Consider the following 72,089-nt stretch of genomic DNA (forward strand, 5'->3'; position numbering starts at 1 on the left):
TTCAAAGGCATGAATTCTATATAAATGAAAACAAACTTTTAATAATGTCATGTGAACAGCACATGTACCACAAACACTCAGTGATAATGCTGGCAAGTATAGAAAGTGGCTATTCAACATAGTTTGCTGGTTTAACAGTGTGCTTCATTTCGGCTGGTTTGATTTCACATAGAAATTTTCATTTTTGGTTTGTTTGTTTGTTGTCTGTTTGTTTGTTGGTGTGTGTTTTGTTTTTTGTGTTTTTTTTTTTTTTTTTGGGGGGGGGGGGCAAAATTTCTCTCGCAATAATGTTAAACTTCAAATTCCAATAGGTGAACACAAAAACATTAGTTGTGACCTGACAATGTGCCTTGCTAAAAGAGGACTTCAGTTGTAGCCAACCTCATTGTAAGGATTCCCTAGTATTTGTGTATGCAAATTACTGTCTGTCAGTTCTAGAGCAAACTTTCTCACTTTCCATTGAAGTTTTGTCTAAACATGGCAGTTTCTTTGCTTGCAGGAACAAAGGTGACCCTTTCTGCCAATGATAGCAAACAACATGCTCATCCTTTGAATTTCTCCTCACTGCAATTTCTTTTAGGTTATGAGCACTTAATATGTTTTCCAACCAACATTTTGATCCTATATACCAGTCAAAATTTACCCGTCTAGGATGACAATGAATGAAAAACATTTGATTCACTGATATTCATGCCAGATAATCTCTAATACCACCAATGAGACTTAGAGTCTATGCTTGCACCTCAGCTTATTTGTTAAGGCTGTCAACTACTTGCAATGTATTAGTCTTGCCAGTGTAGATTATGACATTTTCGCTGTTAATACAATATACAGGTATTCCACATCAGAAGCCATTGTATGTGTGTGTGTGTGTGTGTCCATATCATCATAATTCTTCATCAGTGTCAATGTCGCCATCATCCTCCTCCTCGTCCTCCTCTTCCAACATCTGCATCTCCCTCTGAATGGCCGTGAGGGCGGCAACACACTCCACCGTCACTCCCATCACGGCGATCACGGTCGTCCCATCTGTGGCGCTGTACACTGTCAATTAAGGGGTGGGTGGAAAATGTATTTTATAGTACAAGACAGGTTCTGGTGGAGCAATCTTCTAAGGACGTATAAAGGCCCATTCAGGCATACCGAGCAAAGTTTAGATCGTACTGTGGTTTGGAACGTTTTGCCCATGGGTGGACAGGCAGAATAATCAAAACAATCTGTAAGATTGGACAAGAATTCTTATTGCACGAGAAGATTTGTTTTGAATAATAATCACTTTTTCCTTTGTTTTGTTTTGTTTTTTACTTTGCTTTGATGTCACAACACATAAGAGTTGGGAACATGTATGTGTCAAATCTAATCAGCACATCCCCACTCATGAAAAAGATGAAAAATAGACACACTTACATGCCTTAATATTCATTACGTCAGAACATTGTCAGAAACATTTGCATAGAAAAGAACATGTGATGCTGTTGTAAGTGCAGGTAGTAACAGAATAGCAATAAATACAACGTCGCTGGGGTAACAAGACCTTGTATCTGAAATTTTGGTGTAAATGACTCACTTTTGTGGATTAATGGTCAAATAATGGGTTAAGTGATGTCCTGTCAAAATCCCAAAAATGAAGCCATCACGGCGTGTCAAAGGAAAAGGCTATCCTATTCGCTATAGTGTTTTGGCCGCCATGTTTTTTGGCTCTCCTGAACATTTGACATTTTGTAGATACAAGGTCTTGTCACCCCAGCAACAACAATGTACTCTTTTCTGTTTTATTGTCATTTCAGTGAAAGAATACAGACGAGAAGCAAGAAACTGCAATGATGTATAACCCACCATCAACTTCACTGTCGATCATGTCGCGCCCCTCTTCCAGCATGGCCCGGAGGTCTACGTAGGCGTGGCCTACCTCCACACACTCCGCATCCTCTTGCTCCTCCTCTGGGGGCTCGCTGACGACGGTCAGTCGGAGTCTGAAATTGTCGGGATGAGAGGGCTTGATTCACCTCGTTCTTGTTTTTCTCTTTGTCTGTTTCCTTCATTCCTTCATTCTGCTCATTTCTTCATTTCATGCATTTCATGATATTTACTCAGTTCATTTACTCCTCGTCAGAACCAATCCATAAATAAGCATTATTACTATTGACTATTACCCAAATTTAGTGGGCCACCAGAAAAAAAAAATGTTCATGTCGAGCCCTGACTAAAGGCACTATGGATTACTTTTACTATTCTTATCACAATCAGCTTATTATCATACCTTATTATCATCTTCAGAATTCACTGTTGCAATTATCATTATCATCAAAGTCAATGTCAGTATTGCCATCAAAATCATCATCATCATCACCATCATCATGATCTCTGCCATCATTAGCTACATAATAATGATAACAGTTGATATTTTTACAGCACCTTTTCCACTGGATACAAAGTGCTATGATATGTCATCCCTGGTCACCACAAGAGATAAAATATATACAAATTACCAGGCAGCGACAGAACAATTCCAGCGCATACATGCGGATTTCAAAACAAGTAGGTCCTCAAATTCAATTTGAAGTGATCCAGCGTTGGAGATTTTTTCAGAAGAGGAGGGATCCTATTCCACATCCTGGTTAGTGACAAGGTTAGAGTATAGATTAGGATTAGGGTTAGGTTTATGGCTAGAGTTTGGGTTTGCATTAGGATTAGGTTCTGGATTAGGGTTAGGGTTAGAGTCAGGGGAAAGGTCTGGGGTAATTATCCAGGGGGTAATTGCCCTTGAATCTTCACTTGACATATCAGTTCAATAATGGGGGTCCCTTGTATGAGAGAGTCTGGTGACCCAAACTCACCTTCCCTGCTCGGCGTGCTCTGGTCTCAAGAAGTCAGCCAGGTACGCCCTCCGCGTCGCATGGTTCTCGGCGTCAACGTGGATCACTGTGTGAAGGCAATGAGTTTAAAGCACATATCAATGTGAGCAGGGAATATATCACATCAAAACAGTATTATGAGTAAGTGTGTTTGTGTGTGTGTGTGTGTGTAAGGGAGAGAGACAACTGTTCCATGTGCCTACAGTATAGGATGATATCGGATGCTGTCACCTTTGATGTAACATACCTCTCATATTACATAATCACATTTAGTGTAAAACCAGAAATATTTGCGGCATGAAATTTTCACAAATTGGCACCTGCATTTGATGCATAAAGTGTAGACGAGAGCTTTCACATGCATCTCAATTTCGCAAATCTTGGCTCCTCTTGAAAGTTGCAAAACTTACATGCACGCAAAAATGTCTGGTTTTACAGTATCCCATGCATTTTAGCACATAACTTTTGGCTAAGTGGATCAGACCACTGACTCTTGATTGTGAGGTCTCTCATTTAGGAGTCCTCTGGCAAATGTAAATGTACCCTCATGCAAGGGACTTTACCCTGACTGCCTAGCAACTCCAAGGGGACCTAAAGCTGCTGGTCCCAAGTACTGTATATGCTGAATATTTCACCAGTTTTTTATTTTCGCTGATTTCGCGAATCAGGTGCTACTCATGAAATTAAAGACACACATAAATAATGACTTTGATCCTGATATGAATGTGATGCAGATCTATACATTCTTCCATGCAGCACAGTACTCCACAATCGCGAAATTCAACCACTCGCGAAATTGTTGGGAAGTCTACATTCTAAAAAATTTAGACTCACTAAATATATTGCGTATACAGCAAATTTGTTCAAAGGTATACAAGTGCTTCCTATATTGTTAATGAATCCAAAAAGAGAAACAATACCCCTTCAACAGGAGGTTGAAAGAGAGTGTATGCAAATTTGTTCAAAGGTATACAAGTGCTTCCTATATAATATTGTTAATGAATCCAAAAAGAGAAACAAATACCCCTTCAACAGGAGGTTGAAAGAGAGTGTATGCAATAAAAATTGATGTCATGATAATCAAGATATTACAAATGACATTATTATCATCATCATCATCATCTCTAGTTCCTCATCTGTTTTACCATCTTCATCAGTAACAGTATCATTTTCATTATAATCAGCACTTTGAATTATTACCTTAATATTCATCATTACCATCATTGTGAGAGAGACTTTCAATTTCTTGATGACAACCATGACATTTTCTAAGCCTGCCAAAGAGTGCAAGGTCTCTAGTAAAAGGTGAGACACACCTTTAATTAAGACCACTTTGTTTTGCACATAACTCAACCATTCCAAAACCGATTTTCATCAAATAAATTTCTAGATCCTCTTTGAATTGTATGCTCTTTGAAATTTCATGTATACATGGTTTCTAATCACTTTGAAAAAGTTAGAGCCTCAACCCCCATCTCAACCCAAACTACAGTTGTACACCATCCCTATAAGCAAATGCATTTATTTCTTAGTAGGAATTGGCGTTAATACACCGTACAATTTATTCTAATGCCAAAATACTATCTGAGGAGGTGGAAGCAAATCTTAAAAAGAATATAAGAAGCTTGGCAATAAGAGATTTCACTTTTGTGGTATCTTCTAGTTATGTATACCTTAAAGGCAAAACATAGGTAGTTATGTATACCTTACAGGCAAAACAATGCATTAATTTTTTACAGCTAATCTGAGTAGGCATTAGAGCTAAAATCTGTATATGATTTATTTTGATGCCAAACTACTGTCTAAGGAGGTGGAAAGGAAGCTTAGAGGAATTGGAGAAGCCTGGCAATAAGAGATTTAACTTTTGTAGTATCTTCTGGTTATGTATAGCTTACAGGCGAAAAACATAGGTACTTATGTACATCTTACAGGCAAAACAATGCATTAATTTCTTACAGCTAATCTGAGTAGGCATTACAGCTAAAATCTGTATATGATTAATTCTGATGCCAAAACAGGTGGAAAGAAATCTAAGAAGAATTGAAGGAATCTGGCTTTATGGGATCCCACATTTGTGGCATCCTCTAGTTATGTATACCTTGAAGGCAAAACATATTCAGTAAGCACGTAATCATTGACTGGGAGGGCGATGGTACAATTTAAAGGACAAGTTCACCTTCATATACATGTGGATTGAGATAATTCAGCAATATAAGTGGAACACATCAGTGAAAGTTTGAGGAAAATTGGACAATCCGTTCAAAAGTTATGAATTTTTAAAGTTTCTGTGCAGTCACTGCTGGATGAGAAGACTACTGCTGTTGATGATGTCACATGCGTACAACGATATAAGGAAAATATAAAGAGAATTCCACAAAATTTCATCTTTTGAAAAAAGTACACATTCCCTCAACTTGTAACTGATATATGTTAAGGGTAATATCACTCCCCCTGCCTTCTGAAAGAGACAAGTCATGTGCTCTTCTATTATGCGAGAAAAGTGAAAATATGTTGAATTTTCTTTATAGTTTCTTTATATGGTTGTACTCATATGACATCACAAGCTGTAGTAGTCTTCACATCCAGCGATCGCGGAACTGAAACTTCCAAAATTCATAACTTTTGAAAGGATTGTCCAATTTTCCTCAAACTTTCACCTATGTGTTCTACTAATATTGCTGCATTCTGTCAATTGTCATGTTTATGAAGGTGGACTTGTCCTTTAACATTGCCGAGGTGATCCGTAAGGTGTCTGTTAGGCCGAACCGTAGGCGAGAGCTGAAAAACATCTCAAGGATCACTGAGACAATGTTAGATTGCATCAATTGCCTGAGAAACAGGAGATGATTATTTGCTTTATATCCCATATGAATTACAAACTTGAGATTTGATATTAATGTATTCCATTAACCACGCAGATTTCGATCTTATAATTGCACTGAAGGTTACAACACTGGTGGTTGTACCGTACAACCACGGTCCGCGGCAAGGCAGCAGTCGAATGAACGAGAATAACATTACATCTCAGACAAGAACAAGTGATACTGCTGTATCAATAATTGTGCGATGCATGCCACTAGAACTTGCTAGCTACTCACGTGGTTGATATATGCAAGCAATACCTCTATCGATTCCAATTGCAGGTATGTGAGAAGTGCTCATGAAAAGACGATCACAAATGTTGTAGTACCATGACATGGATGTTGGGAGAAAGACATCACTCGGTCACATGTTCCAAATTCAAGTAATCCCATTTGTCAAACATACTTATGTGGGATATGACTATTAATACCTTAAAGGCAAAACATAGTTCTGAATAATTCTCAGAAGCACTAAAAATTCATCTTTCATCAATTGGGATTTGCTTGAAAAATATTAAAAAGGACTTTTCTGGTTGACAAGATTTGCCATGACAATGACTTGTTCTGGAGCATTTTGAGGCCAAAATTGTACCCTTGTTAAATAAGACTTGATGTATCTGACTTCTATTCCCGAAGCTCCCTCCCTGCTCAGTACTGAGTATGTAGAATGTCATATGGTGATCAATCATGCCCTTGCAATGGTTGTTTCCCAACAAGCTGCATGCAATTTACTTGTGCTTGAAAGAGTGATGGATACTGCTTCGGTACCATTTGTTGGTTATCGATTATCTATTATGAAACATTACATAGCAACCACCACCTGCCATTGGATACATTTTCTGATTGCAATACTGACAGCGTGACGTTTGGGCTAATATTTTGCATTTTTGTCACTACCTAACTGAAATTGTGTCATCTCAGAGTTATTTCGCACATTTCACATAAAGCATATGAGTACATTTTAGGGCAAAAATCAACAGTTTCTGTATTCATATCAAAACTATGTTTTCCGGTGTTAAGGCAATTACCCCAGACCCTTCCCCTAACCCTAACCCTAATTTTAATCCTGAACCTAATTCAAACCTCAACCCAAACTCTAACCCTAAACCTAACTCTAATCCTTCTACTGCACCACTACTGGAGAGCAAAACAAGAAACCCAGAGGTCCTCCTATTGCCTGGGAGTGGAGTATCACCACTTGTATAAACCAAAGTCCCCTCCCCCAGTGATGATTCCTGACAAGTGTAGGCCAAAATACAGCCATCAATCTTCAAGAAGATGAAAATGTAGAAAATTATGACAATATCAGCTAAGTTGGGTAATGTGGGCCTCTGGGGGTCCGACACAATTTTGGCACAAACCAAATGTGATCCCTTTAAAGTTTTTTTTTTTTTTTTTAAGTTGAAAATGTCAAAAATTAAGAAAATTAGCTAAATTTCATTATTTCAGGCCACTTTGGAACCCACTTTTGAGACTCCCTTCTGGGTGCCACTGCCATCTGTACAAAACACGATCCCCTCCCCCTCCCATTAGTAATTCCCACCAAGTTTGGTCAAAATCTAGCTACAAGTTTTCAAGAAGCTGAAAGTATGACAAAGTTCAAGCACAACACATAAAGCAGAATAGACTCTGCAATAGCTCAACTAAGCCAGTTGGCTCAAGTGGGCTAACAATGAATATTCAATGCTGACCATGCTTTTTGTGTTGATTTCCTAGATTAATTTTCATTCTGATACACACACGGATCACAAACTAGTCTAAATGCATGGCAGTTAGTCTCGTCAATATATCGATGGAATCTGCACAGAAAATTGATGCATAATTACTTCCTGTGAGAAGGTGAAAAAGAGAAAAAAACAAGAGCTTAAGCAGACAAACAGACAGAAAAAGGAGGGGAAGGGGGAGAAGTAAATCTAGAAAATCTCACTGACACTGCCATATCTTTTGCCAAAAGAGAGAATGAGAGAGAACAGTTTGCATAAAATCCCCTTCTACTGATATTCCAATGAATCACTTATGAAGGGATATTGACTGGATTAGTCTTAATCCCTCAGTAAAATTGATTTGTTACAAGTGCGCAGGTGAAAGCCCAGCTTGCATTTGTCATATACAAAAATATATACAACTTGCACACACACAAATCAACACAGAGTGATATCAGTCATGAAAAAAACAAACAAACTATCCATAGCAGGGATCTATTTTTAGTGAAGAGAAACAGTGGAGTCAAAAAAAAAAGGAACAAAAAATGTCAATGTCCATGCTTTGTATTGGTCACTTCATCTTTTAAAAGTATGAACCTCCATAAAAAACTAATAAAATATTCATATTGACAAGCTTTCTATTCAACTGTGTTTTCCCATGCATTTGCTTTCATGTATCTAAACATACTGAAGAACCATGTGTTCCAAACTTCATTTCATTACATTTCACTTATTATAAAAGAAACCAAAGCCCAAATATAAATGTGAATTGAGTGAAAGTGCCAATATTAGTAGAACCGCATCAGTAAAAGTTTGGAGAAAATCAAATGATTGATTCCTAAGCAATGAATTTTTAAAGTGTCAGTGCCGTCATTGCTGGATGACAAAATACTACAGCTCAAGATGACATTTTGGACCACAATATAAAGAATAAAATGACGTCACGGAGTGGAGTAGTCTCCTTATCCAGCAATGATGGCATCCAAACTTAGCATGTACAACTTTTGAACAGATTGTCTGATTTTCCTCACACTTTTACTGAGCAGATATGTTCTACAAGCATTGATGCTTTCACTCAATCTCCATATTTGGGGTTTTGGTTTCCTGAACATCCTACCTCATATAAAACTTGAGGGAATAATTTTCCTCGTATTGTATTGAAATTTGCTATGCATTTTTTATACCACTGCTACCCAAAGTATCTTTTATGTGGCAGTTTTCTTCCATAGAAGGGTACAGGATACCATTTGAAATATTGTTCATCAGCTAAAATCGCAAATCAAATTTGAGTTGGAACGTCACACCCTTGAACTCTATGGCCCTAATTCATGAAGGTGGTACAATCTTTGTCCATGGTTTAAACCATGGACAAAGACCGTAGTTTTGTTTGGGCGCCAGGTGTCGCATGGCCTATTTCGTTACAAAATCAGTCATTTCGTAACGAAATGTTAACATTTTGTCAAAAAAATGACTGATTTTGTAACGAAATAGGCCATGCGACACTTGGCGCCCCATAAAAAACTAGTCTTTGTCTATGGTTTAAACCGTGGACAAAGACTGTACCACCTATGTCTCTTCTCACCTTTGTGGAAATTGTAGGAGAGCGAGAGGGAGCCCGCTTTGCCCCTCTTCGGCAGGGAGAAGGGAGTCTCTAATTCCTCCTGGGGGATCCCCAGAATCTGGTACTCGACAAAGAGCTTGTGGATGCTGTCATCTTCCAGCAGCTCTGCCGTGGGCTCCAGGTTGAGGTGACTGACGTTGACAATCACGATGTCCTCACTCTGGTGGGTGGGGGGGGGGGGGGGAGGGGGAGGGAGAGAGGGAGGCAAGAGTGATGTAACCCACTGCCTACGGGGAACATGTTGGGTGCTGTGCAAAACTCTGCTGGGGTTCTTAGAATCTCACCGGAAGCAGGTTTACATTGTGTGATTATGCAGATTTTCAATCACGGAAATGCACAAATGCATCATGCAACAAAATTTCCTGGGGGAGATTTCCTCAGAGTAAAACATATTGTATATACTAATGATACAGAAGCAATTCTATGAGCAAACAATCTATGTATAACAATTGCAGAAATAAATCACTCATTCACTAAATCTGTGTGTGTAGCTACATGCAACATGTTTTTTTTTTTTTTGTTCTTTTTGTTTTTTGCAGAAGCACGTTGACACTGCAGAGAATCATACCACTACATGTACCACATTACCAATCATCCTTATTGTCATGTCTTTTGTTTCAATCACATCAAAAATGTCTGGGTCAGTCCACAGATTTGGGTCATCTTTTGTGACATACAAGAACTCAAAGTCCAGGCTTCATTAAAACCGAGCAAATGTCAGCCAGTAATGACTTCAAAACAGTATCTCATCTTGTTCTACTGCTCATGCATCAGGGTATTGCAATTTCAGGCTGGAGAATTTATTGCCAATGTCATGTAAATGTGATGTCCATGTAACGGAGATAAGAAAATTAATTTGCAGTACAGAAAAATCCATAAAAGCTCTCTGATTTATACATGCATTGCTATAGCAGGGGACAAAGATAATATTGACACAGCAAAACTAAACCAGATTTGAAATGATCTTCAATGGGAAATGAAAAAGTTGATGCCTCTGTTGCATGGACATCATGTAGTTTGTTGACCCAACCTGATGGACTGAACCATCTGTCAATGTAGACTAGGCAATTAAAACAATCTCTTACAGAGGGACCACCATGCAAGCATTTTGACATAGATTTTTTTGTTGATTTAAAAATTTTCACTTTGTGGAAGAATTGTATGACCTGTACAGTGACAGAAAGGGGGGTGGGGTTAATGGGAGTGCATCTATTCTGTTGACAAATCGAGATGATTTGTAGATTTACGGAAGTTTTATAGGACTTATTGTCCAATCCTTGCGGCAAGAAACAAATGCCAAAAACACTTACCGCCATCGCCGAGACAGGTCTGCTGGTAGACGTTGGCATGACAACGCCTTCACTATCACTCGACGCCTGGCTCTCTGGATTGGCAATCCTTGCTTCCTCTACATCCTCTTCCTCCTCCTCTCCAGCTCCTGGTATCTCAACATCCTCCTCAATGGAGGATTCATCAACTGTTGGACAAAGAGGGATTTGAATAAATTTGCATAGATAACACAGCATTATGATAGTCATTATCTACTCAGCATCGTATACTTCATAGTGATGGGGGAATAAAAAACCCCAAAAGAATGAAGGAAACAAGATTATGAAAATGTTTACAGGAGATTGAATGATTAAAGTAACTGATAGGCACAGCATGTACAACGAAAGTACAAACACGCAATGTTGCTAAATGGAACAATAATTGGGACTTTCCGAATAAGGTAACGCCCACATATTCAGTATATGCTAAAGCCTTTAACCAATTTTCTGACTTTGTTGTTGCAATGGGAATAAACTGCTACGACAGTCACAACCCCCTGGACATCAAACCATAAGCAAAATAGTCAGAAAATGTGAGATACTGGTCCCATGCATTCCTATCCAAATATTATCTGGTCTGAATCTCCACAGGGATATACAAGTTTCTACATAAAGTAGTTTGAAGATGCACCTCAACCTTCAAAGCACGGGAGTGTGTATGCTTGAAGGCTGTAACTTACACTCATTGTCTGCATTCGGAGCTGATGTCTCCCCAAACATTGTGTCATCATACACCTCGGTCCTTCCAATCTGCGAGAAAAAGACAAAAAAAAAAAAAGAGGATGGTTGGTTTTGAATTATCCAGCATGACTGCTTGGCAATTAAATTCTGATAATCCCTTTTAGTTCCATCTGTCAATTATCTATTCAATGCTGGATTTGTGACAAGCTTTGGGAAAATACCAGCGCACTCATCAGATGCAAGAAGTAAAAAAAAAAAAAAAAAAAAAAATGGAATGGAATAATAATGGGGGAAAACTTGCTGGATGACCGCCACATGACAACACGGTCAGCATGAATGTGACTTTGGACGTACCTGCGTGGTGTCCTGCCCATACTCCTTCTGAAGCTCTCTGGCCACCAGGTCATCGTCATCGTCCTCGTCCGCCTCCTCTTCTTCATTTCCTTGCCCCTTGGCGGCCCTCTTCCCAGCGGCTTCATCCAGCTGCTGCGACTCTCGCTCCTGCCGGGCCATCTCTCCGGCAATCTCCCTCTCGAGGTCGTCCATGGAGGATTCCCCCTCCCCTTCCACCTCTTCGGTGGACGGAGGACCACGGGGGACTCCTTCCCGCCCTGGACGAGAACCCTCCTGAGGTTTGCCACCTGCCAGCGGTGTGGCCTCGCTGCCAGCTGAACTTGGCTCGCCAGACGTCTGTGGGTTAGCCTACAAATGGTGGACAGTGAATAAAATATGATGTAATGGTTGGTTGAAGAATACTTGGCCTGAAAGTGCAGGTCTACGGTCTGCACTTTGCTATTTAATGACTTGGTGTCATACAACAACAAAAAATAATAAATAACACTTATGACAACTACACCTACTGCAACTCTAAAGATTTCTCTTGATTACCAAGGTAGCTCTGCAGATCTATCATTTCAGAATTGCAAGTTTTGTAAGCACTAGAACTATGGTAGAAAAAAAAAATCTAGGTTCATAACACAAGGCTACCCTTTCTCATGGATCTGTCATCTGAACTGCTAAGCATTCACAGCCCTGTAAATAGACATCATATAATGGCAATTTACAACAACAGCTTCCATTACAATCCCTCATTTAAGCTTTCAGGTTCTCTACATGCTCTCATGGTATTTTATATGAAGATAGGTTCCAAAGACACCAATATACTACAATCACACCCATTAAGCCATGGAGCCCTTCATTTAAGACTATCATATGCCAACAGAAAGGAGGAATGCAAAGTTTCACCCACGCAGCATGAAACGAATGCACCATATCTGAGAGATCAAGCTCTTAGTAATCAAACTGTCAAGGAAGTATAGCCATTCTATGTAGAAAGACATTTAGAGACACAGCACAACATGGACTTTCTTCTTATTTTACCAGAATTCTGACTAATCGCAAGACAACATTACCCAGTTACAATGAGAAAGGCTTCAACAAAGGGCAAATAAAAAAAAATAAAAAAATCAGTGTGACAGTACAGCATCTGTAATTCCTACAGCTTAAAAATCCTTGAGGACAACTGCTACACACTTCGAATCTTACACTATCAGCTCTAGTCTAAAAACCCTGACTGATATAAAAGTGGCATGCCTCAAAAATACAGCCCATAGTTTAAAGAGGTCCACAGTGAATAAGCCAGTTCGGAGTTACCTCATGTGCACATGAGTACAAATGACCTTTCTTTATTCTCAGCAGGTTAGACACTACACTCGTTTTCAAAGCGATAAAGGGTATAGGCTTGCCCGACGTAAACAATTTGCGGAATTCATCAGGACAAAGGATGAACTTGCGTAGACCAGGTGACCAGAATGATCCATCGATTTACACTTTGGAGAACACCCATTTCATTATTTTGCACTGAATACATTGAATGCATTGACTATTGTTTTCAACTGATATTGCCAAATCGTGCTTTTGCTGTCATACAGGTGGACGTGGTCGCAAGCACCACTTACTAGTTTAAGGATTTCTTGAATAATCATTACATCACAGATGCGTAGCTCAGTGAATCTAAATCAAACATGCTCTGCTGGCACAAATGACCTTTTTCTGCTCATGCTCGAAGTGGAACCCCAAACTGGCTTAATATACTAGTAAATGAATATTTCCTTTCTGTTTGTTAAAATCTCCTCACAGGGTACATTGCCCTTTATGTCCACTCCTCTTAGGAAAGATTTATTCTCTACCAGTAATCAGAACACAAACTTTCATATCATGAACAACAATGACAAAACAAAAATTAGCAAAAATCACCGCAGACGTCTGCTCTAGTTGATAGAAAGTTGGTTAGCGTTGGTTAGAGTTGAGAAAAAATAGCTGAACTCAGACAGGAATGTTAGTAAGAGTATTCACTATGGTTATGCAATATGTGAAGTGTGTACAAATGTTAATTTGAATGTTATGTATGTTTCGTAGATACAAATATTATGTATGTACAAATTTGTTCACAGGGGTCTGTTTATTAGCGTAAGGCATGTATGGGTTGCTTTTTTTTTCTGTATCTCTGCCTTCCATCAATACTATAAAGTGTATATCACTGTCATTGTAGATATTGATAGGAAAACATGAGTCAAAATATGCATGCTATGGCAAGCAGTGTGGGTAGAATGTGACCAAAGTAAAACTATTTCATGCTGCATTCTTGTGAAAATTAAAAAGGTATCTTACAGGGCAAGTATTTTGCATGCAACAAAATAAGCAACAAAGTAGCGACAGCAGACAGTGACATATTCAAAGTCACAAAAAGCAAAGGCATGCATTACACAACACAGAGAACACACTACAAGTGTTTGTTATTGTTTGTTGCCTTCTATTGCAAATATGCAAATAGTACAGCAAACAGCACAGCAAAACCAATCCACAGCAAAGGCTCAGAACAGGGCGGAGCGGGGATATGGCTACCTGTGAGACAGAAGTTGTGACTGGCTCGGTGGGTGGTGCAGGGGTAGGGGCAGGCTTTTCCTTCGCCTGCATTTTGCTTTCTTCAGCTGCTGCCACTTCTTCATCAGCCTGAGTATTGCATGCAATTACATACACATGATGGAGTAGTAAAGCAGTACACAGAAAGCAGCACATGGGGCACACAGGAGAAAGTACACCATTTTACCCTTCTGATCTAGAAGGGCACAAAGTGACAATGGCGGCTATTCTGGGGTATTTCTTTCATCCAGCTCAAACTGTGGCACAATAATTCAGGCTGAATGGAATAAGCACTTGCTGGGTTGTTCAAAGATAATTTTCCAACAGTAACAACAATATAATCTAAACCGAATAGTAGTTTCAACTGATGGTTTTGTTTTGAATTTCTTCCTAAACTGTGATGTCACTTCCTCCGGTTTTTACACACAAAGAGCAATATTCATTCAGACACAGATAATATTAACATAGCTGGCATGAATAAGATGTGTCTCAAAGTGAGAAAGAAAAAATCAGTGAAGCATGGCTTTCATCCAATAAAAATCTATTTGGATGCATGATCATTATTATTATTTTTTTCAGTTGTGATGAGCAATGGTATTTCATATAGAAATATATACATATTGCGGATGAGAAAATAACACTATAGTGACAGAATGTAGAGTTCCAAAAAGAGAAAACAAATTGCATGGATATCTTTTGTTTTTTCACAGTGAGTAATGTCCACATTATATTCAAAAGAAACTTTGTAAATTCAATAACTCTTCAGATCTGTTAAACAGGGTCAGAGAACAGTGGTGGATCTAGGTGAGGGGGAGGGGGTGGGGGTTAAACCCACTCCTTGGGCTCCTCTTTTTGTGCTTTTCTTTGTTTTGTTTTGGGATGTAGGGGTTTAGACTCCCTGCTTTTTTTTTTTAATCATTTATTATTATAATTTTTTTCTTGCCATGACCCATCGTTATTGGGTCAACCCCCCCCCCCCCCCCACCTTAGCAAAAAGCTAGATGTGTCCCTGGGAGAGGAGGCTGCTGCATTATCAGCCTTAGGTCACACACTGTTTGAAATCACCACATACATTTACCTGCATAACTGCACTAAAATGCTTTTGTCTGCACACTTTGTGTGATAAAAATAGTCATTTACAGATGATTTCATTGAATTCTGATTTGTTTGCAGAGGGTTAACCACACACACTGCTTCTCAGACACCATAGCAAGTAATGCATGTTCACATATTTCACATTTCATATTCAAATGGAAATCCAGCCTTGTGCAAACATGGAAACAAAATAAAACAGAAGGTATATGGCTCTCTGTTGTTGACAGCTACAGAGGGGCCCAATTCATAGCAAATATATCAAGCTGGCTTCAATCATGCTTAGAAAACAAGGGGGAAAAAAAAAACTTGAAACACTGCTAAATAAAAGTGAACAAACAAACAAACAAACAAACAAACAAGGAGTAGTATTGTACTAGGAGTAATGGGTACAAGCATGCATAAATAAACATGGTGCTGTGTACATTTTTTTGTTACAGACAAACAAACTGGGATAATAAGGACATTTCTGGTTCTTTGCATTAGGCTAAGGGGCTTGAATATTACCAAGCTGAAAGGCAGCCAAGCTTTCACACAAAAGTCTTTTCAATATCAAAGACCACATTATCTAGATAATATCTGGCATAACACTAAAATGCACATATTTGGACAACACCTTCATCAAAATTATATTTGCAAGATGTATAAGGAATCAAATTACCCAAGTTTAATCAGTGTGATTTCAGCTTCTGATTCAATGGAAGAGATTTTTCTTTGATATGACAATGTGCAAGCTAATATGTCGTCATCTGGAAGCAAATATATGTATATAAAGTTTGTATATAGTGTATTATATTGCTGTCTGTTTAGTTGTGAGTTTCCAAACTTTTCTTTTAATTACATAAAGCATCAACATCACATGAACCAGAACAAGGTCAAACATCACATGACATTTCACATGACACAAATCACATGACATGTATCATGTGACAATAAACCATGTGACAACTGCCACACAGTGTGAGAGACATCACACAGGACTGCACTTCTCAGACCCACCTCCTGTACTTGGGGTAGAGTGCCGGGCTCCCTCAGCCTCTCCCTGGAGTTACGTCTCACTGGCGCTAAGCCTGACGGCGTTGAAGAGGCTGCAGAGAGTATGAGGGCAGAATAGAGCACAGATGTACACCAGCCATTCTTAGATTCCAATAAGAATACATATTATCACATAGATGACACCATTGTGGTCATAAGACGATTACAACAAATAAACAAGAACAGCAGTCCTATTTCTCTCCTATGAATCTGAACAGCAGCTACAAAGACTCATGAAAAGCACCAATGTCTTATGATCACACCATTCCACACAATGCACATCTATCTTCACCTCCACCGAGGAAGGAGGTTATGCTTTCATTACTATTGGTTTGTTGGTTTGTTTGTCTGTCTGTCTGCAAAATAACTTAAAAAGTTGGGCACAGAATTGGATGAAACTTGCAGGAAAGGTTGAGAATGACACATGAAACAGATGATTAAATTTTGGTAGTAATCCAGAAATTTTTATGGATTTTATGAAGGATTTTTTTCTATATTTTGGCAAGTAGGGTTAATGAACTTGGGAGTTCAACCTGCACATTTTTGAAGTTTCCATACGCGCACTAAAGTGCGTGCTCTAGTTTCTGCTAGGGCGAGGCGCGCTGCTCAGCTGAGGGTTTATGACGTAACAAAGGCTTCTATATTGGGAAATCGGGCGATTTTTCAGCATACATATGTATGGGTTGGAAATCACTGATCTCTATGGAAGAACAAGATAATTGGTGGAAAGTAGCTGCTTGGTGGAGGTCTGCGCTCTCAGAGTGCTTTTCTAGTTTGTATATCTTTACTTTTATCATTGCATCATTCTTTGATGGAAATATCAGATCACATGCTTCTTAAAAGAAAAAGGAACAACTGTCCTATGCTTGCAATTATTTTTTTTTCCACACTATTTCAAGCTACACTTACCCAAGGGCTTGAGAGGTGGTTTGTCTCTGGTGGGAGTCAAGTGCATGTCCTTGGAACCTGGGCTGGGAGTGGCATTTTGTGCCTTGGGTGGGGCTGTGGGCGGGGCTGTGGGTGGTGGCTGGGGCTGCCTACCTGCTGGACCAGAGGGGGGTCTACCCGATGGGGGTCTGGTCGTGGAAGGCTTGGACGGCGCGGTCACTTGAATGGACGGCTGAAATGAGAAGGGAAGATGCTATTATAAGAAGTGTACGAAATTCCTACACGACAATCTGTATACTTGAAGACCAGACATGTCAAAGGTTTAGAGCTCTGTTTAATCAGTGAGTTTCAGCCAAGGATAGCAGTTACAATGTGTGAAAAAGTCGAGAGATTGTTCTGCTTTCTTGGCATGCAATGAAGAATATTCCAACAAACATCATGAAACAAATTTTGTAAAAATTGAAAAAAAAAGGAAGAAATTAAATGCCATTTAATAGCAGGAGGGTATGTGCATTAAGTTTAAATGTCCAAAGTCTAAGCCGAATATCCGAAGCATGCATCCAGTGCTATAATTCAATTCGCTAAAAGTTCTACCATTATAGTCCGAGGAAATCAAACTATGAAGTTCCAGTAGTACATCATATTGTTATGTCAATGACACTTGAGAGAGAGAAAGAATGAAAAAAAAAAAATCATAAATGATGCACCTAAACTGTGACTTTGACAGAAACAAAAAAATGATGATAATAATTAGTTGATTGCAGGTTGCAAGTTGCTAACTTTTGTTACCTTCTGTGGTGTGTGGGTAGTCACCTTAGGAGCCATGTACGGGTATTGCCATTTGATGGCTACATCAATGGTACCCCGTGTAGCTTCACCCTGGTGGGATACGAACAAAAGAGATGGATAGGGAATGACAAGTAGAGATCAGGAGGTGTGGTGTTGTTATAATACTGCAGAAACACTTGGTCATGGACAAGAGGCTTATTCACTTGCTCCAGAAAGCTAGACATGTTTCTGTTTTCTCCAACATTTTGACTGAGTGCCTGCCCAAAGAGTTTATTTTCATCTTCATTATGATTATGCCTAAGACTACTGTTTAAATTCATTTTTGCAATATATGTCAATTTTGACAAAGTTTTCTGGTACATTTTTGGGTGTGTTTGTTTGTGCTTTTTCTGAAAGGAACATCACATATTATGTGGTATGGTTCAGATGTCTGACATTTCACTCTATGTAAAGTACAGTTTGTATTTTTACTTTTGCTCTTGATATCACTTATTAGCATTCCACGGGGAGGGAGGGGAATGGCTCTGCTCCATTAATTAAACTCAATCCATTAGGCAAACATTTTGTACAGTTTTCTGGATTTTAGGTACTCACAGTGCTGCAGTGTAAGTAAATCTCAGTGTAATCTGGTGGGTGTCTTACCTGTTTGAGCTCAAAGGTACCCTTGATGGCTTTATTGTTGGCAAGACTGATGAGGGGCACCTTGGCCACACCTAGCAACGATGACTCCTCTGGATCCGTATCATCAAAGATGTAGAAGTCAAGGCTCTGAAAGACAAGTATGAGTTGAACTTTGAACTGTGTGCTTCACTCTAAGGCCTTTTCAATCAGGTTTACAATTTTTCACAGAAAACTTTAAGTTTGTAAAATATTTTGATACAATTCATCTTTTTTTTTTCTTCAATCGTTATCATGGACCAATGTTATCTTTTGTTGTTTCTCTTTCTTTTATGTTTCTTCTGTTGTTATCAGTTGTTTCTACTGTAACAACAACACATCCTTTGCTGTGGTATCTTTTTCTCTTTCTTTTTTTTTTTAATGGAAGACCAAAAGCCAGCAGTTTCTTTTAAAACTAATTCATCACACTGCCCCATGCATCAGCCACACAGCTAATAGCAACCTCCACAAATGTAGCCGTCCCCTTCGTAGGCTCTCACCTCTGTTCTCAGATAGCGGTCAAGATCCGGGGTAACGGGCACGGGGTAGGTCTGGCTGTCGTTGAACTCCGGCGTGTTGCTGCTGTGGACTATTGTTGTGTCGTGGTCGTTGAAGTCAAAGAAGCGATACACAGCATATGGGTTTGGTTGAACACCTAGGAGAAGAAAAAGAAAACAAGAACAAAAACCTAGAGTCAACATAAAGCCTGCCAGTGCTTTTTGACCAAAAAAAAAAAAAAAAAAAAAGTGGAAAAGGAATGGGTTGAAAGTACTGGCAGGCAAATGAAAAATACAAATTTGGAGGAAACTTTGGATGAAGACAAGCAGCTTCATTTTGTGAAATAATTTTGAAGTAATGTAGAGTCAACTCACCGTTTCCCCCAAAGGTTTATGTGGAAGATCCTATCAGTGCACATCAAAAATTGTTACACATGACTGCATTTTGGTTTCCCATTAAAGCAAGCTCTGTAAGCTTTTGATAAGGTGAACAAAGAGCTTCCATTTTGCAAATACAGTGTGATTATCTGATCATATCACTGGTCACTCTTTCATTTCCTCTCATGAGACAAGCATGTTCATTTTGTAAACCTCGACATGGAGTCAAGTTCTACCTATCACGTAGAAATGTAAACTTAGTCGCCAGCTGTTGGGTCTGTAAGGTGGCCATATGTTTCGTGCAAATGAATGAGGTGATCTTCTACACTTGCGTGCAATGAGCAGAGGTAAACAACGTTACACTTTTGAGGCTCACTTTGTGCACTTCCAGTAATGTGGAGTTACTGCGCAGCAGGCACAGGCAGAGTGTACATGTATACTTAATCACATCCAATTTTTCCCTTATTATCATGATCAAAACATTGCCACTTCACAATAGAAATGCACTTACAGAGCAAACAGTTGATATCGCTTTCCCAACATGTAATAGTTGCTAAGAAAATATACATAACTATTGCAGTTTCGAGATAGAGATGGTGCTCCATGTTTTTTGTGCACCAGCGCATCATTGTTGACTCATTGTTATGGAAATTAAATAGCAAGAATTCTCCCCAGACGATTGGTCACGGTCACTCTTACCTTCTCGCCTGGCTTTGATGTCGTTGCAGCGCACCACCCGGACGGTCAGCTGGTTCACGTTCTCGTCCCTTGCGCCAATTGCCGCATCCTCTTGGGTCTTGGCGAGATTGGCGAGAGCCTGCTGCGTCTTCCTCTGATTGGACGACATGTAGCCCAGTGCTTTTACTCGTTCCTATGGCAACACGACAAAAGGTTTCAGTGAGAACAGTTAGAAAACAGCTGGAATATTGGCGTTGTCATTTTCTGCTGTCTTAAAGCAGTGATGCAACAGAACTCACCAGATACTGCATGTTCACAACCAAGGCTGGTTCGACTTAATCATACTAATTGGCTCAGCAGTCATTTTTTTTTTTTTTTATAACTTTGGTGACCATTTTCACTAGAGTTGATATTCACGACTCTCAAATTTATATTGCTGGGCCTGCAGGAATCAGTGTAAAAAACAAAAAAACAAAACTTTTTTTAGATTCAAGTGATTAATTTCATCACAAATACATCATTCCACAAGAAACTGATCAACAGACATGTTATTGCTGAACAACATTGGAGTAGCAGCACTTTGAGACTTGAAAAGTCATTTGCACACTGATTTACAGGAGAGAAAATTATACAATCTCTGTCTGTGTCAGCAACTACTTTGTTGCTGACAAGTGTCAGCAACTACTTTGCCGTTGTTGTTTTTTAATACAGAAGTAATAATCTAATACAGCGAAACAGAGGTCAAAATTTTGTGGCGACTGTCTAAGGGAAAGGGGGGGGGCACTTGGTTCTGAAACTTACGTGTGTGTTTCCTTTAATCTAACCACATCCATTTACAAACCATTATATTATACATTAATATTAGTCTGATTGACACTTACTCATGGGGTAATGAAAAGTTTTTGTGATATTTCACAAAATTTTTGCATCTAATGTGTTGGTAATCTTGACAGAACAGACTCATATAGCATAAAATACCTCTGTTATGCTGCAGTTCCTCTGTTTTCAAGTTTCCATGGTATCACTTTTATGAAAAATAGGAACCATAAAATATCATCACTATAACTATTTTACTGCTTATTTATGAGAGAGAGCTATTATAGCAAACATTGAGTACATACCATGAAAAATATACAATCATCATCAACTTTTATTTCGTAAATGGGAAGCCATTAGCTTTTTCTTTAGAGACATTGTCAAAAAAATTTTGTTCCTTACCCTGAAAAGACGAAGCGCTTGATCCATAGGAACCCGCAGTCTGACCCAGAATTCCACGGAACCATAGATGACATCTGTTCGTCCTGACTCAATACCTGCGATGTGAACAGGAAAATAACAAGGATTATGATACTATTAACTAAAGCTGACACAACTAAATGTGCATTACATGAATGGACAACAGAAAACATAACTGAGTATAATAGTATGGGAGTGTCAAGAAAGAATAAAAAAGAATGGAAGTCAATAATGAAAAATGGAATGTCACAGGTAACCTCCCCTCCTTTCTATCCCACGTCATATCCTGTTCAGGTGAACTCAATGGCCCGAATTCACGATGGCGGTACAAATAAAACCATGGTTTAAACCATGGACAAAAACCATGGAGGGCCAAGTGTCACACGGAATATTTCGTTACGAAATTGGTCATTTCATCAACAAAATGACCATTTCGTTAACGAAATTATCATTTTGTGGACGAAATGTTCATTTAGTTCCAAAATGTTGTCATTTCTTTACGAAATAATAATTTCATCGACGAAATGACTGATTTCGTAACGAAATATTCCATGCGACACTTGGCGCTCCATGGTTTTTGTCCATGGTTTAAACCATGGTTTCATTTGTACCATCTTCGTGAATTCGGGCCATAATGTGTGTATACAATTCTTGACTCCTTCACATTTGATAAACTGAGGTTCAATGATTTCATAGTAGCATGCTGCTCATTTTTTGAAAGGACAAAAGTTCCTGGCACATAAGGGATGAATTACCTTGCAGGAGTAATAAATAAACAATATTGTTGAATTAGTTCAAGTGAATATTGTAGTTGAATGGGGGAGGAGTGGAAGTTCACATGCATAGAACTGAAATATGAAGTAAGTGAGCACTTTTTCATTCACCTTGGGTAACCTCTTACGAGTGATTTCGTCGTGCACATGGCAGAATGTCGTTAACGCGCTTCCCTGCACATGGCAGATTGTTGCTAGGCTGTGGGAGTGCGCATAGAGTTAACAAAATTCTGCCATGCACACAATGATTTGTCCTCCCAGAGAGGAATACAATCTTTATCATTCAAGTATTTACAGGCAGCAATTTTCATGTCCGGATAAAGAGGGGCAAGGTGGGTAAAACATCTCATCTCAGGATGAACCCCTGGGCAGAATCTTTGATAACTCAGGATTATTTCCTCTATTTCCTTCTTTTTCCAAGAGGACCAAAGACTTTATTAACTTACCAACCAGCTGGGCAGTGCCATGGACTCGACCCTGGGGCTTGTCCAGGAGGTCCCTGAAGCGGAGCTGGCAGGCAGCCACCGTGCGGTACTCGGTGCCAATAGCCTGGTGCACTTCCATCGTGGTGCCTCCCTTCATCAGGTGGTGCAGGAAAAAGTCATCCACAGTGACGCGGTACTGGGACGTGAATTTGAACAATGGTCTGCAGATGGAACAATTCACATAGGAACCCGAATTGTGTGTTATGCAATTGGGGAAAACTTAAGTTACAATCAAGCTATGTGCTATTTTGGATAATTCTTATTATAAGATAATTGTTAGAACAATGTTAATACACACAAAAAAATTATCCCTTGTAATTGTACAAAGAAATGCAGATTTTCAACCCTTTCCCTCATAGGCAGTCATTTCAAGTAACAGAAATTACTGATCTAAAGTTAAAGAATGAAAGAAGTACATAGTCATAAGTGTTACATTCATAACTTTCAACAAAGAAAATAAGGTGGTACCTCTTCCCAGTCCCACATTTACCAATCTATGTCAGTAGCCCTACTCACTTATCACCCTTGACAACAGGTGTAGACTGCAGTTCAAACTCAAAGAACTCATATGTGGCAAAGGTTGTTGGCTCATCATCCCCTAATTCCCTCAGCCCCTCCTTAGAGAAGACAATCTGAAAGACACAGAAAGGAAACACAAATCATCACAAACATAATATCTTCTTACCAGTGTTTCGTCCAGAAATAGATAAACAAATTCATGCAATATTCTGTTTGACATAGTATGATACATACCTTACCAATTACAAGAGAGAAAAAACAACAACAACAAACAACCATCTTGTTGGTATACAATACATTGCACTGCTAAGTCATACATCACTGAAGCTCAATCTTAAACTCACTTCAGCCGGGTTGCTGAGTTTGGGATTCTAAATCTGAATATACGATGAAATCAAACACTCTACACATTATCAAATCTCTGCATGCACAACTCTTCCATCTGGTAATCTTACAATCACGCTGCTGTAATCTCAATCTCCTGATCCTTGAAAACTTTACGGCATCTTAGCAGTGGTTTTAAAACTATATAGCATTAATTGTGAACCAAAAGGGCATTAGCACAATATCTTTAGGGATGAACGCTTTCTGGCTTTTAGCTGACGATGCAATTATATCACAAATGAAGAGGAAGTGATGATAATACATTGAATAATATGGCTGCACTCATGAAGGGTGGCCGCTACACAGCGTAAGCACCATTCTTCCAGAGGGCTCTGTCATCATCAAGAATTGATAAGAGACTTTGTTACACAGTGTAGAATCCCTTGCACGTGTAAAATGAAAAAGAGAAAGTATCATTGTAAGAGACTGCTTACCCGCTCAATGTGTATCTCCATGAGATTCTGGCCTCGCTCCAACTTGATGCTCTCATCAACCTCCTCAATGTCATCCTCCTCCTACAAACGTACAGACACACAAACAGACATTGTCACTACGCTGGACTCTTAGCAAGGTAGGACAAAGGCCTGCTCTGACCGAGACAGACTTAGGCAGGAGCTACTCATAATTTCAATTGCCATGGCAACAAATAACATTTTTTTTTCAAGTTACATAATGAATGCAACAAAATAATAGATAAGTACATCTTTCTCATGGAAACATTCTTGCTAAAAAAAAAAAAAATTCCCATAACCTCTCGCATTCTTTACCACAAATCTGACTGCGATGTCCACGGCCAGTATGTTTTTTTGATTGTCAACTTAGACATGATAGTCACAGCAAAGCATCTGATGCATTGTGGGTAACGACAAAACAAATCATTCATCAACTATGCTCTGTAACATAAAGTTTGGGAGTCACAATGAATACTTAACTACAGAATGTGAGATCTGAGAGAGACCATAATCACAAAGAATTTGAATATCTGCCCAGCAATCATCATTCAGCCCTGTGAAATTTATGCAATGCCCACTTTCTCAGGGCTACACACGTAGGAGGAAACACACATGGGTGAGCCCATATTTGGAATGACTTTATGTCAATATATCACTGCGTACCAACAGACAAGATATCATTCCTCCCTTCTCCCACAATATCTAGCATAAATGTACTCAAACAGTATCCAGGGAGACTAAAAGAAGAAAAGAAAATATCACGAACTGAGGCAAGTTATGACGCAAGCTCTGTGAAATGACAACCGGACATAAAACTTACCGGTGCGACGTCAGCCACTTTGAACTGCTTCGTGCCATAAGCAATGTCCTTCATCTGTCTCTCCAGTTTCTGGGGGGAGACGAGAGAGGGAGTAAGACACACACTTGCCTGTGGCTTTCACATGTCGAACAAAAAATATTACTGCAAATAGAATGTTAAGTGGATTTTACTGTGCTGTTGACCTTCATTTGACCTGTCTATATCTTTGCTAGTGCAGTAAGCAAGCTGGTTGGTATCATATTATCATGAATTATTGTTGCAGCCAAGTGTGCACATGATGTCGTGATTGAGTGTGCGTCACATATTACAAGAATATTATCTGGAGTCTCTGGAAATCCTTTAACACCCACTGTCTCAAATTCTCTTGTTCTTGCAGTTGACAGTTTTGAAGTTGGCTTACAGTGCTGTTAAGGCAAGTAAGGGGTATGGTCCATGTCAATTACCCTTACCTACTTTCATCTGCCCGTTGCTGGCATTTAGCAAGTGAATAGAGCTCAAAGACCTATGGTGTGCATGTGGTTAACATAATCGTGAGCATCCTATATTTAACACTCTTTCCCTGGCATGTTGCAGGAGAGTACGGATTAACATTTTATACCATAGGAAGTGACAACCTCATGCCAATTTATATTCTATTTGTTTGTTGTTGTTTCTGTTATTGTCTATGCAAGGCTACCATGCTGCATACTGCCCTCTTGGGGCAACTTGTAGCTTTGGCCCACTAACCTTGATCCTCGCCGCCCGTATGTCCAAGAGCTGGGCGTACTCGTCGAGCTTCGTCTCGTACTCCTGCTTGTACTCCTCCAGCCTCGTGCTGGCGCTCTCCACTTCCTGCTTGTAATCCCGGTTGATCTTGTTCTGGAGGAGGAGCATGTTGCGCGTCTTCTCCAGTTCGTTCACGGTCTCTGCATGCTCCGCCTGCAAGGAGCTGATCTGCATCTTCAGGTCTGGGAGAAAAAAAACGAAAATAAATATGATGATGATGATGATGACAATGATGATGTTGGTGATGATGATAATGATGACGACCACACTAACTGACATCGGCTACAATTTAACAAGGGTTTGAGTAACAATAACCATAAAAATAATAACTTTTTGGCTCTAATAACATTAATGATTATGATACTCCAAAGCATTCCTTGACAGAAAGTTAAGCTGTTCTCTACAAAATTATGCAATCCTTGTAGACTCAACACAACATCCATAAGGTTTCCTGAACTATGGGTTAATGGCAATTTGGATGAAATGTGCTTATATAAGTATAAGTTAACATATATCATTACACAAAGAGACCTGTAACATTAAATGTAAAAAAAAATATTTCTACAAATTCATGTCTCACATGAGACAACTACGTCAAGAAAATATACCAAAAATCAAACATATTTTCATGTTGTAACATAATGAAAGAGCACTTGGCTAACCTTCTTCCAAAGGCAGAAAGCAAGTGTTCTTTTACTTTTTCAGAAACGTGAAAATATGTTGAAATATCCCTACATTTCATTCATATTGCTGCCTTATTGTGACAATACAAAGTACTGTAGTGTTCTTGTCCAGTAATGATAGACACGGATTTGACCAAAACTTTCACCATTCACAACTTTTTAAAAAGACTGCCCACTTTTACTCAACTGATGTGCATTTCTGTTTTCACCAAATCCTCATGTACATTTGGGGTTCATTCCTCCACAAAAACAGAGGTGACTAAAACTATCTCTACTCACCATTATTGGCTGTGTCATCAACTTTCTCCAAGAATACTAAGTCTTGATCATTCCTTTCTTTCCTTTTCTGTAACAAGAGTTAGTAAGAGTAATACAACTTGCTACAATATAAATATTGCAAGCAATCTCCTTTATTGAATTCCAAAAATGATAAAATCATTTTGTGATGACATATGGATACAAATAGACAATGTTGTCACAACACTTAATGATACCTGCAACAAATATCACTGTCTCATGAAATTATGTTAATGGGAATTCCAGTTGAGTGGAAAGTTAGCCTGAAAAGGAGTAAAGTTTTCTTGGCACTACAAAGGAAATTTGATCAAAGCTGGATGAAAAATAAGGACATGAAGACATTTTGAAGTTTTCCTCATTTTTGAGCTCTTGAACAGTCAATGTCAATATACAAATAGTGAAATGATGATGTCATGCCCTAACAACTTGTCATATAGCTTATACATTAAATTTTGAAATTTCCAGTTTTTCATTCAAACGCAATTACGCCCCAGTCTCAAATCCTGATATTTCTAACTGATCATAATCTGAATTCATAAGCCAGGAAGAACACTATGATTTACACTTGAAACATTGAATTTTCACTTGTGTGTTTTGTTTTGTTTTTACACAATAAAAGGAAAGCTGTGTGGTGATTTCATGCTGCCATACTCCCCGTGTTCACACTAGGTCTTACGTCACTGAGACAGTCAGGACATATCTTATCTCTTTTACGACTGACTGCCCACACTACTATCTCCACATGAGAACATTCCCTTGTTTTGAGATCCTGCACACTTATGTTTGAGATGCCAAAGAAGATCCACAGAGTGTCAAGCGATTGTAAACATTGCAACACATAATAAAGATAGTTAGAAGAGTGCTGGCTTTAATCAAGTGAAGAAATCAGGACAGGAAATCATGGCGTGACGCCGAGCTTTGTGGCCTGTCTACCTTGACGAGGACGAGGGCCTCCTCCATCTCCTGCCAGTCGACGGCGCTCTCCTTGGTGAAGAAGCGCATCTTCTCCTGGAGCTCCTCCAGCTGCTGGCGGACGGCGTAGTACTTGACCTGCATCTCCCGGTTCTCTTTCTGCAGCTTCTCGTATTGCTCTGGGCGTGGTGGAGACACACAAAAAACAAACAAACACATACAAAACAAACATTAAATTCTGTTACCATCATAGGCTTCGACAGTTAACAATGCTTGAAGGAGTGCAGCGATGTGGATTCTATGCAAACAACTGGGATTGTTACCAAATGTGACACAGCTATTTCTTGCCCTGTCTACTTGTATGCAACAATTGCCATTCATTGATGGTCTCATAAACACATGACGGATATGGCTTTGCTCAAACCTTCCTCCCCTCAAAGTGCACTCCCTCAACTAGATAATGTCATGCAAGAGATACAAGGTTGAATTTCTGATTTGCCATGCATTCTTCCAAAAGCATGATAGACAGTATTTTATATTGTCTTTTTTCTTCTCTCAGACATGGTAGATATCAAATTGTAAAATATGCAGTGTACATGTATATTGAGAATCCAAATTACATAAAAGTAGGTACATTGAAAGTAAAAAAAAAAAAAAAAAGTTATTTCACTGGAGGCAAATGGTGCAGTTACCTCTCTCCTCATTAAGTTTGTCCAGCAGTGTGTTCTTGTCATTAAGATCTCCCTTTAGTGTCGCCTCCAGCTGGGCAATCTGGAGCTTGAGTTGCTTCTCATTGGCTCGGTACTGGCGCTCCCTCTCGGCATCAAAGGCACTGAGGTGTGAAACAAGCATCACAGACTTACACTTCAACATAATGTATTCTTTACTTTAGTGGAAACATTACTGTGTCTGCAGCATCGGTACGAAATACACAGTGTGAATACATCCTTGCACCTCATATCCAAGCTACACAATCACTTTCTTCAGCACATAACCCACATCACGTTGGACTAGTAATGGACATGGGGCTGAGTGATATGGCACAAAATGGAGCAAGCAATGTAGTAAGCAAAAGAAGAGTCAAACTAACTTTGGGGCTTTAGACCAAGTAGTGTCATAGTAGTGATGGTAGAGAAAAAAGTGGAAGTATATTGACGATGCTCCTCTGAGGTGCAATCTAAATCCTTTAACCCATAACCTATGGGAACCAGGTGGCCTGTGTATCAAGTCTATGGGGATTTCAGAATTTGCTTTGGCATTGGTTAAAATGTTCAACAGTGACAAGCACGAAACATCATAAATGCTGATAATTTGCTATGACATATAAGCACCAGGAGGTCTTCTAATATACTTAATCTTTGTGTGATTATATTCAAAGCAGCAAGGGGAGAATCACCTTGAATTTAAGCATTGGTCTCTTCAGCTTTATCTCTACCCAACACAAATAATAGTGGAGGATACCAGAAATATCTTGTGAAAGAACAGTGAAAAGAAGTCATGAAAACCTGAAATGACATATGAATATGATGTGAGTAAAAGCTATCATTTCCTTTGAACAACAACAACAACAAAAATCAGGTTTTGCAAAATTCGTGACTGATATGTAAATTTTTGAATTCAGAGACGACTTACCTGTTTAAGAGCTTCTCGTTCGCTTCCCTGAGAATATCCTTCTCTTTCTCGACGTCAGTTAATCTCTCTTGGAGCTGTTTGGAGGAAAAAAAAAAAATTGATGCAAAATTGTGCAATCAAAAGCTCCTAGTTTTGCGTAGTGAGTGTCTCCATCATGTTGGAATTAACTTCCATGAATAATGTAAAGTCAACTAAGACAAAAAAGAAAGCTTCTAGATAGACTTGGACTACTCTGCTAGGCATGGAATTTGAGTTGGCACGATATTGCCTTTGACACAGCTAAAGCTAGATGATGAATGATCGCAATGGCTCACTTGTGTCAGCAGTTCAGGTGGGCTGAAAATACATCCCACTTTGAAATTAAATCTATCCAAAAACAACAACAAATGGTGAAATGGGTGAACTAAACACAGTACCAGCAGGTGGACTTTACATCAGCTAGGTACGACGATACTCACCTCAGCAATGTTTCTCTGCAGCGTGGACCCCTGCTTCAGCTGAGTCTGTAGAGACAGCGCCCTCGCCTGCTCACCCTGGTACTTGTTGTTCAGCCCTTCGAGCTCGTCCATCACAGCATCGTAACTTTTCTTCAACGTTGTCTGACTCTGTATACACCAGAAACATATATATCGACTTCAATGAACACGTAAACATGGCAACATTTCTAATTGGATTTGTGACCAAGCTCAACTATCCTTGAATTTTTCTGTTCTATGCTTGCAGCTCCCTCTAAAACTCAGCCTAAATTCCCTCCATCACTGCCCAACACTGTATGCACCAACAGCTCACTGATCAACAGATATCATTATTGTAGATTTAATAGTCAAACGTGGCAAAATACTGTTAGATTTAATTCTGACCTTTGACTGAGTCTGGCTCCTTGTGAACTCTTTGATCAGCGCTTCAATCTCTGTAAAACTATATCCTCCCTTCCCTATTAAAGAAGAAATCCACTCCAGAAGTTGATCAATTTCAACAACACAAAAAAGAGGGAGAGAAAAAAAATATCCTGCAGTACAGCGCACAAGTGATCAAAAGCAGATAAAAAATAAGCAAGTTATGACATTTTCAAATTTCAAACTTTTTCGGAAAACACTTCTTGACCAGTCATTATGAATATTCAAATCAACAAGTTGATGATGTCATGTTCTCAAAATTTCTTACTCATATCATAAACAGAAATGACAAAAATCTCCTATTTCAGCCGTATGAATATAAAACTTGCCTTGAAACCACCCAAAATAAAAAGAAGAAGAAATGTTAACGCTGATATATTTTGGTATGGGAATAAACTTTTACCTGTACCAGCTAAAAATAACATTTTTTTTTTCATAATTTCATACAACATACATGGAAAAATGTGAGGGTATAACATCATCAACTTGCTCAATTGAATATTCATAAGGACTGGTCGAGAAATGTTTTCTGAAGAAATGTGAAATGTGAAAATGTCATTTATCTTTGTTATAGTTATTATCCCACTTTTGTCTTTTTTGGAACGTTCTGTAGGCCTAGGGATTTTTTTTTTCTTTCAGAGTTTATTCATTTTTGGGGTGGAGTGTTGCTTGACTCGGAGAGATCAAGCAATATATTTCACAACAAAACCTGCTTATCAAAAAAAAGAACCATGCAAACATGGCATATCTCTTCAATGTGGACTTGACCTTTAACCCTAATCACAGTTGACCCTGAATCTATTCAGTCAGATGATAAACAGCGAATCAGTTACCTTTCTGGTAGATTATGACTGCAAATAACCACAATTAGGACGTGGCTGGGGGGACACACCCCTAAAAGTACAGGCTCACCTCCTGCAGAGTGGCATACTGGGCCTCGAGGGCAGCAAGCTTCTGAGACTTCTCCTTCACTTCTCTCTGCAGCTTTATCATGTCCACATTCTCTTGGATGTTGCTCCTGGGACGTGCCACAGAGGCAGCAAAGAGGGCAGCAGACAGATTACAAAAATGTATTAATGGTATACTGTGGTCAATTAGGGTTACAGCGCTTTTTCCAGTGTTTACCACTACATAGAAAATCTGAGTCAAAGGGATAATGCTCCATTTTGCTCCATTTTCACAAATTTGTCAATAATCAGGTCAAACGGGGAAAACAAAAGCTACCCATTCCCTCCATCTTGATGAGACAAATGGACTATGACAGAACCAATGCTCTTGCATTGCAACAGTGCTCAGATAATGTCAAAAGCTCATGTTGAGCAAAATACATCAATACTCTGGAATGCTGTATGGCATGTTTTTTCCTGATAAAAAGAGATGTAAATGGGTTGTGAATGATACTCTTTTTTTTTTCTTTTCTCTTTTTAGCTGCCTTGTGGCGGTGGACAAGAATGCTGCTATGGTATTTTGCAAACATTACACAGACAGGCATTGAATGTCTTTGAAAAATCCTTGGTGGAAAAAAAATTTAGACAGGCAAAAAAAAACCAAAACCAAAACCAAAACCAAAACCAAACGTGCCTCTATAAACACTACTACATGAAAAAGTAAAAAAAAAAAAAAAAAAAAGGAGACAAATGTTTGTACCCTTTTTCAACATGCCATCTGCATGCTATTGTACAAAGAAGGAAGAAGAAGAGGATTCAAAGAGATTTGTTTACAAGCTGAAAGTATCCTATCTTCTCATTCAGAGGATAAACATGCTTTGATTAGAGTAAATATTCAAACATCTTTCATGCGGGCATTTCCTGAAAAAAAAAACACAAACAAAATGTTTTTAAGCTATCCAATACAGCATGCAGTATCCATTTTTTCTTTGTTTTTTTTTTCTTGGTGTTATCGTTTTATTCTTGCTTTGTTGGGGGCATGCAATCACAGAGGTACTGAACTGTCTATGTACATGTGCGGCATTAGTATAAACTGTATGCTCTCTACAATTGATTAGCTGTTTTACTGGGCTGACTGTCTGGTGACACTTAACTGCCGGAAGTAAAAGTACTTGTTATCAAGCAGCTGTATACACACATGCAGCTTCGGGCTAACTTTGTACAGGGACAAGATATCTAGGTCATCAGCTTTGTTAATACACCTTGCTTTTTCATTAGTCGACATTTTTTAACAAAGACACACAAATAAAATCTTGATAATGCATTTAAAAGCAAGCCTTCCCTGTGATCCATGAAGTGCCATGACCTCTAAAAAGTGAACACAACCAAACAAAAATACACTCAACGAAAAAAAAAAATAAATAAAATCCCACAAACAAGCATACATAAATGTGCATTGCTTATATCTACATAAAATATTTCATTACATGGTAGTTCCTTCCAGCACAACAGTTTTCAAACCATGTGAAGAGTGCATATGTATGTAGATTTGTCTAAAAGCGTGAGTAAATAAGAACAGACATTCCTGCTGGGGTAAAATTTGTATGATAACAATGAACAAAGTTATGTGACATCCTCTCTCATTCTCCCGCATGTATTTTATAACATAAGGAGTGTAGTGAATATCTACACTTGGGTTAGTTTGTCCAAGTCTGCCTCATACTATATCTCACAACATTTTTTTTTTTCTTTAAGTGTCCCAGTATGCTTGGTGCTCAGACTATCATGTACACCCACATGGTGGTCAAATGACGACAACTGCACTACAGGACATGTACAGGACAAGGGTACACCAGTGACAATTTCACATTGTACAAGGATTAAGAGAAGCTAAGAAGAAGAGGCATTGTCCTCTATGGGAAGTAAACTTTGGCAGGTTTGCTTGTCAACTTTACACACAGGTGAGCGGTAATCACGAATTAAATTTGCAGCCTATTTTTTACGCAGCCCGGCGAATGTTGACTTTCAACAATGAGGGACCAGTTTTCAGTAAATTATGAGTTGATATAATTTGCATTACTTTCATAAGGAATGCAGTGTTTCATCAACAAAGTGTTTTACACGGTGAACTAAGGAAGGCAATTACCATAGAACTCTGTACTCTTTGTATGGCGAGCACTATTGATGTCACGCAATCATGCATGATGAGCACAGGGTCTTTTCATGTACTTTTCATGCAACTATCAACAGCAATTGCAAGATGCTGATGAGGACTTTTTTTTTTTCTTAAATTTAAGGAGAGAAATCATATTGGTTTGTCAGAGGTAATTACCATAGAACTCTGTACTCTTTGTATGGCGAGCACTATTGATGTCACGCAATCATGCATGATGAGCACAGGGTCTTTTCATGTACTTTTCATGCAACTATCAACAGCAATTGCAAGATGCTGATGAGGACTTTTTTTTTTTCTTAAATTTAAGGAGAGAAATCATATTGGTTTGTCAGAGGCAATTACCATAGAACTCTGTACTCTTTGTATGGCGAGCACTATTGATGTCACGCAATCATGCATGATGAGCACAGGGTCTTTTCATGTACTTTTCATGCAACTATCAACAGCAATTGCAAGATGCTGATGAGGACTTTTTTTTTTTCTTAAATTTAAGGAGAGAAATCATATTGGTTTGTCAGAGGCAATTACCATAGAACTCTGTACTCTTTGTATGGCGAGCACTATTGATGTCACGCAATCATGCATGATGAGCACAGGGTCTTTTCATGTACTTTTCATGCAACTATCAACAGCAATTGCAAGATGCTGATGAGGACTTTTTTTTTTTCTTAAATTTAAGGAGAGAAATCATATTGGTTTGTCAGAGGCAATTACCATAGAACTCTGTACTCTTTGTATGGCGAGCACTATTGATGTCACGCAATCATGCATGATGAGCACAGGGTCTTTTCATGTACTTTTCATGCAACTATCAACAGCAATTGCAAGATGCTGATGAGGACTTTTTTTTTTTCTTAAATTTAAGGAGAGAAATCATATTGGTTTGTCAGAGGCAATTACCATAGAACTCTGTACTCTTTGTATGGCGAGCACTATTGATGTCACGCAATCATGCATGATGAGCACAGGGTCTTTTCATGTACTTTTCATGCAACTATCAACAGCAATTGCAAGATGCTGATGAGGACTTTTTTTTTTTTTCTTAAATTTAAGGAGAGAAATCATATTGGTTTGTCAGAGCTCAAAAAATATAAAATCAGAGCTGAATGACTAGTGAATTCACAAGTAAAAAAAAAAAATAATAATAATAAAAATAATATTACGATAAGACCTGCCACAATAGACATATCCACATTGCTTTATTTTTAATTTAATACTTTATTTATAATTTAAAAAAAAAAAAATCTTGGAAAGGAAATGAAAAACGAAAACAAGAGTGGTGGGAGGAGCAACCAGTTCACCAAAACCCAAGAATATGATGCACAAGATCCACTGCAGCATTAAGGCTGTACATGATTAGTATGACAGATGAGCCAGATTGAGACTTTAGAGCGATTTAATTAATGGTGCAGTCAGGGGGTGAAGCAGCAAGAAGATGGGGAAATCCCCTGTCACGGTGCTCCATCCCATTACAACAAAGCGTGCTTCACATTAGGGACTAGCATTCAGATAGATAGTGCTCAATCATCCACACAGAGAAAATATTGATGGGGGGAAAAAAACAGAAATCGTCATACTTACTTGGCGGTGTGTCTGAAGGCATACATTCAATGCAGAAGGAACGACAGAATGCAATTAACAGTTACAGTTTGATTCAAAGGGGAAGAATCCATGCAAATACATTAATCAAGGGAAACAAGCAGTCAGAGTGAGAGAGAGAGATCTGACAGAGATCCAGACAAACAAATTAAACAACCAAACAGAAGCAATTCAACAGGAGGATAAGCTTATGAGACATTGGAGAAAAGGAAACTGCAGCTGAGGAAAAGTAAGACAGAGGCAGAGATCTATGCAGAGAGTGAGATAGCTTGTAGAGACAAAGACAGAGACAGACAGACAGACAGAAAGACAGAAAGAGACTGAAAGAGAGACAGACTGACTGAGTGATTGATAGGAGAGGACAGAAATAGAATAGAACCATAAAATCAGTGGAAAAGATATAAAGAGGGAGAGATTGTAGAAGAAGAGGGCATGGAAAAATCGTCTACAGGATAGTCATTCAACTTCCATCAAAGGAAAGCAAACAACAACTTCGAAACTTCACTATATCTTACAGCCAAGAAAAAAAAAAAAAGATTATTTTGTCTGCCAACAATACAAATCATCACAGGTTATGATTGTGTTCTGTCAGTTCACAACACATCATATCATTCAAGTGTGAAGCTGCTTTGGCGAACAGCAAGAGGTTGGAACACTACTGTAGGCCAAATTTGCTTCTCAACAGACCACTCCAAGGGTGTTCAACCCTGCACACCATTTTGGCACATCACTATACAACTTCTAATATATTCTGTACTTTATATTAAGAGAACACTTCATACAGCACAAAGGTTTAATGCAAGGGTTTTGACAAAATAATGGTAATGACTATCATTCGTCTCTTCAATTCTTATTAACACAAGGTTAAAGAGTAAGAATTTTGGCAAAACTTTTTGTATGACTAATTTCCATGTTGAGCTCTGAAAACAATTTTTATGAACACCTATATAAAAAAAACCAAATTACAAAACTACATTGTACTAGTATCTTTCTTTGTGAAAGCAGCTTTTAGAGCAGAATTACATTCTTAAAATGCTTTCTTTTATTGAAACTGGTGAACCAAAGGGAATTTAAACTTCATGAGGATTTTACACTCATAGCATCACCACCAACATAAACTCGAACTTACAGCAATTATCACCTCAGTTGTATCTCTCTATACTGGAGCTGTAATACACTGGATACACTGTAATGTCTTTATAGTTCTTACTGAGAAAATATGGCATTTACAATCTTGTACGGGGATGAAGGTACTGTATACATGGTATATTTTGCAGTGTTTTTTATTTCTGCAAATTTTGAAAACCACCTGAAATTCATGAAATCAGCAACTTAAGAAAATATTGCCTCTTATTTGAGACACAAATGCATCAAATATTATCTTCAAGGTAGAAAATCACTCATTTTTCTTCTGCGAACAGTGTAACATTTCTCATTCATCACCATGGTTGTCGATTGGAAGTTTAAAGGCATTATTTACCATTTGCAGATGAAACAAAAACCTAGCTTTAGTGCTTAAAAATAGTTCTAAAATGTGAGTTAGGGATAAAAACAACCAATGTAAAACTGTTAATCAGTATTATCAATGATAGGTATTGTTAAATCTACGAAATGTGAACAATAGTTAAAACCAAATTGTCTACAGTTATGGTTTATTGAGAAATATAGTGACATCTCTTTATATTTTAGGCTTTATTGCAAAATTTTTATATGGTAGGATGTTTTGTGATACAACTGTCTGACACATATGCATTAAATGTGATAACTCAAACATTTTTTTTAAATCACTACTCCCAATGGTTAACAGTACCTTCAACCACTCGCAAAATAGTCACATATCTCTATTTGTGAAATATTAACAACAAACTAACAAGTAGCGACCAGCTCAAGTCGAGAAGCATCTCATGAGATTTCTTTGCAATTAACATCTCAGAGCAAAAAGATGTCAAAGGTAGAAATAGGGGGAAGTAACATGACACTAAGTACTAAACTGAGGCGCAGAGAGCAGAAACAATCATAATTCCATGAAAGTCTACACTAAGTATTTACTACACAAAGATACTCTATTTGCCTATTTTGAAATTTTTTGCAGCTGATACACCAAAGGCACTGCAAAGTCACACAAAGCCAAAAGAAAAGCTCAGACCTAAACAACCCCATATGAATTATGCTAAGTGCTAATACATATGATAGATTATTGCATTCATGTATTGTAGTATAATAACTGCCTCATTACCATGAATGATTTCTGTTTTGAAGGGGAAACTACCTGGAAGAGTAATTATTGTCCTTTTCTCTTTGCTGACTGCAGACATGAGAAAAAGTCTTTGCATTTCCTGAAAATTTCATGATCAGCACAAGAATCAAGCAAATTTTGTTTGATTTTTCATATCATTTTTTTCATTTTACAGCACATACTACAAGAAGAACCTCGGTCCAGTATCATAAAGAATTGCAAAACTTGACTTTAACACAATATATCAAATGTAAAATGTGTGACTATACTATACGTCAGCAATCATTTGTGCTTGGTGAGCTCCATTTCTTATTCCAGGGAGGCATACAAAATAACCAAAAATGAGAGCCTTGCTGTGCACAGTCGTTGAAAAACATCTCACGTCATAACACATGAGGCAACAACAAAATATGCACACTATCCAAAAAAAAAAAAAAAGAAAAAAAGAATTGCTTGCATGATTGATCTAGTATTCTGACCTTTGACCTGCTGACATTTGCTCTTTCAACCTCAAAAGCACTTCCTCGTGGTCGAGCTCCTTGATTCTGATCTGCAAGTGAAAGAGCATGATTGGTATTATTATTATTTGTGCAGGAGTGAAAGGCAATCCTCTTTTTGAATTATTCAATGAAAATTACAGATTGTAGTACTGTAAAAGTGGATATTTTCTCAAGAGTAATTTTTCGCGCTTGGACAGGTAAGACGAATTTTGCTTGTTTTTAATCCCACAAAATCAAGACATCAATACTGGAACATATGGCAAGCAAAAACACTCACATGCTTTAATTTTCGCACTAGTTTCTGGTTGTGCAAAATATGCGAAAATTTTGACATCTCATAAATTTTTGCGTTTACAGTAGTACTGGAGTAGCTAAATCAAATTTCAGAATAACAAAGTTCTTCTTTTCAAAATCATATTTCCTTATATTGGGTGAAGCAAATACATACAAAAATGTGCATTGCTTTGAAGCTCTGCAAGTGGTCCTACAGACTAATGTCTCACTGTATAGGTATGACATACAGAAGGCAAAAGAAATTAAACACTATCAAAGATTTAGCAATTTAATTTTAGCTATTGCATCAAGCTTGACCGTTCAAACAGTACACATATACTCCACACTTCAACATACGAAAGTAATCAATGACAGGCACAATGACATAGAATGATATATAGATCACTATCCCATACCAACAATCATCTTAAGAATAAACAATATTTTAAGTTTCAGTCTCGTAATTATCACCTTACTTAAGTTTCACCATGCATTTCTATAGGTGTATATCTACGTATAAGCAATTAAATGTATACACTCATTGTCACTGCAAAAATGGATGCAATCATACTATAGACCATGAGTTTTCCCCTTCTCTGTCATTTTGAACAGAGGAAAAATATCCCACTAACTGCACATAATACGCACAAGTAAAATGGCTCAGTCATTAGTTTTGGGATCATGTTATGTGCAGCTTGCAAGATCAATTCAATGACCACAGAAGTTTTTGGCTGTTCATAGCAAGCAGGTGTATCATTGTCATAGTGCATGGAGTTAAACCACATTCACAAAAACACCCGAGGTATAAACATACACTGACACAATTAAAGTCTCTGTGCATGCAAAATTTGCTGAAACCCCCTGATGCACACTCATCACCACAAATTCCACTGTATATATGCTCAAAGGAGCTTCATTCCATACTACAGGAGACCATTTCATTAAGAGGTTTGCTTTTGGTGTAATAGCACAACAACTGCAGTTACTACAGGAGCAGCCATGAAAAACGGTCCATCAGATTGCCATAAAAACTGCTTTCATAGCATCTCTACATGTATATCTTTCATTCTTAAATATACCTGTATTATCACTGCTCGATCCTAGTACTCATGTGTGAATACAGAGCATGATCACTGGTTACTGGTATCAAAGTAGATAACAGTCTCTACTTTCAAGAATGAGACACATACCTCTTACAAGTATGCCTAGGGTTCAGTTCAAGACTACAATATATGCTTGGCAGTAACTACGTGGGAATTCAACTGAAAATGACTTTAAACAACGAACACAGCTTTAAATTCTTAACATAATGTAGAACTAAAAGGGAAGGTAAAGATTTGATGTGTGTCAAATGATAACTGCACATACAGTTTCCTGCAATCGTCAGAACCATTCTCTCTTTTTTTCTTTTATAGGCAATCACAAAACATATGTTGATTTAGATCTTTGCATCTTTTCTCACCTGTTCCTGAAGCATTTCTTTTTCCTGCTCCAAATACGATATCTGTTCTTGCATGTCTCCCAGGATTTCATTCCTATGAAGAAAAAGGGAGGATTAAAAAAAAGGCCATTCACCACCAGTTTACAAACTGAGAAGTTTGCAGAGAGTATTTACCAATGTGGAAACAAAATGCACTACATGCTATGAACCTGATCCTTGGAATCAAATTCTCACCCATAGAGGGCTCATGATCACTCCATCTCATGGGCAGCATCTCAGACAAGCTGCCACTTTCAGCGCACACATACTGATGTTTATTGTAGATGCACAAAATACATAGAATTTAATGTGAATTATTCACAGCATGTATCTCCAAATAATATTGACATCTTTCACAAAGACATAAGGCTGACCAGTCATACTCATTGACATCAACATTCTATAAAATTTGACTTCCAGTATAGATCTTTTTTTTTAAGGCAGTTAGCTATCTATTCATCAAAAAGATGAATTTGTATATTCTAGAAAGCATCAATGTTCTATTTGAATAAGCAGCTACAAATCACACAACAAGACTGAATCAGGACACAGCAAATAGAACAAACTATCACTTTGAAAGGAAAGCAAGAAATATAAGCATATCATTCATAAGACAAGCAAAATTTGTATTGCAATGTCTTTTCTGATTATTTTTCATATTTACACTGGGGCTTTGATATTCAAGATTGTGATTCTTTGGACTTTTCATTGTGGAAACCCAAAGTGCAAGACAAACAAGTGACAAGAAACTCACAATCTCTGGTTCTCCGCCCTGGCCTCCTCCAGCAGGCTGTGACCGTATCTCGGCAGTACGTCATTCCGCATCGACCGTGGCGTGGCAGATCTGATGAAGCAAAAGAACGGGCAGATCAAAAATCTAACAACTCCCCGAGATGATATGAAACTAGCATGAACCCAACACAGCTGTACCTTTAATATGTGTTATGGTCAAGGTGTTGTAATCTATACAATTCAAAGCCATTGACGGTAATCATCCATCGTGTTTGTATTATGCTTTGTGTGTCCTTTACACTCTCTCAAATGTTTCACTTTTGGTTATTTGAAATCTAACTTGTTACCAATGGTGACTTTCTTTTACTGTTTATGCCCTGCATGACAAATTGCTTGAATGTTTGCACACCAGCTCATAGAAAGGAATCTCTAACACTAGGAAGAAACATATACCAAAACTCAAACTGGAATGAACAGACAGGCAACAAAATGAAGAAAAAAAAAAAAAAAGGAGAAAAAAGTCCAAATACACTCCTAAGATGAAGCTATGCATTATGTACACTCAATCCAAATTCGTCATACACCCTAATACATTGCATTTTACCCTTGAGTAAATAACTTTCAGTCGAAGAAATGTTGAGGATTGATCATAGTGCTACATATTTGAGTTCATATCACACAGGTGAACACAAGGTATTATGTTTTGTGCTTGGCTCTCAGTTCATCTTGGTCCACCTATTGATGCACATGTAATTTTGTTACTTTGGCATATGGTTTTATCCATAAAAGATATGTGCATCTATATACTTACCTTGTTCTTTCTCCTTGAACTCTTAACCCTTTCCTCAAGCTGTCTTGAGGAGGTTTGGGAATTCCCTTTTGAGGCAAGAAAGGAAAGAGGGAAAGAAAATATTAGGCACTGTACATTAATAATTACTGTGATGGACATGGCATGAGATGAAAGAATTATTTGCTCATTTACAAACTTGTGTCTGTACTGTCATTCTAAATAATACAGAAAGGCAACAGAAGGATTTGCTTCACATGCAGACACACATGCATACCCCACTTTACATTTTTGACAGACACAACTGCAATAGATTGCACGTAGGCAAAGAATCACTGCTGCATCGAAACTGATACCGTAATTTACCCTGCCCATAACTCACTGTGTTGATTCTGGACTGAACATGGTTATACGGGGTTCTCCTCTGGTTTTGGGTGGCAAGCTGCTGCTTAGCAACCATGAGCTGTGAATGAGGAACACATTAGACAGAAAATAAGTGAATGCACTGGGCAGTAGAAGCCCACAAAACCTATTCCAGTGACAGCATTCAAATAGACAACTAATTAGAGAACAGAGATAAAACAGGAAACCAATATGATGACTCAAATACACAGGGTCCATTCAGATAAGTAGTTGGCAATCAAAGAGATCACTGGATTTAAAGAGAATACATCATGAGTGTAGTTCAAAGGCCTACATTTAGATGGATGTGGAGTCTGATACTAAACCTTTCAAAATGCTGGAAGAGACACATCCATCCCCCTCCCCTGAACCTGTAATCCTAGTTTTTCAAAGTTCAATATTGACATAACCTTGGAATCTTGGAATTACCAAAATGATATTCTATAAGTACTGCATTCAGAAAAGGTAAGAACTTTGGTTTTACAAATCATATGAGAGGAATCAACATTATAAATGTTGAATAACAAACAAACAAAAGAGATGGGGAACCAAACTTGCTTCAAATCACACAATATCTTAATATTAAAAGAAAACCAAGATAATCATGAATTATTCACAATGCACATTTTCCAGATCAGGAGGGTCTCTGGGAAAATGAGATGAGTCAGCCATTCTGAATCATATGATGATGTCTTTTTCCTGTGGGCATCTTACAGAGAAAATTAGCATTCTAATGCAAAATTCAATTCCATGCTGTTGATGAGGAAAATGTTCTGTACATGCAGCAGCAAATATTCTAAACCATGTATGTATGAACTTCATCATATTTGCATTTATGTGGCTGTGACCAACTACTCAGAGAAACTACAAAACATTTTCATATTCTGTTTCCCTCTAATCTTTTAGTGACTTCACTGAAACATTTAATATTTCACTACTTCAGTTTGTGCATTATAATATCAAATGGAATTCCTCTTTCTTATGAAATGCAAGACAGTGATGTACTCAAGCCAGGAAGCTTGGCTCACCTTGTTCTTGAGGGCGTCATTCTGTTTCTCCAGCTCTCTGATGAGCTGCTGCTTTTCCTCCAGCATCTCCTCCATCTCGAGATCCCGCCCTCCTTTCCTCCTCACCCCTGCCCCGCCCGCACCACCAGCATCGGCATCCTTCTTCTTGTTGTCGTGCACCAACCGCAGCAGTTTGGTGGCCATTCTGATAACAAGTATGTAAAAATCCACATGAACCATGATTTTTTTATTTTTTTTTATTTTTTTTTTCTATCTATTTTTTTTTTTTACAAGGACTACAGGTTTATCAGTATCAAGCATCTTGCTGGCTGGTAGCAATTACTTTGAAAAATAGTTTCGAAGTACTAATACGAAGTACTGATACATGCATGTGTACACAATAACATAAGGGTAGTTGAACAATAACACTCCAACAAATACTACACTTTAAAATCATAACAGTTATTTGCTGTGCCATAATTAAGGCAGCACTTGACAATGACTTTTTTTGTTTTCTCTGGTGACCCATTTGGGCCACTAAAATTTTTAATTTGTTGGCCCAAAACAGACAGAAATATAATAATACATTTTGAATCTTAAGTGCCTCATCAAGCCACCAAAAGATAGCCTTTTTGGAAATTTGGTGGCCCGACATCAATTTCTTGTGGCCCCGAGTCACCTAGCCACCTCTAACGTTGAATTCCGCTGAAGGAATTACCTAAAGTTACTCTCTGATTATCACGACAACAGAAAGAAAAAAAAAAACTCCTTGTACGTTCACAGTGAGAAATAAGATGACATGATCTAACATTAAAAAAAAAAAAAAATGTCTTCCTAGCCACACTGAGGTAGAGGCATTTGAAATCAATTATCTCACTTCTTGATCTTCTCTTCTTGCTTCCTTGCATGCCTTTTGAGGATGAGGTTTTCGTCATGGAGCCTCAAATATCGGTCCTCCAGTTCCTCTCGGCTAATCTTGGCCACCATCCTCCTTTGCTGTGCCCTTTTCTGTTCACTAACTGCATGCACATAATGACAAATCATTTTCTTTTTGTTATACATTTAGTAAACATATTTCAGCACCAAGGGCTCTGGGAATGCTATGCGTCCACATCATGAATAATGTAGGTATTAATGATGCCTGATTATTCACCCCTTTGCCGCCTACTACACTGAGGGTACGGTCAACAAAAACACTAGGTTTCCAGATCCCACCATGATATGCCTACAAAGCAAATTTGAAAGAGATCTGGCTCAATAAGTGGCTGATGCAGGGCATATAACAAGTGTATGACGCCATCAAATTCCAATTACCAGGAGACTTCCCTATCCCCAACTTGATTCTAATGTACAATGTAAAATCTCTGGTCGTTGATATATCCTTTTATCCTGTAAATCTTACATGGAATGCATCATTCCTCCTCCCTGTGAAAGTGACAAAGTTGCATGGTTGTTTAGATATCAGATTAGAAACATTGGTCAGGACATGAAAAAATCTGCAGGTCCTTAAAGGTTGATGCACATTGCAGCGAGTTTCACCTACATATCCCCAAACAGCATTCACACTCTTGCATCTGGCTGGTAACCTACCTCCATCATCCAAACCATTTCTGTGACCTCCTCCGGCACCACCTGGGTCTCTCACAGGATACTCATCTACACTGTCCGCATCCATCATCTCCACGCAGCCATTGCTGATCCTGATTAATGAAAAATGATGCGGTCATTGTAAAAAACTGGAACATTGATTCTACATGAGGACTCAAAATACATTGTACAAAAATGATGTATGTGAAATAGGTCAGTCTTGTCAACCTTTTTTTTTTCTTAAAATTTTCTGGCAGAGCCATTCTTCTGAAAGTTCTAGATTTCCACATATTATTATAAACATAAGTGTGGATCATAAAATGAATAAGAAATTGTGTTTTTGTAGTTTGCTAGATACTCGCTTCAGTAGAGTGGTTTGATTAGATATGTCTTGGGTAGAGACCCCTTTTCATTTCTTAAAATCCTTTGCAGTAGAAGCTCACTCTTTGAAGCTAGATTCTAATGTACTTTCGTATCCATGTATATATCTCAAATTCTACTGAACCAAATTGCACCAAAGTCACAGGATTATTTTCAATTACTCACATGAATATGACTCAAATTGACAATTGGAAAGCGAATTGATGTTTACTTTCAAGCCGTCACACAAAACAAACTCACACTTTACAAGTGATCACAACTTACTTTTTTGAGTTTACAGAACTCTTTTGCAAATAACCGGACAAGAACTAGGAGCTGTAAACCTAAACAACTGGTGATTCCATGATCGAACTCTCAACCTCATCTAAATTATTCTCATATTTTCCCAAAGTATACAACTACACGTGTGTGTCTTTACCATCCAGCCACATAAGTGTGAGATACTTGTAGCCATGGCCCGAAGCGCTGGATACAGCCACACTCATGTGTAATGTATATATCCACACACACGGACAAGCTGATCGCCGTGCATGTCAAGCACATGGACACCACACAACCAGCTTGCTCGCAAAGCGATGAAAGTAAACTCATTTTCATACCTTCTAACATTATTTTCTTATAAATATTTTTTTTTTCTCGCTCCATTCTCATCGTATTTGCTGGATATGATGGGTTTGGAATTAATAGCAAAGTTACAACTGCCGCTAAATTGGGGCCCTGTGGCTTCATCATGACTTCGGGTGCTAGCGATCGCTCAGCGCATCTGTACCCAGCGCAGTCTCAATATAGGCCAGCGACACGATGGATGATCAATCGTAAATCAAACTCAAAGTCCCAAATCAATTGTAATTTTGTAATTTTGCTATTGATTTGAAATTCATCTTTAATATCAAATAAAGAAAATGAGAATAGAGTTTAAAATGAAAAAAATAAATTTGTTGAGATGTTAGGAGGTAGGTTATTAATATTTCATCGCTTTGCGGTGGTACATCGCGTAAGCACTGTTGATGTGGCCACACACAGCGTGTTCCCCGATAGGACCTACACAATATAAAGCTTCTTCGTGTGTGTGGATATGTACATTACACACGAGTGTGGCTGTATTCAGCGATTCGGGCCATGGCTACAACCACACTCGTGTGGCTGGATGGTAAAGACACACGCGTGTGGATGTATACACTGCCTTTCCCGTTCGCTTCCCGGAGAGTGCCAATGGAACAATTCAACAAATTGCCCGCCGAGTTAGAACTTAGATTCTACATCAATAATTATGTCATGAGCACAAATGCTTTCAAACAGCTCTACAAAAGTATTTGCATTTGGACTAAGCGGCACTCCATTCACAGTCACATTCTGAGTGATGTTCAACCTGAGCTTTTCAGAGTAAACAGATCCAGATCCAGATCTTTTTTGGTCATGTCAACGACAACGGATTAATAACACGTTTGCAGCTGATAGTAAACCACACGAAATATCATATGTGGGACCGGGCGATGGTCGGTCCTCTCTTATTTCGCACAATTCAAAATATTGTCTACTCGAAAAAAAACAAGAAAATGCGTCGTACAAATAACACAAATAACAATAAATCACAAAGAACATTATAGCTAGACATAAACAAGATGTGACATTACCCAGGAAACCGCAGTTGATGAACAAGTTGTCGAAATAGTCATTCAGAATTTTAGCGTCTCCGTTGTTATGCCTTTGAAATATTTAGCAACTACGCATGCGCGAGATCGCACACAGTCTAGAATTACCGGGTAGAGAATACCACCCAGTAATGAATATAATTTCGGGTCTTGGGTACAAAGAATACAGGGGTGTGTTTCATCAGTTTAGTTAGCGCTGACAAGTTGTCAGTCTCTGACAATTTCAGTAAAATCCTTGGTTGAGATTGGTTGAGATGCTCTTGTCACTGACTGTTACCATGGTGATTGTCAGAGACTGACAACTTGTCAGGGCTGACAACTTTCTTAAAACGGTCCCTAGAAAGTGGGTATTCATCCCGGCCGGGTTCTAATCGCGTAATAAAAGGGTGAATAATATTACCTTTAACATGTAGTTAGTGACATATCGAGGAAATGTGCACTTTTTTTTTCAAAAATTAAAATGTTTGAAAATTCTCTTTGACAAACTGTTCTAGTAGTCTGGAGTCATCCAGCGGTGACTGCGCAGATACTGTAAAATTCATAACTTATGAACGGATTATCCGATTCTCCCAAAACTTTCACAGTTGATGTTCTAGTAATTTACCATAACTCAACTCATATGTTTATGAAGGTGGCAAGCCTAGCAAAAAAATAAATAAATAGATTAAAAAAAATAATCATAATAATAAATAAATGTACAAATGTTCACGTGTGTTAAATGCCAACTTTTTAATGCGCTACTAATGTTCCTTTTTCAGTCCTGGGGTATATGGATAAAAAGAAGTTTTGGAGAAACTGGACTGATTTGTTCCGTAGCACCTATCCAAACAGTTACACACATGATTTCAACATTTCCTCTGCAATGCAGCAAAGAAGAACCTTTTATTAAATTTGGTAAAAACTCTATTGAGGAGAGGCTTGGAGCATGGAACGTAAAAGTCATGTAATATACGATTTTCTGTTTGTATTTTATGTCTGCTTGTATTATATTGAATTGCCGAATAAATAATAATAATAATAGTAATAATAATAATAATAATAATAACTGATGATGATGATGATGATAAAACAACATTCATAGCGCCATTTATCTGTAGAAACATTCAAAGGCACCCGGCTCCCACAATATGTTACACACCATTCACAAATTTGCTGGAAATGAAAAGTCTTCAGTTCAGACTTGATGATAGAAAAAAATCGAGGGGGTGCGGCAGCCTTTAATTTTGTAAAGGCGCCTCCCCTTTACGGAATTCCTGAATCCGCCCCTAAAAGGCATGTAATGAGTTTTGACATGTGGTTGACGCAATCACGGATCGAGAGGGAGGCGCATATCCCTCTGGTGCCCCTTTCTATTTTTTGTTTGTGTAAAAACAACAGAAATAAAAAGAAAAATGGGGGGTTGCGCCAACTTGTAATTTTGAAAAGGCGCCTCCCCTTTATGGAATTCCTGGATCTGCCCCTGTCGGGCAAGCAATGAGTTTTGACATCTGTGGTTGACGCAATCATGGATAGAGAGGGGGCGCATCCCTCTCTGGTGCCCCCCCTTCTTCTTCTTCTTTTTTTTTTTTAAACAACAGAAATAAAAAAGAAAAAAAGCGGGGGGGGGGAGTGTCAGCCTTTAATTTTGTAAAGGCACCGGCCCTATACGGAATTCCTGAATTTTCGCATTTGTGGTTGACGTTGGCCTAATCACGGATCGAGAGGGGACGCATCCCCCTCTGGTGCCCCTCTCTTATTTTTTTTTTTTTAAACAACAGAAATAAAATGAAAAAAATGGGGAGTGCAGAAGCTTTAATTTTGTAAAGGCGCCTCCCCTTTTCGGAATTCCTGGATCTGCCCCTGTAATGCAAGCAATGAGTTTTGACATTAAATTTTGTGGTTGACGCAATCATGGATCGAGATGGGGCGCATCACTCTCTGGTGCCCCCTTCTTTTTTTTTTTTCTTTTTTTTTTCTTTTTTTTTTTTGGTCAAAACAAAAGAAATAAAAAGAAAAAATGGGGGGGGGGTGTGGCAGCCTTAAATATTTTGTAAAGGCGCCTCCCTTTACAGAATTCCTGGATCCGCCCCTGTAATGCAAGCAGTGGGTTTTGACATTAACTTATGGTTGACGCGGTCGCGGATCTAGAGGGGGCGCGGCGCCCCCTCCCCGACTCTATTTTTGTTAAAACAAAAGAAATAAAATGAAAACAAAGGAAGGGGGTTGCGCCAGCCTTTGATTTTGTAAAGGCGCCTCCGCTTTACGGAATTCATGGATCCTTCCTTGTGACGCGTTATGACATTAATTTTAACATCTGTGGTCGACGTGTTATGACGTTTGTGGTTGATCCGATTTTGACATTTGTCGTCGACGTGTTATGACATTTGCAGTAAACATGGAAATTTTGACAGTTTGTCGTCGACGTGTTATTACATTTGTGGTTAATCCGATTTTGACATTTGTGGTTGACGTGTTATGACATGAGTGGTCATTATGACATTTGTCCTCGACGTGTTATGACAGTCATTATAGTGGTTGTTATGACATTTGTCGTCAACGTGTTGACATTAGTGGTCGATTTTGACATTAGTGGGTTCTACAGGGGCGCCCGGCCTGGTGCGCCCCGCCTAGATCCACCACTTGTGTATGCCTCGTCCAACCTATGGAGGTACCAAGGAGGTTCAAGAGATGGAGTAACAACAGTGTTATTCCCTAAGATCCCATGTTTGATGCCGCTACTAAGAACTTTTGAAGTATGTGCTAAATTGAAGCTGCCTCACAGATAGGAAGACAATTGGTTCATGTGGCATTTCATCATGACTCGTTACTCTTTGTCTTTATGATAGTAATTACTTTTCGCTGCCCCTTCTTATGAAGCATAAGCGGTACATAAAGGTACAGACACAGGCAGGTGACAGGATGTACGTGCGAATAAAAAATCCACAAAAATTGATGAAATAAGAATACCCGCGCGACTTAAAATGTTTTTATACTAATCTATAGCATATAAATGAATAAAGAACTGCACTTGAAGATTATACCAGTTTCATTTGTCGGAAGTGATCGGAAAGATGATAAAATCGACTTTCCAGTAATGGGTGCAGTTAAAATATTTTCACAACTTACGGCTCAGATTATACACTTTTTGACATAATCCTGGACAGGAGTTACTTTGTTTTTCATTTCATCATTAGCTGAAATTTAATTTCCTTTAATACAAAAAACAACAAAATATAGCCTAAATTATGTTATAGCGTTCCAAATGAATCATCTCTGTGCTCGGAAAGACGGCGGCATCGAACCCCTATCATCAAAGTCACAATTAAATGCACCTGTGGAATTCTTTTGTACGTCAAAAGAAAACTGACAGCTATTTGAATGTTTACATCCAGTTGGAACTCCATTTCTCAAACCTCCTTGGAGGCACTATTAGTATACGAAACTTTCTACATTGTCTCTCCATCACCTAAGCAAGCACATCCTCAACAAGACTATCTAGTACATGTACAGCGACAAAATAACATCTGTGCGTGTTGCTACGGCCACGGGTGAACAAGAAAAAAAAAAGTATAAGAGAAACGCACGCAGCGAGCGCACTTTTGGTGAAAACCTCTCACCTGACTTTGCCCGGTCGCACTCCAGTGAGTCACATGATTTTCAGGAAGCATTGTGTTTTCACGCAACGAGCTGCTACGATCATTCCAGCAAGCACTCGGCAGTTTTGCGGACAGTCGACACTGCCTTTTAACAGCTAACATTTTCTGTGATTTCGAGTTGGCTTCGAGTTTTGTGAAGTAAATCTCCGCATGCTCTAACGGGCTAACGTTACATCTGATGTGGTATTGTATGATTTTACTGATTTCATTCTCCATTTAGTTACTACACTGCGACTGTCTGACATTGTCATTAGGCATTCCATTGTCATTGACATTGGTCATCATTCAATTATGTATTGTAGAAATTCGCACGGTCCTGTCGCTGTGAGATGTCATTTCTGGTCAGCCGTCATTATGTCACGTTAACTTGTTTAATCTAGACCCATGCCATATCCATATTTACATATTGAAATTAAGTAATTACATATCTCAGCAACCACACGACTTGTGAATGTCAAATCCCAAGCCCCAGTGCCAGACACTTTGTTGGGTGGTTGGTATTTCAAATATGAATAGATTCTACATATTTATTAATCTATGAATGACTGTTGTAGAGTAGACACAAATCATGGATACATACCACCGACCACTAGTAGAGTAGTAGTAGTAGTGTCAGTAGTAGGGAGTTTTCGCTACACGACGGGAAGACCGAGAATACGCGGAAGCAATCAGTTGTGACAGTCCCCGTACTCGGACTCCCGTCCCAGTATCTAAGCAGTTTCGCTTTCCTGTACAGGACAGGGGCGTGGGGACAAGATCGCTGATTGGGCTGGCTGGCTGGCTGGCTCACTCGCTGCCCAGCATCGGGACCAAATGCCATTTTGGCTGAATACCGTACTCGATTTCCCCAGGACGGGACGTTTCTCAGATTTGAGCATGTGCAGAAGCAAATTTTGCACACGACACGCTAAAATCCCGGCCGCGTCGTGCTTGTGAAAACTCCCTAGTGTCTATGTGTGATGGGGTGACCAGAGAATCAGGGGCGGATCCTGGAATTCCGTAAAGGGGAGCTCCAGGAGGCGCTTTGTTACAGAATTACACCCCAATTTTTTTTCTTTTGTTTTAACAAAAAATAAAGAGGGGGCGCGCTCCCTGTGCGCCCCCTTCTGGCTCCGCCACTAGGAATGGAATTTGTGGAGTTCTAATTTCTATGTCTAGCTCTTTGATCCTTTGGCTGTATGACTATGACTCGCTGAGTTCGTTTGAACCTTGAACCCAGATGAAACTGAAATAGCCCATTCCTCAGGAGAAGATCTTCTTTGTTACATGCAAAATGCAAATTCTTCTAAATTTTAGGCAGAAGCCTGCATCATGGATGGTTTGGGCCATTGCTCCATAGCTATTCTTGCTGTTCATTTTTTCCATCAGTGCATGTGGTTTTTAACATCTCTGAACTCCATGAAATAGACTTTGTCTTTGACTTATTTTATTCATACATCATTCATAGAAAAATTAATCCAAATTTTCTATTACCATATTCTTTCTAATCGTGTATTTAATAATAATGATGCATGCATGTGCATTTAGCAAGGTTGTGACAGTCATAAATTTGTTTTCCAATTTGATTCACAGGATGCACAGGTACTGAGGTAAGGAGAACAAAATGGACAAAAATTTGGGGAGATTTTCGTTCTGCCTGGCACTGTGTTTCATGGCGGCCATGCTGTCCTTGGTGTCTGGGGATGCGAAGACAGACCTGATCACGTACCTGCCTGGTCTCCTCAAACAGCCAAGTTTTAACCAGTACTCTGGGTACCTCAACGGAACTGGAAACAATGTGCTTCACTATTGGTATGAAGATTTATGAATATGATCCAAGCAAATCATGCCCAAAATTGTACTAGTTGTCTGTTGTGTTAAATTTAGCCATTTTTTTTTTTCATTTTGATCTGTTATATCTTTAAACAATGTCAGAGCATACCATGGGTATTAACAACAATTTATGATCATTTCTACCTGTGGCCATTAAGTATTTGATGACTTTTTTTGGGCTTTGCTTTAAGACTTATTTTTTTTTGTGCTAGGTACAATAATGATTTGATATTGCATAACCTGACAAATCTTTTTAGTTTTCAGAGTCACATCAACTAAAGCAATAATTATTTTGATGTGTAATGATGTTCCTGTACTGTTGTGAAAAAAAAAAAGACGAAAGGGGGAGGGTGGGGGGGGGGGGGGGGGAGTGTAGGGTTGGTGGATAGTGTTTACAAGCAAAGTTAGAACCTGAAAGAGGAGACAGCCCTGGCTGTATATATGCAATGAAAGTCGTGATGCACCGTATGCTACATGTATGTGAAGCGATGTATTAAGAATGATGGTGAAACATTTACTCAAACCATAATGCCCCACTAACTGAGGTGCCCAGTCCTGGAAGAGCCATGCCATGCTTCCCAGAAGACCTATTTGTGAGGAATGACAGAGTCCTCCTTTGTGCTAGAGCGTGGCCAGCCATGTGAGACATCGAGATTAATTGACTCCGAGCAGCAGAAGAATGTAGTCACAATGCTGTAAACACATTCTGCTGATGTTTTAAGAAGAGATTGTATGCATAAACATTAACCCATTGAGGACAGTTTGAGTTTGCTAGAACACACATTTCCCATAGACACCTGCCCGAGTACACTCGAGACTCATCCCCATTGAGGACAGTTTGAGTTTGCTACAACACACATTTCCCATAGACACCTGCCCGAGTACACTCGGGACTCATCCTCAACGGGTCAAGACTGACTGAACTTTCTGATATGAGGTGTCTCCAGAGTTTCTATTGGCCAGTTAACTGTATGCATTTCTATGCCTATTGATGTTTTTGTCTCATGTCTGTTATTTCTGTGATTAAGTTTCTGTGCATGATCTGTGTTGCTGAGGTTTTATAGTTGGGATCTATCTGGGTGCATGTTCGTTTCCAGGTTTGTGGAATCACAGACCTCGCCCACCAAGGATCCCATGATAGTATGGCTGAGCGGAGGGCCAGGATGCAGCTCCATGTATGCCATGCTGGCTGAAAATGGACCCTTCACCATCGCGGCAGATGGTGTAAACCTCGACTACAACCCCCACAGCTGGAACATGGTATGGAGTGACACTTAACCTGCTGACTCTTGCTAGAGTGCACCTTCAAAAACTATAAAAGTACTTGGGTTTAAGACTCTTGCTAGAGTGCACCTTCAAAAACTATAAAAGTACTTGGGTTTAATGATGTTGAAATAATGAAGAACTACAATGAGAATTGCATTCACCATATATGTTCAAAACTTGTCTTGTGACATTTGCCAAAGTATGAGATGCTCAAGAGATGTGTGGTATAGTGTATTTCCTCAACGCTAAACTTCATTTCATGTACATTCTCTGAATTTTTATGAATGCTTACTTTTGTATTGTTCTTGGATTGCCGTTTATGAAAATATACGCAAAATCACTTCCTACTCTGGCAGTTAGTAGTGATATTTGAGCTACACTTCCCCTTATTTCTGATAAGTTTTGCTGTATCTTGTATCTGATCTCAAACCAAAGCAGTTTGATACTCACTTGAGTATCAAATTTTTGCGCAAGGTAATGCTGACACTGTCTATCCATGACTAGTCTTTGTTTTAGATGGCCCTGCCACTTTTCCCACATTGCTGTGCATTTAATGACAGCTGTAACCACAGAGATCTGATGTCTTGTTCTACTCTGCAGTTTGCCAATGTGCTGTACATAGAATCACCAGCTGGGGTAGGATTCTCATACTCCAGCGATGGACAGATTGAAACAGATGATGACAAGGTAAGGGGTTTGTGAGATTAACAATGAATAGATTTTAAAGAAGACAAAAAATAACATTAACTGACTATGATGAATATTACATAATAGTGTCATATAAAATTACAAATTACAAAATAGAAAATTACAAATGTAAAGTGAGAAAATGTATTGAGTAGAACAGAAAATCTTTCCAGGGCTGCACACTAACCCATATTTTCTACTGGTCCGACTTGTCTGTCGGACCAGTAGGCATGGCCGGTGCTATGTTTTCAAAAGTGGAGGGGCTTACTTCCAGGTTTCATGAGCTAACAAGGAAAAAAACACCCCCAAAAATGGCTTTCAGCACAACTTCTGGTGCCAATTCTTCAGCTGACAAGCAAAAAAAAGAAAAGAGTCTTCAGCGCAAAAACAGGCGCCTTACTGCTCTCGGAGGTTTCATTCAAAGTGGGGGAGGAGGGGTCTAAAGTGGTGACACCCTATGTATTCCTATGTACGGGTGCAAAAAAAGTGGGGGGGGGGGGGGGAGGCCCGAGCCCCTCCGGCCTCATTAGGAGTGCTGTCAACATTGAGAGAATTTTATATTTCTGATGCACAGGTTACACAGGATCATCTTGCGGCCTTGGAGCAGTTCTTCAAGTTCTACCCTGCGTTCGCTGTTAGACCTCTCTATCTCATCGGGGAGGGGTACGGTGGAGTCTACGCCCCCTTGTTGGCACGTCAGATCCAACAGGGTTCTACGATTACATCTCTCAAGGTGTGTCATGGCACATGGCTTTTTGTGTCAAGGGTTGTCAGTGTTGTCTTTATTATTCCCTGTATACAGAGTACAATGTATTGTACCAAGTGCATTACCTTTGAGATGAAGATTCCTGTTTTGCTCTCTTTTTCCATGTTTCCTTTAGGATATTACTTTTAATGCAAAGATTTTAGCAGTGACAGCGATAGCAACAATGGTGTCATTGTGAATGATAATCAATTCAATGATGATAAAAGTAGTAGGGATGACAATAGTATTACTAGCACAAAAATCTACAACTGTTCCTCTGCTCAATATCTTTTATTTTGGCAAAAGGAAACCCCATGCCATAGTCCAATGTACAATACAGGGAATTTTGACACACATAATTGTGAAACCCAATGCTGCAAAATGTAGCAACGTAGCTTATAGCATCTTCCATGCAATGAATGATAAATTTATCAAATTATTTTAAAAGAGACCATTTTAAAGGAAACAAGAGCATAATCAATTACAGCATACTGGTTGCTTAAATGTAACTAAGGAATTCATAATTAATCATTTTAATTTTCTGTAACAAATCTCTTTATCAATGTCTCCTACACAGGGCATTGCAGTTGGAAATGCAAGAACAAGTGACAGTCAACTGGCAAACTCCCTGATGTATTTTGCATACTACAGAGGCATTATTGGTGAAGAGTGAGTGTGAAATTATGCTTTTACCCTGGCATTTTCTGTAAATTTACTAGGAGAAATGTTCCAGTATTGGCTGTAAAATGGATGGCTGTATCAAGTCCTTTTCAAATACATGATCAGCAGAAATCATTAGAAAAAAAGTCTATCTTCTCCAAGAACCTTCAAGGTAATGCCTTGACGTGTTTAGAAAGAGAAGCACATTTTTCTGAGTTAAAATCACATAAAATGGTTCTCAGTAGCTGCATTATCATTCACCTGTGGAAATGTCTTGAATCTTTTATCGCAGTCATTCATAATCTTGCTTCTTCATTGCTTTTATTACTCAGTCGAGTTATTATTCTCTTTGCATTGGCTGCCATTGGAATCCACGGATCTATGTAGGCCCAAGTTGTCAAATGTGAGTCAGTTAATGAAATGCTGATGCCAGTCTAAGTGTTTGATTCATAAATTGAATTTCCTGGTCCCAAAGTGCAAAACAAGAAGAAAAGTTAATTTGAGAAAATTGACATTTCAGCTAGAACAATAACAACAACTGTGGTTCAAGAGAATCTCTACTCAGAGGTGAAATTGTATTCAAAAATTCTTTAAAGACTTTATGAAGAGAATCTTCTTTTTTATAGTGTACTTCAGTTGTCATCAATATCAACACTTTCTACACATTGGAAAGTACCAGTAATTAATCCTTGACAGTAGGAAGTTTTATAATCCATTGTATTAAGATTCAAAACAGGAAATAATGTTGATATTGACAAAGCAGAAGTGAAGTCTTTTTTTTTTTTTTTTGAGGGGGGGGTTGTTTCTATTTTGGTTGTTTTTACCAGGTATTTACCTAGCAGAAGCTGTTGTAGCTAAGAAGATAGGATAACAGATTGTCAGGAACAATGTTCCTGGTTCGAGTCCCTTGGCTGCAGTGGTTGTGCCCCTAGACAAGGCATTTCATCCCCATAGCCATAGTCTTTATTTAAAAGGGAACTTAAAGCTGTCAGTTGTCTGGTTACTTGCCGAGAAACATGCAATACTTCTTTAGCAGTCATGCAAAAACAGATCAATTCAATCTTTCATGTGTTTCTTCATTCTGTACATCTGTGAACTGACCATGATGTCATACATTTTGTATGTTACACCCACAGCTTATGGAGCACTTTGCAGACTACTTGCTGCTCAGGGAATAGCTGCGACTTCTACAACCCAACAAGCAAGCAGTGTGAGGATGCTGTGAGTATACATAGTATACTGAAATGTGTGAGAGTGAAGTATACAGTCAAACCTGCCTCTGGGTTACTGCTCTCTGCTTTCATCCATCTGCCTTTGCTGCCAAAGTCAATTGCATGGGAAAGAAAATGGATTCCTTATCAAAGAGCCTGATAAATGCTGCCCATATGTCCCATGTTGCCAATCTTTTTTAATGTTTTTATGATTTTATGTAGTACAGGTAGTTTTTGAGAGAAAATAAGTGAAAAGGGACGAGGACAGATGAGCAATGCAAAAAGTTGACAGTAAAGGTTGAAAGGTTCACGAGAACATGATAAAAAGAGTTTGTAGAGATTATAAGGACAAGTATATTTCTGTTTTTGTTTCCTTGGCTTATCCTTGAACACTGAATAAACCCAGAGAATGTGTAACAAAGGGTATTTCATATCAGTTTTAACTGTAAATTATTACAGATAGTATTTGAAGATGTGACCTTTGAACATCAAACTTAATATTCTCTAATTCAGACCAACCTAAAGATTGGATGAAGCTGTGTTTCAGTTTTTGATTCAATCTGTTTTCCTTGACATTCTCCTCCCGTTTCAGGTTAACAAGGCTCTGACTAACATAGACTCCATCGGCATCAACCCGTACAACATCCTTGCAGATTGTGCTGGTGGTGCCCAGCCTCCAGAGGGAGCCCTTCACAAGGATGGCTTCTACCATTACAGCACCTCACCAACAGATCTCTTTGGGCACAGCCAATACATGCTGTACAAGAAGCAGGTCTGACCCTATCACAAGTTACACATCTTTTTTTTCCAGATTTTAATTTTTAGATGTGCATTCTAATTGTTTTGTTATTGTGCTATTTCATAATTCTCTTTTGATCTCAATAGGCACACAGAAAAGTCTACATGACTCATCAGAACAATGAAAACAACTTTCTGGAACTCAAAGCTCTGTGTAGGCTTTATGTTGTGTTGTTTCCTTCGAGCATGGGAGAGAAATCTTCAAAGATTGTAACTGAGTCAAGTTATGCAGCGGTGATCATCACACTGTCAGTTTGGAGGAAGTGTCACAGTGGGATTAGAAAAAGAAATATTCAATACATACTGGTAACCAATAGATTTTTTTTAGTTCAAGAAAATAATTTTGTACAAACATGCTTGATTGATATTTGCGATAGGCTTTGGTTATCACAAAATTTTTAATAGACAAATGATTATAGTTTATACTGTGGGGGAAAAAACAGAGACTGCAGAACATTACAAAAGATGTTCCTTCTACTTGCCCAAATGGCCATTAGGGAAAGTGTCCATTTATTTTTGCATGTGTGACAGTGTGATTTTGTTGCCCAAGACTACAAATTTTGAAACTCATTCATGAAGACTTAATACAATTCAACACATCAACATGAATCAGTCATGCTGCATCGTTGTCTAATTTTGATCAACATTTGCTATGGATTTTGTATTTTTGTTGCAGTTTCTGCATAAGCATTCTGCATCCAAACTGAAGCTGGACCTGACCTGTGTGAACACCAGTCTAGTCACTACCTACCTCAATAATCCCTACGTCAGAGAGGCCCTGCATATTGACCCTAGCAGGCCAGCCTGGCAAGTCTGCAAGTAAGTCATGTTGGTCACTGCAATAGAGAAATTTTGCTTATTTGTGTCTGTGCTGCCCTCTAGTGATGTAACAATTATTTGTATCTCTGTTGATAATTTACCTGTATCTCTTTTGCAATGTTATTCTGTTCATCGCATTGTGGCACTGATTTCCTGACATCTTTATATACGAGCGTTTCATTGTATTTCTAATTATTTGTTTGTTGGAAATGAGATAAATCAACTTGAACTTGAACTTGAACTAGTGGTTGACTATCATAACGCGAGGGCTAACCTTCATATTTGTATTGTACTGATAATATGCACTTTTATCATATTTTAAAACAGACTTGGCATCAGTTTTGACCACTAGACTGACCATTGTCTTCTTACTTTTGTCTGCCATCACTGTTGAACTGAGAAAGCACACAACTTTATCGAAATCATGTTTCAATAGGACAGAGTGTAGCTTGATTGTATGTGCAACACTGCTTTTCATTTCTTTTTGTCATGACAGTGCAGTTCACTCGTATCCCACGAGACAAGCATCAGATATACATTTAGTGAACCCTGGTACTGCACTAGCCTATAAATCAGTCAGACATAGCGGTCCTGATGTCTGGAATGCGCTACCTCAGCATGTTCGCAATTTACAAAAAATAGTTACTTTCAAAAGATCGATCAAACATATTCTATTATCAGCTTCACGCTGAACTCCTGGATACTATTAACTACCAAACTTGTTGTGATCATATATTTCCCCTGAAATCGACATTTGAATGGGATTTATGAGAAATTTAATCAATTTAATCAGTATAATATGCTTATAATGACTTGACACTTTAAACTTTTTCTTGCTCTCTCTTGTCAATGTCCGACAGGACAAATAGGCACCACACATGTATTTCTTCTTTCCCCCTCATGTTCCCATGCTCTCTTTGTAAATACCCCCCCCCCAACTCCTATCAAGTATCATTTAAACTATTTGCAAGCATATAGATTGTGTTCACGGGGGTTGCAACGATTTTCAAGCTTTAAGCTTATGTTGCAATTCCTTTGCGTGTTTGTTACCTTGAATAATGTAGCTCTCTTAGTGGAGTTGTATACTATCCTGTAACTACTCCTTATCAATGTATACTTATTGTATATATTCTGTCTTGGCTATATGAGATGTACTTGCATACATTTTGTATGCATTCCTATTTTGTGAACACGCATGAAATCTTGAATAAATAAATAAATAAATGTTTTCATTTGTTATGTAGCTATCGCAAGGAGTATGTATACTACATAGTAATGAAGTAAAAGTGCTAATACTTTTTGCAGTGGTTGTAGTAAATGTATGACACCAAGTTAAGATTGGTGGATGACATCATAAATTGCGGGTGAAAGAATTCTTACATAAAGTGATATTTAACCGGAGGATAAATTTTTTTAGTGTGTATATGCCTAGACATATACATGTACAGAGATGTATATAAGTATAGGTGATAGATGGATAGACATAGCAAGAAAACCTTGATGCAGATTGATCACAACCAATTTCTTTGTAACTGCTGATATTCCATCATATATCTGATAGCCACCAAATTTGTTGCCATCACAATATTCCATCTTATGCTATTCATAACATATTTCCGTTCTTTCTTATACCCAGCTCTGATGTGAATAAGAAATACACTCAGATGTATCCTGACATGACCGCCACCTATATAGCGTTGCAAGAGTCCTATGTAAGTTTGATATCTGTTATTATGTTCACTTTGGTATTATCGTATTGTATCGTGCCATATTTCATTGTATCAAAGTGACTTCTGAAGACGTAACAGCAGCAAATATGTAAAACTACCTGGTACACTGTATCCCTCCTTCCCCAGTTCATATTTAGTGTGTTTGTATGCATGCAAAGTATATTGTTGGTGGGATGACAAACTTTGTACCTCAAATTTTTGTGAAAATCACCTTTTTTTTATAGTAATTGTCAAATGATCAGTGATGTGATGTCCTGTCCAAATCCCAGCTGCCTAAACCCAAAATGAAGCCTCCATGGTATGTCGAAGGAAAGGCTATCCATTTGTTATAGTGCTTTAGCTGCCATTTATTTTCGCTCTGCTGAGCATTTGCCATTTTTTAGATACAAGGTTTTGTTGCCCCAACAGCGATACGTTAGGCTGGAGGTGTTTCATTGCCCCGTATATAAGCTGAAGAAGTTATGTGACCCTTAACTGTCATCATTTGCATAAAGAGTGCACGATTATGATTATATGCATTTATAATATTAAGTTAGAACTTGCTCATACCAAGCTAAATCAGATTGGTATTTGATATTATAGCCAGTTGACTGTTGTTGAGTCTTCTTATGCTACAATCAAAGGGAGACTAAACACTTATTGTTATTTCAAACTGATAATGATGTTTCCTGCTTGATAATCTTAATTCTTTCCATTGCTTCCTTTTTCTGTATTTTGTGATATTTTCACATTATTTGACAGATATTTCTCATATATTTTCTCAGAAAGCAGCAGAAACAGTACTTCTTTAAACAGCCTCTATGACCTTGTCAATTTTTTCCTCATAAAATTATGCTGATTTGTTTTCTTAACCCATTGCCTCTGAGATTTTGTAATTCCCATGGAGTTAAAACAGGTCCTACCCAGTTCCCGTAGACAATGGGTCAATTTCACTTGACATTAGCCACAATAGTATTCTATTTGAAGTATAAATCTCCCCCTCGAAACATCCAATCTGTCTGCACCAAATATTGATGGCCGACCCCACACGCATTGCTTTTGGCAGAGTTACTACATGCTGGTGTACAACGGCGACCTTGATGCCATGTGTAACTGCCTGGGTGACGAGTGGTTTGTTGATGCTCTGGGTCTGGAAGAGGAGGTGCAGTGGCGCTCCTGGCTCTATTCAGACTCCTCCCTGCAGATCGCTGGCTTCGTCAAGGAGTACGATCACGTCGCCTTTGCCACTGTCAAGGTGAGACATTTTTTATTTTTTTTTGTGACGGAGGAGATATAAAAGTTACTGTAGAACCGGAGACATTTGCGGCATTGAGCTACGTGAATAGGAGCTGATGGCCTTTATCACAGCATGGAACTTGTGTGAATTGCCATTGGCATTCAATGTATTGTGTAGACAAAATCTTTCATGCCCATTTTACATTCATGACTCAAGAAATTAGTGAAAGTTTTGAGCGCGCGAAAATTTCTGGTTTTACAGTAATATATACATTCATTTCGACTTTATAGTATAAAGGGGAATAAAAGTACCACATTGAAGCCAAAGTTTAGCAACCATTTCTAAGTTTTGCTTACTTGCATGTTGGGATATTTTTTTTTTCATGAGTATTGACAAACATCAATTATATATACCACAAATAATAAGCTGAAGGGCTAATATCTTGGTACCACTTGAAAGAAAGCATGCTGAAGATAGAAGCTACATGGCAGATAGTAATGGTCGATTTGTATGTGTGTGTTTGCATGTGTGTGTAAAGGGGGGTGGGGGAGTACCTGGCCATGAAGTTGAAAAGCTTTGCAGCCAGTACCACATTCATCTACACCTTTTCATTTTTGTCCTCTCATTTCTGTGGTGTAGGGAGCCGGTCACATGGCTGGTGCAGACAAGCCCATAGCGACAGCACAACTCATCAGCAATTTTGTTCTTCGGAGGCCGTTCTGAGCATCTCCAGCAGTTCAGACATCGTATCTCGCTGATAAGTGTGGGAGGTGGAGGGTAGTAAAGGCGAGGAAAATTTATGACTGGAAACAAACATTGTCTGTGTATTTTGCCACACAGAAAGGCAGTACTTAGACAACATATGTGCCAATAGACAACTAATCAAAATATGTGTGGTTGTAACTCTTTTAAAGCAAAAGCCAATATGGGCTAATTTGGAAGAATACAATGTACAGTTTACAACCTTGCCAATATGTTCTTTGCTAAACCAGTGACACTTGAGTCGGTCTATATTCAAATGTTTGTTTGTTTTTTTCCCATGTAAACTCTATGCTTAGTATGATCAGGATTTTCCACTTATGGTACGTAGTTACTGCCAGATTGTGGCCAAAGAATAAAAAAAAATTCTTTAATGATTCTCTTTGATCAATGCTGTTGTCTATTGCTCTGATATGTTGTATGTATATATTGGTCTTTATATATTATCAAGTGTGATTACATAGACAAAGTGCCTGGGGGGTGTTTCATAAAGCTGTTCGTAAAATTACGAACAGCTTACGAGCGACTGGTGATCAGTTCTTGTGCTGAATTATGGAAATTCTGATAAGTATAGCACATCAGAACTGATCACCAGTCGCTCGTAAGTTGTTCGTAACTTTACGAACAGCTTTATGAAACACGGCCCTGAGCTGGGATATTAATTCTGACATTAATAAATGGACTAATGGCCTTTGTAAATATTTGCACATGTGGTCTGAATCAGCAGAGTGGAGTGTGTAAATAAGAAATGACATAAAAACAAGAGATTAGACAGAGGGGTGAAGATATGGGGTACGAGTTTTCTTCAGTTTGTCTCCCTCTGGTGGTAGTTTCAATGCCCAGAAGACAGTAGATGATGGGTTTGATTCCTACTGGTTCCTTTCTTTCCAACGTTCATTAAAATGTAGATCAGCAGTTGTCATCTTACAAATTGCATTTGTACAGAGGGGGACAAATTGAAGAAAACGCATACCCCACAGGAAATGACACATTGGTTATGTTACCATTAACCATAATTTGCCAACAAAAACAGTTGGACTTGAAAAATAAGTACACTTTCCAGGCCAGTCTTTTCTGTTCAGAAATGTCTTGAAGTTGAGAGGATTTGCAAATCACATCAAGTGCAAACTATGGATAAGATTTTTCTCTTGTATTCTCTAGTTCTTTCAGAGGATTTCACACTGACTGGTACTTAATTTGATGCATTGTTTAGGGTAAAAAGTAATTTCTTGTACTTGCGTTTGTTTATCAGATAATGTAGTCTTGATAAACCATTGCTTTATGTGTGTTGTATTAACCGCATTCCTTTAAGTCTTATCACAGCAAGTTTAAGATTTGCTGTATGATATTGTTGTTGTTTTTTACATATACATGTAGACAAGTTTTCTTGGTTTTGTTGGGAGTAATGATCCACATTGAAGTGTTTTGTTTATGTTTCTTGCCTGCAACAGGGCTCATGTGGTATAGTAAGAAGCAGTGAAGAGTTTGTCAGCCATGTGCCCCACCATGTAGATTTTTTTTTTTTATTTTGTTTGTGCATGTGTGCTTGTTGAAGACTCAACAACATCAACTTAATAGCATGTTTTATAGTTGGAATGCACCCTAATTTTATGAAAAGCAAAGCAATAATCAGAACAGATGTTACAAGTTTACTCATGAGTGGACTTCTGATGATTACAGTAGGCCTCTCAGTTCTAAACTGCAGCATAATCAGTGACCAGTCATAGGCACTCGTGCTGTTGGCGCTGACAATCACGAGTGAGGCAGACAGCCAATTTGAGCTTGTCATTATAGTGCCTTGTGATGGTCTCGGCATGCGATTATTAGGGAACTTTCACAAGCATGATGCAGCACTAATTGAGCATGCCACGCCCAAAATTTGCTTCTGCGCTTGCTCAAATCCCAAAAACTTCCCATCCCGGGGAATACAAGAACGGTTCTCAGCCAAAAGAATGTTGGGCATGATTGAAATGCCTTCCTGCAGCCAGCCAAACAGCGATCTTGTCGCTATGGCTGTGTCCACACAGAAAGGCAAACTGCTTTAGTAATGAGGACGGGAGTCCAAGTGCGGGGAAAGTCACAGCTGATTGCCCCCGCGTCCCATCGGTCTTCCCATCGTGTAGCGAAAGTTCCCTACTATTTGTGAGCAGGGAGAACACGTACTGTTTGTAAATGAAGGATTCAGTTAGTCACTCACACCCATTATGGCATCGCCAGATTCACATACTGTATCAGCCGTTACTGTAAAAAGTATGTATGCATTGCTTCTTTTAATTGAGCTCTGCTGACATGTGTTTTTCATGAATTGAAAGATGTAAGTTAAAGAAATTTAGCTGGTGACTTGAATTTATCTCCCATGACAATCATCCACTTGCTTCTTTACCAATTACATGTACTACAGTGGCAACACCGTTGGCAAAATCTACACAATCAGCTGTGCATTTACTCAGTTTGACCAGACATACCTTCTTACAGTTTTCTTCTGTGTTGAGCCGTTACTTTCTTCAAAACTTGTCAAGCAGTTGATAGATGGTACCAATATATTTTTTTATTATTTAGACTAGGACCTGTAACTGCTTAACTATAGTCACTTGTAAGAGATTGATTAGAGTTTCTGATACACAGGATATCTGCCATGCATCAGTAAGCAACACATATTTAACTTGGAGTAGTGTTTCAGTTTTACATTTAGTAGCAGTGCCAAGAAATGACTAGAAAGAACTGAAAATTAGTGGGGTTTTTTTTTTAACCTATATTTTGTTTATCTGCTTTTCATTGAGTTGATTGCTGATACAGTACATACGTCTCTCTGCTACATCAAATGTCTGTGCAATCATGTACATGAAATATGTGTTGATAGCTTGAGCTGGTAATAAGAAAGTACTGTAATGTACATGCTTGTATGAAATCATTTTGCCATGTGAGTTCAAATGATGTCCTGCATGTGATTCACGAGGGATTCCTCTATTTTGATACTGAAATTAATAAAAATAAATTAGTTTACTGTACATCAAAGACATATTTTTATGATTTTGTCCATGTTTTCCAGACTTCATCCAGTTTAATCAATCAAGTTCAAGAAAAAATGTTTGTGGTTTATACTCTATTCTTTTATTACCTATGTAATTTTTACATTTCATGGCTAGTCTTTTATATAAGGCAGAATTTAAAAAAAAAAAAAAAATCCACCTTTTGTATTGGTCATATACAGTATGGTTGTTAATTTCAGGTGCAAAATTACCAAAAGACTTTTAATTGCTAAATTTATCACTAAATTGTTAGATTGACAGAATATTTTAAGAGATGATACTCTTATGTCATACTGGCAAATTTGTGAGTAAAGGGAGGTCCAGACGATTTTCATAATTTCATATCATGTTGTACTTAAATGAACAGCTTCATGTATAGATTTGTGGAATTTATTGTGGTCCTTTAGCAGAGAAATCGGTGCTCAGAAAAATCCCGAACAAATTACACTGAACAAGGATGATGACAAAGGAGCCTCATATGTTCCAGAATTGTAGCAATGTACAGTGTAATCCAGTACAATACCGCTTGCTAGACAATTCAAGTTCATCTGTGCAGAATTTATGCATGCTTCCTCCTTTTGCTCTGCTTCCTTGAGCCCCCATCATACATTCTTATGATGAAGCTGCCACGTCATCACCCTTGTTCATTGTGATTTGATATAGAATTTTAAATCCCTTATTCCTCATCCCAATCACTATTAATTTTGAAACTCTGTACGCAGTATAACCAACTTATAGTTGTTCAAATGTAAAAGTCTGAGAATAATGCGGAGGTCTCCTTTAAGAAAACAACTCTGATTTACTGTAGGAGAATGAAACCCAAAAATACATGTTGGTGAATGGCGCAGTATTAGTAGAATATATCAATGAAAGTTTGAGGAAAATGTGACATTTCATTCAAAAGTTATTAATTTTTTGAGTTTTGGTGATGAGACTGCTGGATCAGAAGACTACATGTACTAAGGATCATGACATCTCATTATGATCTGCACTACCAGATAAAGAAAATATGTACAATGTACTTGTATAAAGAAAATTCAACCTTTTTTTTCTCACTTTTCTATTATAATGAAAGAGCACTAGACTTACCTCTTCCAGAATGCAGGGGGAATAATATGCTGTATTACCCTTGGAATATGTCACCACCAAGTCCACAGAATGTGTACTTTTCATATGAAATGATATTTTGTCGAATTTCCTTTATATTTTCTTTATATCGTAGTACATATGTGATGTCATGATCTGTAGTAGTCTTCTGATCCAGCGGTCTCATCACCAAAATGTCAAAAATTCATAACTTTTGAGCAGATTGTCCGATTTTCCTCAAACTTTGTCCGATTTTCCTCAAACTTTCACTGATATGTTCTACTATTATTGCTGCATTCACTCACTCACATAATAAAAGAGCACTTGACTTGCCTCTTTCTAAAGGCAATGGGAATAATATTACCCATAACATATGTCAGTATCGAGTCAAGGGAATGTGTACTTTTTTCAAAAGTTGAAATTTTGTGAAATTATCTTTATATTTTCCTTATACTGTTGTATGCATGTGACATCATACATTGCAGTAGTCTTCTCATCCAGCGGTCTCATCACCAAAATGTCAAAAATTCATAACTTTTGAGCAGATTGTCCGATTTTCCTCAAACTTTCACTGATATGTTCTACTATTATAGCTGCATTCACTCACTCCACATGTACTATGTTTATCTGGGGTTAATTCCCCTGAGTAGATCTGAGTCAGTCTAATCATTATCCGACATAGGACACCAATTGGTTTGCAATGAAATTTTCAGGTGTGCAAAGTGAATAGGGACTAGATCATAATTTTCACAGTAATCACACCAGGATTTGATAGGTAAAAGGGAAAGCTGAAGTTTCTTTCAGGATTCCAGCTGAAAAATCATTTTCTCATAGAAAATCAGTCCAAACATAAATGAAACACTGATGAAAAGTTGAATGTATGGTGTACATCCTGAACAGAACTGAATCCATTGGGAACTGGCCTAAAGCGCCCCCTCCAAGCTAATGTGAAATCTGTGAAGAATCATATACAATGTATGTACATGTATACTGTGTACATTTGCTGTGACTCATATCCATCAGTGCCCTCAGTAATAGTGTCCAACACATGTCTATTTTGATGAGTTGTTTGTGCAAAATCAGTCCGTGCTTTGTTGTTGTTGCGGGGAGGAGCTGTTTTCGTGCAGTGAAGCCTTAATTACATGCAATCAACCTTCACTGAACGGATATTGTGGAGACAAGGAGAGAGACATACAGAAAAACAGCAGACAGCAAACAAAGGGAAAGGAGATGAAGAAAAGTGCATGTATGTGTGTGCAGAATCTGAGAAGTATGCATGTACATTGCATGCTCTGACAGTTAAACGCAGGTACACTGTATTACATCATTAAAGGAAACCCAAACCCAAAGAGAAATGTGGATTGAGTGACAGCAGCAACATTAGTAGAACATATCAGTGAAAGTTTGAGGTAAATTGGACATTCGATGTAAAAGTTATGAATTTTAAAATTTTGGTGTTGGAACAGCTGGATGGGGAGACTACTTGTACTAGAGGTCATGGTGTCATGTGTGGACAACTATATAAAGAAAATATAAAGGGAATTCCACAAAAATTCATTTTTCATGAAAATCACACATTCCATCAACTTGATACTGACCTATATGCTAAGGTAGCTATTATTCCCTCTGCTTTCTGAAAGCAATTAGTCAAGTGCTAGCTCTTTCATTATGCTAGAAAAGTGAATTTTTGTGGAATTTTCTTCATATTTTCTTTATAGTGTTGCACACACATACGTCATAACCTCTAGTAGTCTCCCCATCCAGCTGTTCCAACAACAAAACTTTAAAATTTCATAACTTTTGCATCGATTGTCCAATTTTCCTCAAACTTTCATTGATGTGTTCTACTAATGTTGCTGCTTTCACTCAATCCACATTACTCTTTGGGTTTGGGTTTCCTTTAACATTAGATATGGTTTACAAGAGTTTTCTTGACAATGACACAAAGTCAATATCTGCACACAATTTCATTTTTCAGAAGCATCCTGGCTCAGACTTGCATCATGCATTCCTTTTCTCTACTTTTTCTGGCAGAATACAGACAATAATGGTTTGAACTATTTCATGAAAGCTAACCTTCAAGAAAAGGACAAAACACTAACACACAAACACACATACACTCATAAACATAACACATCAATATACAATTGGATGCACATATGCAAAACTTTGGTGGACTCGATTCTCCAACCATCTATGAGTGACTGATTGAATTGACTTGCTGTATGTGACTGCTATTAAGAGTCATTGATGCTTGTAAGCAAGCAACAGTTTAATTTAATTTCCTTCTGAGTGACTAGGCAAGGAGGCTGAAGTGTCATGCTTATAAGCCAGTTCGTAATTAGCTCACATGCACATTGGTACAAATAATCTTTTTATTTTCTAGGTTGATTAGGCACTTCACTCATTTTAAAATTGACATAATGCATAAGCTTACCCCACTTAACAATTTACGAAATTCATGTTCACGCAAAAACTGAACTTGTGTAGACCAGGTAACCAGAATGGTCCATCCACTTGGGGGAAACACCCATTGCTTTGTCTTGCATTGCATGCTGTCACAAACTTTTTCTGTTAATCTTGTCAAAATACCAGGCCTGCTGTCAGGTAGATGCGCTGGCAAGCATCATCTACACAGATAATTGAGCAATCATTGCATCACAGATGCTTATATGTATCTCACTGAATTTAAAAACCATCATGCCTGTTGGTACAAATGACCTTTTTCTGCCCCTGTGCAGAGTGAAACAATGAACTGGCTTATTGGCACAACCGCTGCAGCCCAGGGAATCAAACTAGATACATCCGGACTTACTAAAGTCAGTGATCATATCCACTGAATTACAACAACTACATCATGGAGATCAATGACGAATCTTTGAGTCTGGATTACATATTTATAATTTTCACACATGGAAGACAAACAGAGCTGTACATTATAATTGTAAATGCCCAAAATATTTTATTTTTACATTTTCATCAACCACTAGAAATAGAATGTCATTACCACATACTCATTCATTCCATACTCGTCAACTCACACACAAAAATTGATAAAAACTTACAGATGAAATTAGGCAACATTGACATGAAGTATAACAGTCATGGAATTTCATGTTCTGCATATTTTGGCCAAACATAGCAGGCACCTAGCGTTTGATGTCATCCAAATTATCGTCATCATCATCATGTTACAATGCTCCAACTGCTTTGTAAAAGAAACTATCATGGAAGCCATATTTTATGTTGAGGATTCACCCACTAAAACACAACCCCCTTGAATGCCATCACAGCCGAGTCAAAACTAACTACAGTAATATGCTGCAACAGATATAGTGCGATGTCATATCAAAAAGAGAAATATTGTGAAATATTTTCACACAGGTGAATAGAAGACTTGAAAGGTGAGGACATCAGCAACTCATCCAATTTGTTAATGTTGTAACTCCTATCTTTGGAACATGAACATGTGCAAAATGGAACATTCATCACTTGTGTTCTTTACCACCACAATGTCTGACTTTTACTTCTACTTCTCGTAATACCGTTTGCCTTTTTTATTATTTTTCTGATTTTACTCTTTTCAATAAAGTCAAATGGACCATGAAGTTATATTCTTCGTAAGGCACAACTGACACAAAAGAAATATAGCGTTCACTGCAGACACACTCCAAAAACCTACTATTCTCCATGTATTCAAACTTGTGTCTGGGTGTCATAAAATCAGAATAAGGAGTTTTTGGCACAATTTCCCTCTATACACTTCCAGTAGAAAGTGATTTCTGAAAGCTAGTAAATTCAGACTACAGATAGGGGATTTTGGCACAAAACACACTAGTTAACCCGTTGAGGAAGAACTGATTTTTCTATAACACGCATTTCCCGTAGACACCTGCCTTAGTATACTAGGGACTAGTCATCAACAGGTTAAGAGGAGGATTGACAACCATACCAAAATTCTTGCAGATTAATTTGTCTTAGACTTTGTATCAAGCAGGTTTTTGGTTTGTTTTGATTTAAGAGCAAATATATTTAATTAAAAAAAAAAAATTATTCGGTCTCTTTATATCATTTGGGGTTATTTCCGTATCCAGAAATGATGACATTTTGAAACAAAAGTAAAATTTCATTCCTGCCCAACAGCTTTTTGATTATCAAACTCTAATGACTACGAAGCCTGTGTAATGCTTCTTGAAACTGCCAAAACAGTTAAGGGAAACTCTGTATAACAAGCTCACTCAAATCAAGATACCACTCACTAATGAGGGGATTTATCGGATCTATTTTTGTTTGTGTGAAAACTTACAGCAGAATGGCCTTGTTGTAACAAGCTGGGCTACAATGAGATGAAGGTTTTATCAAAGACATTTTCTCAGCATCAGAACAAAGAAAAGCACAGCGATCTGATACGATACAAGGTTTCATTTCCTGACTCTGTGACCACTGCAAAAATTATGTAAACAAATTTAATTTACGATATTCAGTGTAATACAGTCTTCCTTATTCATACAATAGGCAGCTTTAGATTTTGACGCGCGGACGTTTGACCCGACGCTTGCTCTGGACGTTCTCCTCTCCCTGTGTCGTGTGGAAAAGTAGCTTTAGATTACGCTGGGACGCAACGTATGAAAAATAAAATCGCGCCCCCATATGATCAGTGCATGAAGAAGCTCTCTACGTCGCAAACTGTGCGGACGTGAAAATAGCCCAGTACGCGTAGTGAAAAACTCAGGCGACGCAAGCTAAAAATAGATTGACTTTACGTGCGCTACTGCGCAAGCTCAGAACATGTTTTTTTCCTTTGAACGTCCGCGCGTCTAAAATCTAAAGCTCCCTACTCTATGCCACTCAGCACTTGTACTAACAGGTGTGCATGATACGTGTACATGTACATGTATAGGTACAAAATAAACTGTGAGTTCACAAGGACCCACACATGTACAAGAAATGAGGCAAGTGCATCAATCCCCGAAATTCCCTGGTTCTACAAGAAGAAGCAACTATAAGTAATGTAGTAAGCAAATATCCAGTATGTCGTCTATTGCATGGGCAAATGAGAGATTATACCCCTACATGCATGGGGCTACCCTGGGTAAAGAAAAATAAATAAATAAATAAATAAATGCATAAATTAGGATTTACAAAAGTTTTCTGCATTGGCAAGTCTTATACATATGAGCTAAAGAGCTTTTAACCTCAAACCATTTTTCTCTTTCTTCAGTTTCATTTTATGAATGATTCCTCATTCATTCTCAATAACATGACACACATACTGACACAATATCGAGAGAAAGACTGCACAAGTAGTTGGACTATATATAAGGCACATGCCTCCATGCCCATGGTCTGTTTTTCATGTACGCTTATAGCAAGGAACTGGATATAACAAGAAAAACTGAGCGTCCAAACGGGCCTCACTGTAAACAAGGTTTCAATGCAACAACAGATTACAATTCAACAGAGAGAACTCCATACATGTGACAGCACCAAATTTGAGTAAATTTGGCTGTACTGTAGATAAAGGCGGGACTCCTCAACATCATTGCTGTTGATATATGTCTGTCAACGGAACAATCCACTGTTTGGCAGAGGTTGATTGAATGAAACTTCTCCATCGACTCCAGTCCCTAAGTTGACAGTATCATGACCATGCAGCTGTGTTGAAAGAGAAAAAGAGAGAGAAAAAAAACAACAACAAACAAACATGAAAATACTGTCAGTGATATCCTACTCTTGATTTTGAGTGCTATTAAAACTACACATGGCAAAAAAAAACAAAACCAAAAGAAAAAACAAGCAAAAGAAAAATTATGAATACGTTTCAGCCAAATCTGGTACAGAGTGTGCTAGAAAATAACAAATTCTCGAGAATTCATTTGAAATACCTTTCTGCAAATACAGTCAAACCTGTCTATAGTGGCCACCCAAGGGAGACCAAAAAAGTGGCCTTTATAGACAGGTGGCGCTATAGACAGGGTCCTTAACATGGCTTTTCTCTCTGAGGGAACTGTTTTTATTGGCTGTATACAGCAGGTGGCCGCTAGAGATGAAGTGGCCGCTAAGGCAGGTTTGACTGAACTGGTCTGCACCTAAAATCAATCGTAAGATGGATGGATATGCACAATACAGATTACTTTGAAGCTTTGATGACAGAACATGTACTTTTTCTTTGGACACTGTGTGTCATGACATAAATTCACAATCATTCAGGATATCTCAATGGTGAATACTATATGACTCCACATGGGTAGTTGCTGTATGAGTGGAGCTTACATCACCATATAAAACATAATGCTGCAGTCTGATAAACTCCTTTTTGAAAACGATCTCAACAAACAGGGGATCAAAATCCTACTTTTCCCAAGAAAGCACAACAGACTCTGGTTATTCAGAGCAAACTTACATTGTACAATTCCACTGAGACTAGCTGAAGATTGTGCCTTAATAATAAACACACTACAAACATTTTCTGCAGACCATACATGCAATTGATAAAAGGCATTTTCTCTATGCGAATTTTCTCTATGCGTGTACCTCTAACTTCTGTAGTCGCACATAACATGGTGAAAACTTATGCCCTCCCGTGAGGATAGCTTTTGGACTATGCACTGATTTTGTCGGTGAGGTTGAACTACGTGTACTCCTTCCCTTGCCATAATCCCGCCGAAATCGACCAGACCGCCTGCGGGACACACGGGACTGCGAGAGAAGATGAAAAACCGCAAAGGGATACAGTCACAAGTTATTAGCCGCATTCACACATACAAAATGGCAGGATAACCATCGCGATCCATTTCTCCAGATTTTTTGCAAGCATTCACATGAACAGAAATATCCTGCTAATTGGCACACACAGTGCATTTCAGTGTGTGCGCTTCTCTTCGCTCTCGTGCTTGTGCATCACAGTTGTGTGATGAGCACACTGTCCTTTTGTGCACACACTGTTATGATATGCACTTTGAATAATGAGATATAAAATCTTAAGATTATTTGGTCAAGCATTCACACTGTCACACAAGGCGAATTATTGGGATAATGTAGAAATAAGTACAAGATTTCTTGGGATTTACATCACAATAATTGGTGGGATTTTTGTGT

At 38.4% G+C, this 72,089-nt stretch overlaps 3 protein-coding genes across 3 annotated transcripts in view; 1 reads left to right on the forward strand and 2 right to left on the reverse strand.

Moving 5' to 3' along the window:
* Positions 1 to 274: 274 nt before the first annotated feature.
* On the reverse strand, positions 275 to 45,603 carry LOC140232789 (protein fantom-like). Its single transcript, XM_072312905.1, has 36 exons — positions 45,521 to 45,603; positions 43,509 to 43,618; positions 42,796 to 42,937; positions 41,940 to 42,123; positions 40,892 to 40,972; positions 40,534 to 40,598; positions 39,745 to 39,834; positions 38,973 to 39,045; positions 37,217 to 37,287; positions 34,484 to 34,495; positions 30,752 to 30,857; positions 29,402 to 29,548; positions 28,944 to 29,017; positions 28,004 to 28,143; positions 27,333 to 27,490; positions 26,382 to 26,448; positions 25,381 to 25,601; positions 24,655 to 24,723; positions 23,817 to 23,897; positions 22,996 to 23,111; positions 22,441 to 22,640; positions 21,204 to 21,298; positions 20,007 to 20,178; positions 18,933 to 19,087; positions 18,418 to 18,543; positions 17,776 to 17,865; positions 17,008 to 17,218; positions 16,063 to 16,151; positions 13,954 to 14,061; positions 11,404 to 11,751; positions 11,049 to 11,118; positions 10,351 to 10,517; positions 9,002 to 9,200; positions 2,838 to 2,922; positions 1,837 to 1,973; positions 275 to 1,044 (listed from the first exon to the last, which is right to left on the reverse strand). Exons 2-36 carry the CDS (start codon positions 43,594 to 43,596, stop codon positions 887 to 889), a joined length of 4,395 nt encoding a protein of 1,464 aa, XP_072169006.1. The 5' UTR covers positions 43,597 to 43,618; positions 45,521 to 45,603; the 3' UTR covers positions 275 to 886.
* A 5,154-nt stretch (positions 45,604 to 50,757) lies between these two features.
* On the forward strand, positions 50,758 to 61,347 carry LOC140232995 (lysosomal protective protein-like). The gene is made up of 11 exons (XM_072313102.1): positions 50,758 to 50,964; positions 52,083 to 52,245; positions 52,852 to 52,938; positions 53,513 to 53,671; positions 54,261 to 54,352; positions 55,480 to 55,564; positions 56,147 to 56,326; positions 57,029 to 57,171; positions 58,808 to 58,883; positions 59,947 to 60,135; positions 60,757 to 61,347. The coding sequence occupies exons 1-11, from the start codon at positions 50,777 to 50,779 to the stop codon at positions 60,838 to 60,840; spliced, it is 1,446 nt and encodes a 481-aa protein (XP_072169203.1). The 5' UTR covers positions 50,758 to 50,776; the 3' UTR covers positions 60,841 to 61,347.
* A 5,857-nt stretch (positions 61,348 to 67,204) lies between these two features.
* Positions 67,205 to 72,089, reverse strand: part of LOC140232606 (uncharacterized) — a 14,026-nt gene continuing 9,141 nt past the window's right edge. The window contains exons 7-8 of the mRNA XM_072312704.1: positions 71,526 to 71,690; positions 67,205 to 70,646 (exon numbers count right to left, since the gene is read on the reverse strand). Coding sequence (XP_072168805.1) covers positions 70,554 to 70,646; positions 71,526 to 71,690 — 258 coding nt within the window. The 3' untranslated portion in view covers positions 67,205 to 70,553. The remainder of the gene's footprint in view (positions 70,647 to 71,525; positions 71,691 to 72,089) is intronic.

The sequence above is a fragment of the Diadema setosum genome, chromosome 9 (assembly GCF_964275005.1).
Source record: "Diadema setosum chromosome 9, eeDiaSeto1, whole genome shotgun sequence".
NCBI classification, from domain to species: domain Eukaryota; kingdom Metazoa; phylum Echinodermata; class Echinoidea; order Diadematoida; family Diadematidae; genus Diadema; species Diadema setosum.

Excerpts from the sequence above, each read along its gene's own strand:
- LOC140232789 (XM_072312905.1), bottom strand. The coding sequence starts at position 43,596 with ATGATGGATGCGGACAGTGTAGATGAGTATCCTGTGAGAGACCCAGGT. Across the intron at positions 37,288-38,972 it reads AAGAAATGCTTCAGGAACAG|ATCAGAATCAAGGAGCTCGA; the intron begins GTGAGAAAAGAT and ends TTTCACTTGCAG. Across the intron at positions 29,018-29,401 it reads TGCAGAGAAACATTGCTGAG|CTCCAAGAGAGATTAACTGA; the intron begins GTGAGTATCGTC and ends TCCTCCAAACAG.
- LOC140232995 (XM_072313102.1), top strand. The coding sequence starts at position 50,777 with ATGGACAAAAATTTGGGGAGATTTTCGTTCTGCCTGGCACTGTGTTTC. Across the intron at positions 50,965-52,082 it reads AACAATGTGCTTCACTATTG|GTTTGTGGAATCACAGACCT; the intron begins GTATGAAGATTT and ends GTTCGTTTCCAG. Across the intron at positions 58,884-59,946 it reads TAGCGTTGCAAGAGTCCTAT|AGTTACTACATGCTGGTGTA; the intron begins GTAAGTTTGATA and ends TGCTTTTGGCAG.